The sequence below is a fragment of the Periplaneta americana genome, chromosome 12 (assembly GCF_040183065.1).
Source record: "Periplaneta americana isolate PAMFEO1 chromosome 12, P.americana_PAMFEO1_priV1, whole genome shotgun sequence".
NCBI lineage: Eukaryota > Metazoa > Arthropoda > Insecta > Blattodea > Blattidae > Periplaneta > Periplaneta americana.
The window spans coordinates 120,565,282-120,626,229 of NC_091128.1; the positions used below are offsets into that span (position 1 = coordinate 120,565,282).

The 60,948-nt window shown below is 36.1% G+C and overlaps 1 protein-coding gene across 1 annotated transcript; it reads left to right on the top strand.

Annotated features, from left to right (window-relative positions):
* The first annotated feature begins 37,993 nt into the window (after positions 1-37,993).
* Positions 37,994-44,623, top strand: LOC138710851 (pro-resilin-like). Its single transcript, XM_069842013.1, has 3 exons — positions 37,994-38,062; positions 42,823-43,998; positions 44,192-44,623. Exons 1-3 carry the CDS (start codon positions 38,054-38,056, stop codon positions 44,471-44,473), a joined length of 1,467 nt encoding a protein of 488 aa, XP_069698114.1. The 5' UTR covers positions 37,994-38,053; the 3' UTR covers positions 44,474-44,623.
* The last annotated feature ends 16,325 nt before the right edge of the window (positions 44,624-60,948 follow it).

Sequence of the window (60,948 nt, forward strand, 5' to 3'; positions counted from 1 at the left end):
GATAATGATTCGTCCATCGAATGGAGACATTAAGCCTGGCGGTCCCCTTGGTGCTATTCGACAGGAGTAGGCTACGTGCGGGCACCGGGTTCCCCTTCTCCCTTCCTCACCATCATCATCATCCTCACCCATTTCCTATACTAACTTATGCGAACACTTAATATACACTCACCCCAGTACATGACATAACTCTTCACAGATATACATCTTGCACAACGTGGCCCGCCGAAGTGGTGTGCAACTTTAAAGGATCACAGTTCTGCCATCTGTCCGCAGTATGCGGAACCCGAATCACGCAAAGTGAAGTGGGTAGACATTAGAAACACACACACGCACACACACACACACACACACACTTAACGGTTCACTCTATATTTTGCAGGATTACAGTCCTTCGTTTAATTAGAACGTAAATGTATGAAAATAATGACACCATGACATATCAAGTATGTCTACAGTAAGAATTTCAAAGAGATCATATAATTACGAAAGGAGGGGTCGAGAGGACGATGGGAAATGTATGAATAAATGGACACGCAAGAGGTCTATACTGCATGTCCTAATCCATTTCATTTTTAATAATGGCATTAATAAGTCATTGCCGTCCAACATAGGTTAACGATTTAGTTTAATTACATTTCCCACGAAATATCATTTACATCTGAATCATTACGAGACGTTATTACGTTCATATTCTAACAAGCAATCCTGATGAAGCATCTTATTGTCCGCCTCTATAGAAGTAAGGACACAGAAAGTTTCTCAAACACCTGCTATTGCTATCTAATGCAGAGGGGTCGATGGCTTTGTAGTTATCTGATATTAAGATGTATACGGACCTGCACAGCCAATCTGATACTTTAATTACAGACAAGAGTCATCATTAACAATTCTGCAATTCATGTAGGTCCTAGAAATTATAGACTATAATATGAAGAGCTAATTGCTCCATCAAATAGGCCTACTAATCATTATAATTAGGGTAATAAAAGTTGGACTTGTTGCATGTATTTTCGAGGAATAGGCTACACACAAAATAGCCTCGATACCTCAAATTCACTCATTCTCAACAAGCGTGTTCTGTTTGTTTTGAATTGTTGGGGGAGGGGGGGCAAGTTGATTTAAAAACATGAGCCGAACTACTCCTAACTGCAAATAACTATTCTTATCCCATTGGTATTTCGTCCACGGTGATTGGTGCTTACCTGTAGATTACGTCTTCTTTTAGCTTCATAATTATCTCATTTACAAGTATTTCATTGGGATTAATAGCCAACAAGCTTGGAGCTAATCTAAGTATTCAAACAGTCCCGAGACCTCTCTCAAGACAGCGATATCGTAACTTAAATTACTTCCAAACCTATCTCTTTACTTGCTTCAAATAAAATTCCCGTGTTTTCCCTAATAGTTTTGAATTTTCTCCTAACATATTCACGTCATTCGCTTAGACAAGCAGCTGACGTAACCCGTTCAATTTTAAACCCTCTCTGTTATCTTGGACTTTACTAATGGCATACTCTAGAGGAAAGTTAAAAAGTAGAGGTGATAGTGCATCTCCTTGCTTTAGCCCGCAGTGAATTGGAAAAGCATCCGACAGAAACTGACCTATACGGACTCTGCTGTGCGTTTCACTGAGACACATTTTAATTAATCGAATTAGTTTCTTGGGAATACGAAATTCAATAAGAATATCATATAAAACTTCTCTCTTAACCGAGTCATATGCCTTTTTGAAGTCTATGAATAACTGATGTACTGTACTGTTATACACTCCCATTTTTTCTCCAATATCTGTCGAATACAAAAAAATCTCATCAATAGTTGATCTCTTACGCCTAAAACCACAATGATGATATCCAATAATTTCATCTACATATGGAGTTAATCTCCTCAAAAGAATATTGGACAAAATTTTGTACATCAACAAAAGTGATATTGCTCGAAAGTTACTAAAGTTACAGTACGATTATTTAGTCCTGACAGTCGCCGGCGAGTCCATTTAGTTACGCTAAGGGGTGTTTGGGTTAGTCACTCGCTTGCCTTCGGAGCGATCGGATGTCATGCGTGCGGTAGAGCGGTATGTTTCTAGTACAGTTAAGCTGTACTGCATTCCTTTACCGATCGCTTGCCCTTATCTCTACTCCGGAGCTCTCTCCACTACTCCTATTACTTCCCCTCTTTCAAGTCGTCTAGCTGTCAGGACTAAACAATCGGTCTGTAGTCTTGCCCCCCTCCTTAAAGATAGGTACAAATTATGAGTTCTCCTTCTTAAAGATAGGTACAAATTATGAGCTCCTTTCATTGTTCTGGTACAGTTTCGTTTTTCCAAATAGCAAGTACAAGCTTATAAATTTCGCTAGATAATGCACTTCCACCCTCTACTATTAATTGTGCTGAAATTTGATTGATACCTGGAGACTTGTACTTTTTCAGATTTTCTCCGAAGCTCTCAGTCAGAGACAAAATTATTTTACTGCGTAAACAGGCTATACGATAGACTCTACTAACTTTATTTCCCTCCCTGAGGAAGCCATGCTAAGGATTTTATTGTCCATTAAAACTCATTTGCCCTCGACAGGGTTGAACCTATGAACCTCGAATGCAACGGCTATTAAATTAAAGTAGATATTGATAATTTTATAAGTATTATGATTTCAGATGTTATGTACAGTGTTAAATTAATTAATATTTTCCAAGAAAAATCAATTAAGCTGAATCGGAGTGACGTAGTATATAGCTTAATGCAAAAAACATTTTCGTAGAACTGGAGATCATTTTATAATGACAAGCATTTCTCTTTAATACTAGGTCTTAAAGGAATAGGTATAACATCACGGTATGCACAGATGTTAATAGGAATTGACTTTACTACAATTATTACCTGTTGCAATATATTTAATGAAGGAGTAAATTATCCCGTGACACTGACTTTATAATGCATGGATTTGGAATTATAAATAACGTGGGGCGTTTGCAAAATTCGTGGAATAGTCGCGGGTTATAGCACAAAATTAAAAGAGAAACCATTAATTCTTCCTAACACATAGCAGCAAATGCATTTATTTACATCGTTAGTGCTATATTCATTTTTACTTTCTCATTACATTATGATGCAAAATTTAGAGATTTTAGCAGAAATGTAATTTTTAAACAGCCATTCTTACAAGCAGATCTTTAAATACTAGCCAAGCGTATTAAAAAATTGATCATGACACGGTAGCGTACGAAAAGTACTTTTAACACTAGCGTGAAAAGTATTTTAACACCGACATTCAACCGTTTGCGTCAATTGTCAATTGTTTCCCACCAGATGTCAGCGATATAGTGAGGATCACGTAAGAAGTTCCTAAAAGGCTTTTGGCAATCTCTTCAGTGTTGCCAACAATTAACATACACCAAAGAGGATAAACCACATTGTATTTAAATAATAATAATAATAATAATAATAATAATAATAATAATAATAATAATAATAATAATAATAATGTCTTGCTTATTTCCTCATTTGCCACATCTCATCATTATGTTGCGAGATGTTTTCTAATAGTGGTTCGACAATTTGTGAAATAGTATACATTTCCTCCTGGACCTCTCGCATATTATGTTGGTAATTAGTAGATTAGTATGATATAATATTAAAATGTATTTTGTTTGGCAACATGAAATTCATTGCTTTGCCTAAACAGTTTACGATTCATCAGACCTAACCTAAAAATGTATTTTGTTTGATCACGTGAAATGATTGCTACGAATTCTGAAAACAGAATACCACTTTGAAATGCATGGTGTACTTAAAATACTTACTCTTAATAATGCTGCTATTCTCGATAGAATTATGTAATAATATACTTTAAATACGCCACCGTACAGCTGTTTCTAAATCATTTGTTTCGTCGCCAGCGCTCTTACCTTTCGTAACAGTATTATAACATTATGAGGTTTAATTAAAGTTTTTAAGTTTTAAACTTTTATCATATTTTGAGGAAACTAAATTTTTACGACACATATAAAACTTAGTAAAAACTTCAGTAGATCTATGTATTATCTAAGCGAGACTAATTTGTCCATTGCTAAATTTGAAATGACCTCAACGCTCATCATATTTTTTTCTGCATTATACGTTTAGTCAACAATCCTAAGACTGGTTGGAACGTCACAAGGGGCACCAATAAGGCATGAGGAAACTAAGCCAGAAGATAATGTGGTAGGGTGACCAGTTCCTTCCCCCCGCCATTGCATATATCGGTGACTAGTAACATATTTCACTATCACTTCAGATGTACAGTAGTGGCAAAAAAAACCGGACCGACCCTTGTAGCTGATTTCAGAGCCTTGTTCACTCCAGAGCACGATAGACTGGTACCTAAGACTTTCGTGGTTCGAATCCTGCCTGGGAAGGAAACTTTATTTTGTTCCTTATTCAAATTTATTCCCAATACTTTTCGATTGCTGATAAAATTCATGTTCTGGAAATAATAAGTTAATTAAGTAGTAAAATATCGCTGCAAATGAAACGTATTGGGAATACATTTGTATAAGGAACAAAGAATAGTTTCCTTCCCAGGCAGGATTCGAACCACGAAAGTCTTAGTTACCAGTCTATCGTGCTCTAGAGTGAACAAGGCTCTGAAATCAGCTACAAGGGTCGGTCCGGTTTTTTTTTTTTTTTTTTTTTTTGCTTCTAGTGTATATAACCTATTGTTCTTCCTCTGACACATATCGTTAAAGTTAAAAGTTATGTTTTATTTAACGACGCTCGCAACTGCAGAGGTTATATCAGCGTCGCCGGATGTGCCGGAATTTTGTCCCGCAGGAGTTCTTTTACATGCCAGTAAATCTACTGACATGAGCCTGTCGCATTTGAGCACACTTAAATGCCATCGACCTGGCCCGGGATCGAACCCGCAACCTTTGGCATAGAAGACACATATCGTCAATTAGATGTACTGCCTTATAACATTTATGTATTAGCTAGTAAGTAATTTATTATTTGTTTCTTTGTTTTTAAAGAGCAAAGGATTTTAAGGAAAACGGTTGTCAATAAAGACAATTACGACATCGATTGTCAGGTAAACCTAATAAAGCATAAAATAAGGCAAACGTATCACTCAACACTCAAGTAACTAAGACAAGGGAAGAAAGAAAAATAATAATTTGAAAGATATAACTTTTGACAGAAAACTGTGTAGACACACGAATTTAACACTTTCTGAAAGAATTAGCACAAGCGGTTATATTCCATATGGTAACATTAACCCACGGTATGTAGGCCTATTTCTTCTATACCCAATCGATGCAACATTAATCTGACACACTGTATCGGGTCATGAAACGCACGCCTTTCTCTAACGCAATTTCTAAGCCATACAACCCTAAACTATGCAATAACCGAAAGAGAAAACGTGCTCTAAACATAAAATTTTGGTTGCGATGTCCAAGAAATTGAACTCGCAATATTTGTAACCTGTGTCGCAACCTGACACGAGAGTACGAAATCGAGAAACGAGGCAAGCGGCGAGAGTTGTGGGAATGTTGCTCCATAATGTCTTGCTTACATCTCACAATGGGGGCAAACTCTGATGCATCTGTTTCGCCTCAAGGATGAGACGCAATTTATACCCCTTGTGAACATGGCTAAAATCAGGTTATCATGAATTTAGACAACGAAGTGTGTTTCAAGCAGATTTATTATACTACTTTATGCAACAGACATTGTTATTCGCAACAGTAATTATCCTAAAACATATTAAAAATTGTTACATACTGTACATGCGAACCTGTTTATGTGTGCATATGCCTGTACGAAAAGCAAAGAAAGACCTAGTCTCGCATTCAGACCGTAGTATAATATTTTCAAAAAATAATCGCTGTGTTGAATTTTAATTTCAACGCTTGGTTCAGATATCTCGTAAAGTTCCCTAGATATTATCTCATAGCATATCTCATATCTCACCTTCTTTCGAGAAGTTATCATGGCTTAAGTTACATGAGAGGAGAAATCTGCACTCGCTTTCTCTCTTATATCGAATTATGCACACTTCATCCCCATTTATTTATTCGCCCGTTTTCATAATCTCTTTAGCTATCACAGTATTAATACTCGATCACAACGCGGTAACACGCTAGAAATTCCACTCCACACATCATCTCTGTATTCCTCATCTTTTATTTGTTGCTACCTCTCGTCACTGGAACTCTCTGCCGCCTGAAGTCGAGGGCTGCAGAACCTTGAAAATTTACCAAAATTATCTTATGACGAGTTGCCAAAGTAACTTACTGCTATGACAAGTGTTGTATTGCATGTTTCCACATATTCACTAATTTTTTTATTCTAGTGATATTTAACTTATTTTATCTTTTAGTTTTCATTACATTTCCAAATAATGGTATATCTATAATGTGATAACTTGAGCTATATATAATCATAATTTTCCTTATTGTGTGTACCTAAAAATATTGCGTTCATTGTATGCTTTGTACTTCACTATATTATTATTATTATTATTATTATTATTATTATTATTATTATTATTATTATTATTATTATTATTACCTTTGGGGAGGCCGAGACGTAGATGGGAGAATAATATTAAAATGGATTTGAGGGAGGTGGGATATGATGATAGAGACTGGATTAATCTTGCTCAGGATAAGGATCGATGGCGGGCTTATGTGAGGGCGGCAATGAACCTCCAGGTTTCTTAAAAGCCATAAGTAAGTAAGTATTATCATTATTATTATTATTATTATTATTATTATTATTATTATTACAACTATTTTATTATTATCATCATCATCAATATTACTATTGTCATATCTTTATACTTTGTATGGTTAATTTATTTTGACCTGTTCACATTTTATCATGCATTTTCCTTTCTTTCTACATGTTATATATTAAGTCTGATTACTACTGACTTGTTCACATTATATTTTGATTATATACTTCGGTTCTGTGTGTAAAATTTTAGTGTACTTTACTTTGTAAATTTTTAGTGTTTTTTTTTTTTGTATCGCAGTTTTACTCCTGGTTGATTGTTAGAGAAGGCAGTATGGCCTTAACTCTGCCAGGTCAAATAAATCATTATTATTATTATTATTATTATTATTATTATTATTATATTACAGACAATCTCAGTACTCTAGTGATTTGCGTTATCTGAGCGTTTATTAAGGTACAATAATTATGTAATCAAATTTGCTTGGTATTGGTCCCTACGTGTCCAGTCGTTGCCAATAATAAATTACTAGAGTGACCATATAGCGTAAACAAAAAACATTAAAATCATAATGGAACTTTAACATGATTGTATACCTTAACGTTGATCGTGTCGGAAGAGGAAAATATAAGAATAGTAATTATATTTTTTCTAATTTATTCAATAATAATTAACAATTACTATTATTAAACCATTCAAAATTCCCATGAAAATTTAGGCATGTTAACTTCAAAATTAAATTCAACATAATTAATATTAAGTCATTTATTCCTACTACAGCCATTACATAAATTTCAAAATAACTCACAAAAATACAGGGTGATTCAGCGACTATGTTACAAACTCTTAGAGATGATAGAGGAGACAATTATTATGAACAATTTCATATAGAAACCTATGTCAAGAAACATTCCGTTTGGTAGTTACACGCCTAGATATTATGTTAATCAGTGCAACCAGCTGGAATAGAATTCAAGGCCATCGTTTTGAAGTTTTGTTGCATCCGAACGTTCCTGCAAACGTTTGTGATTTATCATAAACATGGTATAAGCTAGTTGGCATCATAAATTATATTTTGACTGATTAAATCTTGCAACTTTCCTCGCAACTTGATATGCATTTCATTCATGGAAGATCAAAACACAATGGAAGGAAAGTTGCAAGGTTTAATCAGTCAAAATATCATTTATGATGCCAACTAGCTGATCCCATTTTTTATGAGAAATCACCAGTGTTTGCAGGAACAAGTCATCTGCAACAAAACTTCAAAAGGATGGCCTTGATTTCGATTCTAGCTGATTGCACTAACGTACATAGGCTTGTAACTACAAAACGGAATGTTTCCGGAAATAGGTTCCTATGTAAAAGTTATTCATAATTGTCTCCCTAAGATTTTGTAACATAGTCACTGAATCACTCTGTATAAGATTAAGTGTAATTTAAGATTTCGTTTCAGACTTTTCATCAACATGAACCAGATTAAGAGGACTTTTGTCTTGTTTCTTATAAATCAAAAATATGTTCCTGGTCTCACCATCTTCTTCATGGTCTTTCCTAACCTCGCCTGCCTCTGGACCGATACTGAAAAACCAATATGAAGAGGCGATCTGGAAGCATTCAGTTGATGCGTTCCCTCGAATATTATTGATAATTGCAAATGTCAACGTTGCTAGACCTAATTTCTCTCTAATAGTTATGTTTCTCTGTCTATTTAATCTTGTTAAACCCAATAATAAACAAGAATTTCATATGAGCAGTTTCTAACTTACTTTTATCTTTCTTAAGACCCAACTCTCAGAGCCAAATAAAAAGGGCAGGTTTCAACGCTATATTATACAGTCTCAATTTTCTAGCCACTGAAATTTGTTTACTTAAATTTATTTTAATAACACCATTCAACTGGTTGTATTTCTGCTGTTTTCTATCAACGTCTTTTGTTCTTACAGATATTATACAACCAATGTAGCTTAAATTTCAGACTTTCAGACTTTTTAACGATGTAAGCATAGTAATTAAAACTTTCTACTAAATATATCCAACAAAGATAATTACCTCCAAAATCCAGTGTCTATTATGAGAAAGGAAATCAGCTACCAGGTATTTTCAAATTTAGTTTTATTGATTACTTTCTCCGGTCAATATTCTGTAAAGTGTAGTGGCTATTTGGTAATTTAAAAATAAAATTTTCTATAGTGATGTCACAAGAGGTTTGAGATTTGCCGATAAATCCACGATCGAAGAGAGTGGATTTATTTGGGAAATCTCATACCTCGAGTGACAATTATTAGGACTATTTCGTAAATAAAATAAAAATGTAAACAATATATGCCTAAAATTCGCTTACAAAATGTTAATAATTGTGTATATATATATGAATACTTAACCTATTCAGACATTGTGAAGTCGAAATTGACGAATAATTATTAATGCAATAAAGAAATTGAATATTATTCAGTAATCCCAACTGAGAAAAGTGAAATGCAGGTTTAAAAATGCTAATTAAATGTACAGCGCTTTTCTCTAGTTATAACAGATATATAAAAGTTTTCATTATCTGCTGAAATTATAATTTAATTTAAGCATTTTATAGTATAATTATAAATAACCTGATTAATACATTAATTAAATGAACAATTGTTATGAAGGATTGTCATTTTCTTTAGATATAATGGACGTGGAATTAGAAGATAAAGATGAAAGTAGGATTTGGCAAATTATTTAGTACAATGAATTAATACTCATCGATTTACTGCAAGCAGTTTGCGACACTGACTAAACAAAAGAACGACCATGCGATAAATTGATAGTGATAAATCGAGCTGCAGAATTTATCGCGATGTATGACTGTGATTGGTTGAAATTCAAAATTGCATTACACTTCATTGGCCGAAAATGGATTAACGTCATATAAACGACATAGTCTCTTAAAATGATATAAAATAAACCCTAATAATATATGAAATTAAAATTATAATCAAATCATAGAGAAATGTCATTTTAGTTCAAATTGTACACCTTTCAATACGTTTTTCCTTAATATATATATATATATTTTTTTTTTGGAATTTCAGCCACTTGAACTCAACGGATTCAGTATCAATCTGTGATTTGTAATTGTTTTGAGTTTCTTCCAGAAAATACTCAAAAACCGTTGTTTAAAATCATACTTCGGGTGGTATCCACTAGTTTTGAGTACGATCATAGTTGTTCGCGATTTTATAGGAATTTATGTTTTTGGAATGGAATGAAAAACCGGTATACAGAGTGTTAAGAAAAAAGTATCCAATACTTTAGGAGGTTCTAGTATGCATCAAAACAAGAAAAAAATGTCTAATAAACATGGATCCTACAACACATACTTTCTGAGATCTGAACACTTGTTCATAGGAGATGCTCAATGTGACGACCATTCATAGCAATACAGTTCTTGCCCTACAATATACCAAGCTCCCAGATAACCATACCGTAGTTGACACCCCTGGCATGGAATACTGATACGTCGCAAGGAATAGACTACTGAAAACATAAGAAGTTTGGTTGTGGATATGAGCGGGGTTCAGCAGAGATGGTGTTGTGAATTTTCGTAATCAGCATGTGTGGGCTGATGAAAATTCCCATGCACTTGAAGAAACAAGGCATCAGCACTGATTCTCAATCAACGTATGGGCAAGCGTTCTTGGCGATAGATTAAGGGCCATACGTGCTACCACAGAGATTAACTGGGGCTCGTTATCAGGACTTTCTAATTAATGTATTGCCTACCTTGCTGGAGTATGTGCCATGTCAGCAAAGACTACAGTTGTGGTTCATGCATGATGGCACACCAGCACATTTTTTCTGCAATGAGCGTGAACACCTGACGCTGACATTCCAGGACCGCTGGATTGATTGTGAAGGCCCCACTCCTTGGCCTGTTAGTTCCTCAATCTAAATCCCCTAGGCTTTTGGTTATCAAGAACAACCAGGTCAGTTTCAAAGAGTGCGTGAGTCCTTACGCCGAAGGGCAGAGAAATGCATTGCCATGAATGGACGTCACATTGAGCACCTCCTACGAACAAATGTTCAGATCTCAGAAAGTAGGACCTATGTTTATTAGACTTTTTTCTTTGTTTTGATGCATACTACCACCTTCTAAAATATTGGATACTGTTTTCTTAAGGGGAGAGGATGGTATTTTTTTTTAACTTTTTTCCTATTTGGTGTAAAACATTACTTTTTTGTATGTAGAGAGAGCTCATAGTTGTAGGAACTCAACCAAATACAAATAGTTTGAAAAAAAAAATTATTTGCGGGCCCAAATTTGAAAAAAAAAATATACCCAATGCAGGACTGTACTAAAACCGATAAGGTAAACATTGGTAATTTCGTGATAATTTCATGAAAACTAATTTAAAATGCAAATGTGTAAATATATCCTTATTCCGATTTTTTCATCTAAAAGACGATAACTTGCTGTACAAATCTGGAGACAAAAGATTGGACACGTTCTTGAACAAGTACCAAAAACCACTTTTACAACTTAAGTTAAAAGGTTGGTTATTTCGTGATAACCTTGGTAATTTCGTGATATTCCATTGATAATTTCGTGAGAGGTAGAAGAATTGTGGAAAAATTCATTAAAGTCAAATGAGATTCTCATTAATTGTTCAAGACTTCAAACATAGTAATTCCGTCTAATATTCATAGCAAGAAAACATAGAAATACATATCAACACATAATAAGAATAAAATCAACGCAAAAATTGAAATTGAAAAGGGATCTTCTTTGCCCTGAAAGGGTGAACACTTTCATTACGGACTTTACTATAGCCTATATTACTAGGGTAACTCCAAAAGTACTGCATAACGTTTGTTTAAAAATTATATTTTTATCCTACAGCTTTCCTATTTTCACAGAATGTAGATGCATCCTTAAGGAACAAAATGTCACTTTTCCACATAATTCCTGTCCCTTTCAACTGCCTTACGTAACCTAGGAACGAGGGCCTGTAGACCAGCACGGTAAAAGTCTGGACCAACATGTCTGAGCCACTCTTTAGCAGCGGGCACAAGGGAGTCATCTTCTAACCTCGTTCCGCGAAGGGATCCTTCAGTTTATCAAAGAGATGGTAATCGCACGGTGCCAGGTCAGGACTGTAAGGTGGATGTTTCAGTGTTGTCTATCCGAATTTTCTGATCTGGTCTGTGGTCTTGTGACTGACATAAGGATGTGCGTTGTCTTGCAATAGCAGAACATCCTGCTTCTCCCGATGTCGTCGAACACGACTCAGTCGAACTTGAAGTTTCTTGAGAGTTGGAACATACCCGTCAGAATTAATGGTGGTTACGTGTGGCATGATGTCCACAAGCAAGAGTCCTTCTGAATCGAAAAACACAGTAGCCATAACGTTTCCTGCCGAAGGTGTACTTTTGAATTTCTATTTCTTTGGTGAATTTGCATGATGCCACTCCATTATCTGCCTCTGTCTCCGGTCCAAAATGGTGGAGCCATGTTCCATCATCTGTCACAATTCTTGCAAGTCATCTAGCACTTATCATTGACACTTAGCATGATAACAAATCAAACAGAAGCTACACTGAATCCAGTGCGTCTCCGTTTTCTTTTTTGTTATCACATCTTGTCTTCAGATTTCTAAAATTCCTATTGTAATACATTTTATACTATTTTAAAAATTGTAACACTTAATGCTCAAAAAAATTTCGCCTCAAACAGCAAAGATTTCTATCTGTAAAGCTAAGCCTATATGGCGACTACAGATGTATCTAAAATTCCAAAAACATTTCCTAAAATTTCATGAAGATACAATAAATCTTTGTACCAAATATCATATGCTTACCGTTAGTAATAAGCCTGTAATGTAATTACAAACATCCACAAAATTTGTATGCCTGTGAAGTCGACGCAAACTTGCTATCTCCAAACATAAAAGCTCACTGAAGCAACTACAATAGTCACACAAAGCTTAGCTGTATGTTTCTGGAAACTGGACAACATATGCAATCCCTTGGCGGAAATTTGGATCTCGTAACACCATTGGTTAGTTCACAAAAGAGCAAAGAAAAAGTATCACGAAATAACCACTGTCACGAAATTACCAACGTTTACCCTATATCTAAACCATTTTTAAAGATAGATTCAAACTTCTTTTTGCAATGTATTTGCAAAAGCATGTTCTAAAAACTATCTGTAACAGAATTTTGATATTAATCCCTACGTTTGTAAAACAAAGAATTAAAATTTAATAACAATTTTCTGATTTCCTTTCTCGCAAACAAACGGACGTATTTTTTAAATGAAATCAATTAACAAAATTCTGTTACAGAGAAACTTTTCCTAATAGTCTAAAGAATGTGTGTTCTAAATTTCATGCATGTATCTTTAGTAGTTCAGAAATTATATCCAAAACCGATAAAAGTGGGCGTGTGATTTAAAAATCCATAGCGTAGGTAGTTTAAAAATGAGTCTCAACATCCGATAAGGGCACAAATACCCATAAAATGTTATGCAATGCATTCCATACATGTCAAAGAGTATTTTAAAGAAAGAATTTTTTTTTGAAAATGTAATTTACCGGAGACAACAATAAAAGTGGGCGAGTGATTTAAAAATCCAACACGCAGGAAGTTTAAAAATGGAGACTCAACATCCGATAGGTGCACAAATACCCACAAAATGTTATGCAATGCATTCCACACATATCACAGAGTATTTTAAAGATTTTTTTTTAATTTACTCATTTTTCACCAAAAAATACCATCCTCTCCCCTTAACACTCTGTATTAGTGGGAGGTGGCCGCAAAGTTAGGGGAGAGTCGGGTAGTATCGGACAGCGGGTAATATCGGACAGTGAGTTTCTTTCATCTACCACACGATGATAGTACCTGATTGATATGGTTACGTTTCTGTGATGTCGCATAGAGAAACGTAACCATGTCATTCAGGTACTACCATATGGTGGTAGATGAAAGAAACGCACTGTCCGATACTACCCGACCCTCCCCTAAGTATCGCCCAAAAGTGGGTCGCGCCTTCAAAAAGTTTTGGAACCAGTGATCTAGAGGACAAATGGTTTTTGAAGTTGTTTGCAACTGCACTCTGAATTGTTTTGGTTGGTAAAAATTCTAATGACGTGATGGGAAGTCAATGCAACCTTCTCGTGTTCGCTAATGAAATAAAAAGCAGACATATGAATACACGCGCTGAAAGACGAGTCGAGCAGATGATGGTGCTGCATAATCTTCCCATGCAGCTAGACCAGCATTCTGTCAGTCAATCAACGAGCATGGAGCGATACATCAAGAGTGCAGCGCAAACGCACGACGACCGACTTCAGACGCCCTTCCGTAATTCGGTTAGGCGCGAGAAGAAGAAAGAGAGAGAGAGAGAGAGAGAAACTTTCACGAGTTTATCTTCCCCATATGGAGCAACCCACGTCCATCACAAATTAACATAATATTCTGCGTAATGCGGCTACGCAACTGTTCCTCCCCCGGTATGCACCGCGCCACGCCGACTAAACTCGATGCGCTGTTACGTAACTGCATACCTGAAAACTTCGATCATCCATATAAGCCACTCTGTAATTAAATCACACATATTCCTGAGTACATCTCCTTGGTACCTGCTGCATTTGGCTTGAAAGATCTTATCAGACGTAATGTGCTTTCTCCAGACCACGAAACACTGGTAGCAGTCCTAATATTCGTACATAATGTGTATCGCTCTGTAATACTGCTATTATTATTATTATTATTATTATTATTATTATTATTATTATTATTATTATTATTATTGTTGTTGTGTTCAAATTTCAATTAAATATGCAAAACACCGGATCCAGATTTCAGCATTTCTTACATGAAAAATAAACATTTTCTTACTAATATACTGAAGGTAGTTGATTTTAAATAATATTGCTATCTATTTGTTACTCTGTAATTTGCCAATTATAGCTGCATTTCACAGTTTTGGCTATGATATCTATACTTATTTAATATTCATTTATTTTTATTTTGTACTTTTCATTTATATCTATATTTGTGTCTTTTATTTGGGTAGTATCTATTTGTCTTTTTCTATTTACATTTTTAATTTGTATTTACACTTATATCTTCAGTTTGTATGTTTTATCTCTTTTTTCGTGTTATTTGCAATTTTATGTTTTAAACAAATATCTGTAATGTCTATTGTAATTGAGGCTTTGCTCTGTTAAATAAATAAATAAATAAATACATAAATAACTACCTAAATAATTATCTAAATAACTGACTGACTGACACTACCACTATTATTTATTATTATTATTATTATTATTATTATTATTATTATTATTTACAAATGGCTTTTAGAGAACCCGGAGGTTCATTACCGTCCTCACATAGGCTAAGCCAGTCATCGGCCCCTATCCTGAGCAAGATTAATCAAGACCTAACCATCATATTTCACCCCCCTCAAATCCATTTTAATATTATTCTCCTATCTACGTCTCGGCCTCTCAAAGGTCTTTTTTCCCCTCAGGTCTTCCAACTAACACTCTATATGCATTTCTGGAATTACCCATAAGTGCTATATGTACTAGAGTCGGGCAAACAGCCTCTTACTCCCGCTCGTTCTCGTAGGCGAGACTAGCTGGCCGATAATGCCAGTTCCGAGAATCGTATTCTCGAGATTGGCACTCTCGGGAACGAGGAATACCGGGTCCCGGCCTGTTATCGCACGGCCGACTTATCGTTATGAAATGCGTACACTGACTGCTGGCTTAATTGCCGCTCATCACTGCAATTCGTGACTCTTTCTGAAATATTAATGTTCATGAAGTAATTTAAGAAGGCACAGCAGTGTGGTATGCAATAATACAGCACATTATGATTGTCGACATTCTTACAGAAGTCACACTATTTTAATGAACTATTTATTGCCTTTCCGGAGAAGCAAAATAATGCAGCACTTTCAGCCGTTACCTAGTCTAAACCAATAACAAGTTATGGTTGGAGCTATGATATACTTTCTCGCTATCAGCATTTTGTTGACATTCCATATTTAATTATTCGATAATGTTTTGTATACGCTATAGTAATGGATATCACACGACTGTATTATTATTATTATATTGCGCGTTCACATCTGGTTGTTTCGTTGTAATGCAAGGGCATCTTCATCAGCATGGGTAATTATTGCGCTGTGTAAGGACGAAATAAAATAATGCTTATTTATATTATTATAAAGGACCAAAGGCTCTGACAAAAGATATTTTTGTTTTCCAACTGATAAAATGCTGAATGTGAAATGGAAACACTTTTGCAAGGGGAAGGACAGAATTACGAAATAGAGTAGATCCTTTCACAAATTGATCATAATTACTTACAAATGCGTTTTAAGGAACCCGGAGGTTCATTGCCGCTCTCACATAAGGCCGCCATCGGTCTCTATCCTGAGCAAGATTAATTCAGTCTCTACCATCATATCCATTTTTATATTAGCTTCCCATCTACGTCTCTGCCTCTCCAAACGTCCTTTCCCTCCGGCCACCCAACTAACACTCTATATCCATTTCTGGATTCGTCCATACATGCTAGATGTTCTGCCCATTTCAAACCTCTGAATTTAATATTCCTAATTATGTCAGGTGAAGAGTACAATGCGTGCAGTTCTACGTTGTGCAACTTCCTCCATTCTCCATCCCTCTTAGCCCCAAATATCTTCCTAAGAATCTTATTCTCGAGCACCCTTAACCTCTGTTCCTCAAAGTGAGAGTCCAAATTTCACAACCATACAGAACAATCGGTAATATAACTATTTTATAAATTCTAACTTTTAAGTTTTTTGAGAGCAGGCTGGATGACAAAAGCTTCTCAACCGAATAATAACAGGCATTTCCCCCCCCCCCATATTTATTCTGCGTTTCGTCCTGAGTGTCATTTACATTTGCTTTATCATAACAACAGAGAATAAAAGAGGGTTATTATTATTATTATTATTATTATTATTATTATTATTATTATTATTATTATTATTATTATTAAATTACCTAGTTACTTTACGACGCTTTATGAACTGCTATAGCTATCTAGCGTCTGAATGAGATGATAATGCCAGCGAAATGAGTCCAGGGTCCAGCGCCGAAAGTTACCCAGCATTTGCTCTCAATGGGTTGAGGCGAGAAACCTCAGCCAGGTAAAGGCTGGTTCACAATAAACCGGGAACGGAAACAACGAGAAATAATGTTAAAATAAATATATTTAAATGTGAACATTCACAATTAACGAGAAGATTGCCGGAGCCCGGAAACGGGAACGTGAAAGTTAATTGTGAATGCTCACATTTAAATGTATTTATTTTAACAATATTTCCGTTATCGTTGTCGTTTCCGTTCTCGGTTTATTGTGAACCAGTCTTAACTTGTCCCAAGCAAGATTCGAACCGGAAGCCGATCGTTTCAGTCAGGTGTGCTAACCGTTACTCTACAGCGATTATTATTATTATTATTATTATTATTATTATCATTATATCATTATTATTATTAGTACTGTTATCATCATAATCATTATCGTAATCATTAGGATGATTAAGATTATGATTATCAGGATTATTATGATGGTTATTATTTATTACTGTCTTGTAAGTTATCATTAGGTACAAGTATTAGAAATCTGATTAATTCTTAATTTGTTATTCTCGTTCCTATAACATATAGGATAATTATTATAAACCATATTGGCCTATATAATTTTATATTGTAACATGGCTAGAATACAATAATGATTGTTCTGTAACAATAATTTATAACGTGCACACCAATAGAAAGTGTAGTTTTCTACAGTATAGGCTGGTTCACAATAAACCGGGAACGGAAACGAGAACGGAAATAATGTTAAAATAAATGTACACTATTTAAATGTGAGAATTCAGAATAGTTAATTGTGAATGCTTATCTTTAAATACATTTATTTTAACAATATTTCCGTTCCAGTTCTCGTTGCCGTTTCCGTTCTCGGTTTATTGTGAACCAGCTTTTAATATTTTCATGTTTCATATCATTGTGTTACAAACTTTTTTTTATTTAGTTGTTATAAAAGATAGCTTAATTACTGTAAAGTGTAAACCATCTTGGACTATACGAGTATAGCCTCATTTTCAACTACTGTACCTGTATTAAAATACCATTTAATACCATCCGTACAATAACGAGTTTTCAAGCGTTGAAGGGTTCCGTACAAATTTTTACGGAACAAACGTTTGAGTCATGAGTCCCGCGCTAACAGGTTAACTCGCCGTTATTCGAGAACCAGTAAAAATTTTGAGTTGCCATCACTTTTAAAAGTAATTTCCATCCCTTCTCAACATTTCTCTCGCTTTGACCCCCCATTTGACGTGAAAAACAAAAAAGTTTGCCGCTTACGAGCGGTGAAGTCTGAACAGATCAATCTCCATCGAAGTTAATATTTTTTTTTTCACTTTCCAAAAAAGATTTTCAGTTCGATTTGTTTTTCTATGCTTTCCTTAGACATTGAGCAATCAATCCAAAAAATTACAGCGCGATTGATTAAGTATTATAGGAGCTACGACATGATATATATTTAAAGAACCGGGAAGTGTATAAGCCAATGCTTCCTATAGAAGCATGGCCCGAGCGATACTGCTTTCTTATCATTACTAGTCCCGCATAGATGTCCGAGACTGTCGGGAATGACCTAGTATCGGTAATCCCGGGACCAAGAGAATCTCGTGTTCTCTATCAATGAGTCATTTGGCTACGTTAGGTACTCGCGCACTGGGCGAGACTGAGGTGATTACGCAACCGAGAACGGGCGATAATATGAGGCAGTCTGCCCGACTCTAATATGTACTCTACAAATCAAACGTCTGGATGAAGAATACAATGTGTGTGCAGTTCCATATATGAGAGACCTCGCTGTCTTCATTGAATAATCAAGACTATGTAGTCAACGTATAGATACCTATTATTGGAGAAAAATTCGTTCCTGCACAGGGAATCGAACCCAGGACCTCTCAGCTTTGATCGCTGAGCGCACTTTCCATCTGAGCTATGCCTATGCCGAGTTCTGCGTTGTGTAACTTTCTCCATTCTCCTGTAACTTCATCCCTCTTAGCCCCAAATATTTTCGCAAACACCTTTTCTCCAACACCCTTAACTCTGTTCCTCTCTCAAAGGGAGAGTTAAGTTTCACAACCATACAGAACAACCGGTAATGTAACCATTTTATAAATTATTCTAACTTTCAGTTTTCTTAACGTAGACTAGATGACAAAAGCTTCTTAACAGAATAATAGCAGGCATTTTCAATATTTTTCTGCGTTTAATTTCTTGTCGATTGTCATTTATATTCGTAACTGTTGCTCCAAGATATTTGAATTTTTCCACCTCTTCGTGGGTTTAATTTTTCAATTTTTATATTTCCATTTCGTAGGCCTAATATATTTTGGTCACGAGACATAATCATATACTTTGTCTTTTCGGGAATTACTTCCAAACCTATCTCATTATATGCTTCAAGTAAAATTGCGGTGTTTTCTTGAATAGTTTGTGGATTTTCTGCTAACATATTCACTGTTATTATTATTATTATTTATTATTATTATTAGGCCTATACTGGGAATATTTATGCACTAAGAAGTTGGAAAACATGCATGCTTTTATGCAAAAAGAAAATGTCCTGTTGCCACTGCTTTGTCCTTAGAGGGCATTTATATTATCGCAATCACCATAGAGTACTGGGTAAGTAACGAAATGATAACAATTAGTAGTGTCAAGAATAAAAGTTCAGGAAAATTATCAAAACTCTGCTTGTCAACTATTCTCCGTTAAATAATATGTAAATAAAATCCTCCAGAACTAACGGAAAAGATACTAATTTGGCAGCCTTGAGATTGCCGGATGCGTCGTACTTGTGTACAGCCTCAACGGTGCACCTACGTTGAAAATTCAACTATATTAGATTGAAAACTACATATTCCCAACACAACTTCACCCTCTTCCCATTTTTTCGCATTAATAGCGGAGTTTGTCTATGTCGCTGGACTTTTGAATCACCCTGTATAACATAATAATAATTGCTAACTTTTATTATTGTTATTACTGTTGTATTGCAATTACATATCAATAATAAATATGTATATAAGTGAAGTAATAATAATAATAATAATAATAATAATCTTACTGCATGCAATTGTATATATTTATTGAAAAAAAAAATAAATATTCTTGAAAAAAATATTAACGTATTCTATTGCAGGAAACACGATTCGAAATGGACGTCTGTTAGCATTGCTAACCTGAAGACGAGCGAATCTGCTAAAAATGTCCCGAAATTGAGCTACAAGTACCAAAATTAAGCTACGTTCAAAGCCAGAAATGTCATTAAAAAAAAACAAACAAACAAACAAATAACAACGAAACATAAGCCTCCCCCTCGTTTTAAAACTTACTCATTTCTCAAGGCTCTATCTCATTGTCGACTTACAGCTACACTTTGCGCAAAACTACAATAATTGTGCCAATCGTAAAGAGCGTCACATCCTCACGTGGTTTAGAGAGAGCTCTTATTCTTGAATACTAAAGAGAACCACGATCAGTGTTATCGTTTAAATTTGAAAGGTGAATGTGTTGGAGGCGTCGTTTATTGGGGTAAAGCGGATTTGTTTTCCTTGAACAGGCGATCCCTAATAAAGATCTTGTCGGGTGTCGGCGTATTTACAAATACAGGAATTTTCAGTTAGGTGATAGGTGCTATTCACATAACAGGAAAATAAAACAGAAAATAGCAACGCTTTTCTTGTCATACATGAGAAACGCAGCGTTCGGAATTTAGCGCGAAACAAAAATGAGTATTCCCAGGTGGTCACTCGACCGAATTTCAATTTTATTGGGCTACATTTTGACATTCGACTACGAGGAATCGGCTACAATCTACGTGACTAAAAAATTCAACTGCTGTACGTTTAGCCGAATTCAGCCATGGTAGGCAACGTTCTGTCTGTACATTACATTAGGCACTAGCTCTGGTATTAGGCTATAATAGTTTGCTTGTGATTGGATAATTTGAACATGGTATGACATTGAGTATGACGCATGTTGTCGGCCCTTAAAAAAAATTGAAGCTCGTCTCCAAAACCCTCCAGTAGATCAGAAATACATTAAAGGAAGGTGGACGTTGGGAAATGTGAAGAAATATGAAGCTTTGTTCATAATATGGAAATGTTTACAATTATTATGAAATATGAAAATAATAATAATAATAATAATAATAATAATAATAATAATAATAATAATAATAATAATAATAATTAGGTTCTACTCATGGCGAAAAACCAAAATTATTATTTCCAATTAGAAAATTCTTAAATTTATAAAAAAATGAAATAAATAAAAATAAAATAAAAACTGAAATAAAATTAAAATAAAAAAATAAAATGTTGTTGATCTACAATTAATTTAGGTGCTGTTATCGCTCGGTACCCCTTTTTCAAGGGGAGCTAGCCTTTTTGGATTCTTCTCTGCGAATAATTGTATAAAATATGAAATTTCGTATTTTTCCGCTTTCAACTTATAGGTATAATAGGAATTTATGGCGCTATAAAACTAAGTCAGAGGCATGTGGTAGCATCATAGTTATGGTGCTACGACACGAAGCACAAGATCCACCTCTGCGGAGTAAGGGTTAGCACGTCTGACCGTAAAACGAGCGGGACCAGTTTCAAATCGTGAATGGTGCAAGTTAGCTGGTTGAGTTTTTCTGGGGTTTTCGTCAAACAATCGAAACAGAATTATCGGGTAACTTTCGGCGTTGGACCTCGGATTCATTTCGTCATCATAATTTCATCTTCGTTACTTTCCTAGGTTTCCGACTTGATCCGATGTAGAGTAGGTTGCGGGCTGCCGCCGGGCTTGGACCCCGCGGATATGTGGTCATTCGTTGTTGGTGGTAGCGCAATACACCGAGGGCTATCAACTGGGATCATGGTAACTCGTGGGCCCAGGGTTGACGGACCGCGGTGAGACCTACGCGAAAAGGTAGAGAGATCATGTAGGCTGTAGGGGAGTTCGATGACGGCGCACGGGATGATCTGTAGCGCGGGGGGCATTAGGGCATGCACGCCATTCCATCCCGGGTATTACAATAGGCCCACCGGAGCGGCCTGTGTGCGAGAAGTGAAGACAGTCCCAGTCCATGCCCTCCCCAAAAATTATGGTTTCCAATACCCTGCGATTAATGGTGTAAAACATGAATTTGTGTAGTTTTCTGCTCCCTACCTATAACAGGAATTTATGGCAAAGTAAAACTAATACTCAGGGACATGGATTAGCGCCGTGGTTACAGTGCTACGATACAAAGCACAAGGTTGCATATTCACTTCCCGATGAGTGTATGGATTTTTCTTTCAATTTACCTAATTCTAATGACCCTGGAATTCACTCAGTCTATAACGTCAATGATTATATCAGAGGTAATAACATCCCTGCTGCTACTAATGTCGATTGACTGCAAAGATGGAGCGTTAACCTCTGTCTATTCTGCGGAACTCCATAACCTGTAGGGGCAACCCATTACATTGTGAAGAATTCTTATTATATAAATGCGCCTATTATCAATTTTGTTGAAAAGAATGTCATTCTTATGTATTATTGTATTTGTAAAGGAGGACCTCACTCTTTCATTACCTTCAGCATCACAACAAAATACTGATTCGGCTCTGAACATTAGATGTCTGACTTTACTTCTTTTCTAAAGAAAGCAATGTCAAGGGCTACATTGCCTTGGAATACCTCTAATCTGCTTACAATATCAAGTAAGGTAACTACCATACCATCGAGGATGATGAGCTTGGAACAAACCTTAATTAGTATCGGCAAAGCGGCGTTCCAAATATTTAATCCAGACAGAAAATCAAATCCTGCAAAACATTCGGGTAGCGATAGTGGGCGGATAAGAGAAGCAAGAACAAGTACAGCACGCAAATAACTTAATTTCACTTTGCTCAAATTCCGCTGTTGTGGCATCTCCCGATACAAATAGCAGATGATACCGTGGTAGCATTTTTTGTGCGTCTTCACGACTCCTGATAGATTACATCAGTTCAGAACCCGCAATCACGCGAGGTCTAACCGGCAATTTACTAGTCAAGGTGGCTTAGAATAGTTTATACAGGAAATTAAAATCCTTTTAGACTACCATAATCCTAATTATGTAACTTTCCTGAAAGTGTATTAGTCCGATCTGGATATGTTCAAGGTTCCACACGACTTCTGGCGTAATGGGTCTCACCTGGACACGACTATGCGACCCAATTACTCCAACATCGTGCGTGTGTCTTCAGTCGAGCATGCGACTCTGTCTTAATGAATCAAGCAGAAGCCAACTCTTTTATTATTCGTTGATTTGTAACAATTCACCAGAGACGAATCGAGTTTCTCACGTTTTTTTTCCACAGTTAATGAATCGAAGCAACAACAAAGATACATCAGATTTGCCTTCAATTTTCTAGCCACTGCATATCAACATCAATTTCATCTCCAGCCATCATTGACAAATCATCCACAACTTCACCATCACAATTAACATCGTCTTTATCAAAATATTAACCATCGTCAATTTCACCACCACAGCCACGATCGCCAACTTCACAACCACCACTACCAACTTCACCACTACCTCAATCACCAACTTCACCACCACTGCAATCACCAACTTCACCACCACCGCAATCACCAACTTCACCACCACCGCAATCACCAACTTCACCGCCACCACCAACATCAACAACAAAAACCTCACCACCAACAACTTCACCACTACCACCACAAACATTACCGCCACCACCGCTACAAATTTGATCCCTATCGCCATAAAATATACCATCATCACCATAAACTATCTCACCATGGCCACAAACTTTATCAACATTGATAATGCCGGCGAAATGAGTCCAGGGTCCGGTGTCAAAGTTACCCAGCAATTTCTTTTAATGAATTGATGGAAAGTCACGGAAAACTCTCAACCAGATAACAGGTCCCAACCAGAATTTAAACCTGGGCCTACTAGTTTCACGGTCAGACATGCTAACCCTAACTCCATAAAGTTGAACCCTTTCAATCTTGTACTTGCAAAGGGTCACGTCTTTGTGGCATAGGCTACGACTCTGTACTTTAGAGCTTGTCGGATAGCCCTGCGTGAGTTCGTGCCACTTGCATTAGAGCTGAGAAAACTTATCCCATATCTTGAATATTCCGAGATGTTCTCCCGAGAAGTGATTCTTATTTCCTCTCTATGTAAGTATATTCAGTAGTTTTCCTTAAGAACTTCGTCTAGCCCTTTTCATTTCTTCTCTTATGTCTGTGTAATGCTATTTTTTCATTTATTTATATTTGGACAGCCATCAATTTGTTGATTTTTTCTTGTAAATATTTATTAGGTCCAAATGGTGATAATATAATGATTATATTTAGTCATCAACATCTATAACTGTTATGGTGTACCACCACACCTCAGCAAAAGGAGTACGATTGTTTTCTGCTAAACAAGAAGTAAATCAACCATTCATAAAGGGAAAGTGAAAAAAATGTCATATATAAATCTGGAAATCATAAAACTTCATTAAATTATTATAAGTACCTACCAAAAATACAAATGATAACAAAATTAAATTCACTTTCTGTATACGAGTTCCACTATAACTTTCTATTACATTTTCGTATAATTAATATGAAATCCCGACAGTCAGTTTAACTAATAACTCCTTTAATCGTAATATTAAATTAACTACAAACAGTCCGTTTCTCCTTACAAATCTTAAATATCCAATATCTGTTATTACTACTCTCATATAACATTCCACTCACTCCACTCCTGCATTCTATTCTCCCTAACATAATTTATCTATAATTACGATCTTCCTACATCCCATCTTACTCTTCCTACTTTACCCTTTTACATTTTATAAGTTTCAAGTCATTGCAACAATCTACTATTTTTCGTACAGTGTATTCTAGTGTTCATTATTATCTTTCAAAACATCGTTCTTAAATTTTAACTGTCTATCTCTTTCAAATCTCTATACTAAGTCCCCTCCTTAATTACACAAAATAAAAAAATCGCAGTATCTATTTAACACTCAATCTTCACACGGCTTTATTCACTGGGATCCTCTTCTTAATATACATCATTTCAATAATCTGATAAATATTGTCATGAGTTTCAAGTTTATTTTAGTTTGTTCATCCATTCCTTAACCTCAAGCAACACTCATAACACAAAAACGATTGACTAACATTACATCACAAAACTAGTATATTACCATATGTTAATTTTAAGTGTCATTGTACGCATATTTTCACGCTTATCGCACCTATGTTTTATTGTACCTTGATTCACATGACTTTGCTCGATTTCAGTCCAAAACTCTGGTTTGTCACAATTATTTTCACTCTGATAGTAATCTAAGTCATACAGGTTTCCATTTATCTTTATTTTATCCTTCACTAAGATCGCAAACTGACATTAGGTCCAAATATGTTCCGTGACTTAAAGGCTATATCTTTCGGTTGCTGATTGTACTTAAAAATTATGTGACAAACGATATTTTGCTCTACATTTCAAGTTCTATACTTCAGAATTTCTATCATGAAGCCCCATTCTGTTCATGTGCTTTCTAAGTCTGTGTGTGTGCGTGTGTACGTGCGTGCGCGCGTGCGTAGAAGGAGGAGACGGCGGACTTATGTCCATAGATGTGTAGATCACGCATATGCATATCCCGAAGGTAGAGACGAAATGAGTTAATGACCCTACTGGCGGATTTTCAGCTTTGGTTACATAACGGAGCTGAAACAGGTAGTCCTGAACTGTCACTAAATAATGAAGACCACTCTCTGAACAGCAGCAGCGTCATTTTACGCACGGGCTATTCCATCTCAAATCGACCGAAATATAGAGAAAATTGACCTTGCAATTTTTAAATGCAATGAAACTTTTTCTGTCCGTTGACAACTGTGATACAATGCTTTGTGCAAAGTTTGAGGCATCAGAACTTCACAGTGTTTAAATTTAAAATATTTAAATTTATCGTATTTTCATAGAATTAGCAACTTTAAACTGTTGTGGCTCCGAAACCCTTTCACCCAATGATCAAAATCATGGTTTATTTTGATTCTGAGATATTAAAGTTTATATTGACATGTAAACAGTTTTTCTTACTTTTTATGGAAATGGAGAAATTTAGATTTTTCTTCATTAAGACGCCGTTGCCCACGAAAAAAATATTTTTAAAATGTAGGCCTATGTTTAGATTCCGCATTGAAAGTACAAATAAACACATATTTTCTACTGGTGCACCGTTGATAAGAAAGTATTGAAAATATCAAATAAAGAAAATAAATAGTACGCGCGTGAACTAACCAGCTGACTGTAGGTAGTCGAGACAAGCAAGGCCAGGAGACAAACACGTGATGTGTCGTCTAGCAGTCATGGCTGGGCTAGCTTTATCACAAGTTTTCATAAACACAGGAGTAAAATGACGCCCAATGCTCGCTTATCTTCAGCTCTCGGCCAGTGCTTGGGGTAATGCGCCGTTCAAGTCTAGGTGTGTGAAAATAATGTATTTAATACCCTCGAAACTTATTGCCGAGCCACTAAGCAAACATTGCCGAATCCCTCTTAATAATGCAAGGTTTTTTCTCAATATTTTTTACATTTTTACAAATGGGCAAAAAGCCTAAAATTAAGTAAAATCAGATTATCTGTCTCTCTGTATATAATAAAAATAAGTATTACTTCTTATCATAACCTACTAAATGTCAGCTTCAAAATGAGCTCCCGTTCAATGTTCTGCAGTAAATGGTTCCAGAGTTCTGAGCGCTGAAAGAGGCTTGTTTTTATAAAATACGCTAAATTTGTCGCTCAATAGTACGAAAACCGTTTGACTTTCGATAGTATATTTTTGAAAATGCACTGTCCTCAGCACCTTGTATAAATAGGCAAAAAATTAGAGTATTAAAAAATGCGAGTTTTTTTACTGATCGATTTCATATGGAATAGATCTTATGTATGTATGTATGTATGTATGTATGTATGTATGTATGTATGTATGTATGTATGTATGTATGTATGTATGTATGTATGTATGTGCGATCATTGTCCAAGTCCGACAGGTGATATTTGGGTGGCATTCGATGCTGAAAGGTAGCTATCCTGCCTCAGCCTCTAACAGAGCCAGGTTCTGTCCGTATATGAGTAGCCTGATGACACCCAGGGAGCTCCAAGTCCTTTCTATATCAGAATCGGAAACCTGTACTATCCCCAAGATTTCACCCCAACCTATTTTTACTATTGCGGATGACAGACGAAATGAGAAGGGAAGTGAAGAGAATTGTTGGTGGAATTATATATGGAAACGGAAGTACCCCCGAGAAAAGTCCTCTGCAGCGTCTGCTTTATCCACCACAAATTCCATCACATGCATTAAGTTCGTTTCCTTGCAGCAAGCCGCATTTTGTTTATTCAGCCGTTGCTAAGAGATAATCTTATATTGTTCGTAAAAAGAATAACAAAAAACTCCAAAGTTTTAACAACATACAGTAACTGAAATAACTTTTGCGTCACTCCTGGTATATAGTCTCGTCGCTCTAATTTCCGGCAGCCAATCGCGTTGCAGGTCGGCTACATATAAACGTGTGCGTCTTGTGATTCGCTGATGAAGACGTTATTCATTTCTTAAGGCTCAATAAATATTTAATATAATCGCCCGCCATTTTGGCTCTTTCGTTGGCGTTCGCAGAAAGCACACGAAGACGTTATTTGCCGCTCAATTATTTGCTGAATTACATTGCGTTTGATTTCTTATCATAGAAGCTACGACATGTTAATGTTTAAAATGTGGCAAATAGATTCCTCATCTGGTAGGTCGGCAACGAAAGAACAAAAATGGCGAATGATACTACCTACCTAGATTTTATAGAGCCTTCATTTCCTAAGACGTAAGCAAAGAGGAGGAGTCACGCCGGGAATAACAGCGTCGCGACTATAATTTTATATTTTTTTTATATCTTTCAAAACGGATCAGACTCTATAACAACATAGAGATAACTGAATATACCATCTTGATAGAAAGGATTCATTGTAGAATGGCAAAAGTGATATTGTTACTTAGATCCAGAGACCCAAGAGATCCCGGACGCCCAAGAAATATATGGAATAAGGCCAGAAAAGGCGGAATGGCCTAGCCCAGTGGTACTCTTTACGCGCCCGCCGGCCGCATGCTGCTCTTGAACTAATTTTTCTATTGCTATTCTCTTTCTGAGAATTATTTTTTAGTTTCTGCAATAATGTGTAACTGGAGAAAACTTTGGTTACCCTAAATCATTACTGCCAGTGAAGGTGTTTAACAACGATACATATTTGTTTTCTTAAAAAAAAAAAGTATGTGTCATGTCTCAAGTGCTTATTCTCTTGACAGGGCTATAATAATGGGTTACAAACGTTTTTATCTTAATGGACATTACAATGGCGTGCATTTAGATTTTGATAACAAATACCCAAAACATCCTCAATCAAGGATAGAAAAACTGAAAATGTTAAAAATGTCCGTAATATCGGAACTGAAAGTAGTGTTTTCTGAAAGTAAGAATTGGCAACAAAAGCATCGTAACACGTGGCGGAAATTAAGCCATTTACAGATGCGAAGGTTGTTAAGGAGTGCCTTCTAGCCGTATATGACACCTCATTTTCTAGATTTCCAAATTAAAAAATAAGAGTACAGCTGAAATAAAACAGCAAATCAACCTGCTCATAATGATATGTTTTTGCAGAAGAGTAGAGTCCGCCCTTCAACTTCAAAATAACAAATAATATGTGTTAAGTTCTGTTAATTTATATTGAAATAATGAGAATAATAATAATAATAATAATAATAATAATAATAATAATAATAATAATAATAGCTCTAATAATTTAATAATTAAAGTTGGCAATTTTAAATAATGGGTGTCTAATTCGTATAGGTTTATTCATTAATTTATTTGGCGTAGAGGTCCTTTTAAAATATTCTATTAACTGACCGAAACCTAAATACATCTTTTTTTGACCCAGCAGGAGGGGGTGATCCAATTTTATATCAACACTTCGGCGTATTTTGTTAAATTTCAATATTGTGAAATGCATTGAGACTCTCGACAAATTACTATTTCTTTCTTTTGGCTCTCCTCTAATTTCTAGTGATTACCACTGGGCCACTAATCCCAGGGTTCCCAACCGGTGTGTCGCGAAATTTTTAATTTGGAAAATAAATTTTATGCCATCCAGAAAGTCTCTTACAACGCATTATTTATTTGCAACGAAGTCTTTGATATGGTACATTTTATTTAGAGACAAACTTTACCAATGAAACGTGAACACCTGCAACAATGCTCAGTTCAGTTTTTTAGTCACACGGCCACGTATAAAAAAACTCCGTGCAACCCACCAAGCGCAGATTTCACATTAATTTAAATATTCGAGTTTTCAAAAACGATAATCTTTGATCGGACATCTTTTATCGGACATCCAGCATAGATAGGTTGAGATTTTTGACACATAGGCCTACTTTAAGGGGAGAGGATGGTATTTTTTGGTGAAAAATTATGTTGAGTCGCCATTTTTAAACTTCCTACGTCATGGATTTTTAAATCACTCGCCCACTTTTATTGTTGTTTCCGGTAAATTAAATTTTCAAATTTTTTTTTTCTTTAAAATAACCCTTTGATATGTGTGGAATACATTGCATAACATTTTGTGGATATTTGTGCCCTTATCGGATGTTGAGACGTCATTTTTAAACTTCCTGTGCTATGATTTTTTAAATAACACGCCCACTTTTATCAGTTTCCAGTAACTTCATTTTTTTTGCTACATTGCCAGACAAAAATGGATATAATTTCTGAATTATTAAAGATATTTGCAGGAAATTTAGAACACACATTCTTTAGACTATTAGGAAACTTCTCTCTGTAACAGAAGTTTGTTTATTGATTTCATTTTAAAAATACGTCCGTTTGTTTGCAAGAAAGGAAATCAGAAAATTGTTATTAAATTTTAATTGTTTATTTTACAAACGTAGAAACTAATATCAAAATTCTGTTACAGACAGTTTGTAGAACATGCTTTTGCAAATACATTACAAAAAACTGTTTGATTCTACCTTTAAAAACGGTTTAGATATATCGGTTTTAGTACAATCCTGAATTGGGTATATTTTTTTTCAAATTTCGGCACCCAAATAATTTTTTTTTTTCAAAATATTTTTATTTGGTTGAGTTGCTACAGCTCTGAGCTCTCTACATACAAAAAATTAACATTTTACACCAAATAGGAAAAAAGTTTAAAAAAATACCATCCTCTCCCCTAAAGCCACTCAAATTGCTGCTTGTTCGTGGGCGTTCAGTAAAGTGTATCGTCAGTAAAAAAAAGGTTGGGAACCACTGCTCTAACCTATGAAATAAAAGAAAATAAATAAGAAAAGAGTATGGTGAAACGGAAAGTGTTGGTGGAAACAAACTTGTGCTAATGAGGTAAATCATAAGTATCTCTTGTTAGCGCCGATGATGAACTAGAATTTTCGAAATGACAGGTCTGGTCTTTAGCAATGAGATTTGGGAGTATTTGAAAGATTGCAGCATCCTAAACAATGAGACTGTTTCAGACAGCGAATACAAGTACAATCACTGTTCATAGTAATGCACTGTGTATACAGTTGCATAGAAGACTGGATTGACTGAAAATCATGAAAACCTGCTTTCAGAAAGAAATCCTACACTTGTAAGAATTGTTTCGCCTCTCAATAATTGTGACCTGGAATTGTTCTCGAAGACCTTGGAGCGCTTCTGGAACGGGAGTGCCGTTACGATCAATTAGTACACAGCAATCACATCTTTGATGTAACAGTTCTGCTCGTAACGTTAATAAAGCAGGGATTATGAAAGAGCAGTCGTGATTGTTGCTACCGTGACCCATTGCAACTCCCACAATAGCGACATTGAAAACATCGTTAACCTAGCCATACAGAAATGCCATTAACTTCTTTGACTGCATACGAGACAAACTCTTTCTTTGAAATGAATTAAAGGCAGTTTGCATTATTGTTTCGTAAGAATTGGAACTTATTTGTGAAACTGAAGGTATTTTTCCGGCTAAAGTTATTTCCAACAACAATAACTGACCACTGTTTAAAATGCGTTAAGTTATTTAGGTTATTTTCTACACTCACCATATTGTATTATAACAATAAATTATTATTTTTAACACAGTACGAGTACTTTCCTATCTCTGTGATGGTATTTTGAAGACAGCAATGACTCGCATACCCGCGCCGTGGCATCGTGGTCTAAGGCATCCTGCCTTAAGACTTGCATTACAGAATGCGCGCTGGTTCGAGTCCTCATAGGGGAAGAAATTTTCCCAAGAAACTTCGGCCAGTGTATGGGACCGGTGTCCGCTTAGCATTGTGATACACTTGGGGAGCTACAATAGGTAGCGAAATCCGGTTACGAAAGTCCGCTATATCGTCTGGGAAGGGATCATCGTGTTAACACACGATACCTCTACTCTGGTTGGATGATCGTCCACCTCTGCTTCGGCATGTGGGCGTGAGGCCAGCAGCCGGCTGGTTGGTCTAGACCCTTAAAGATCCGTAGCGCCACGGATTATTATTATTATTATTATTATTATTATTATTATTATTATTACTAGTATTAATGGCTCACATTGACAAGAAGCTACTATTCCGTTATTCACGTATGTTGTGTGTACGACTACGACAAACTATTTCAGACAATAATAGAATGTACTCCCTCCGTTCCAAAATATGGTATAGTAACAAACAAAACCAATTTGATTATTGTGCATCCGCGTACGAAATGTTTCGCGGTGGAGTATTCTGTTCAGAAGTGAAGGGACTATCAGACAGCGCAGTTGTGAATGATTTTAATCTTCTGTAGTGCATCAAACTATAATATTTAAATAGTTCATTATGGACAGAAATCAAATGAGCACCTGCTGTGGTGTTCCTGTAGCAGATAATGGAACCCAATCCAGTCAATTTTGAATAGAACATCTAAGGCTCAGCAGTCGTACAAAAACGGGTTATAATTTATTATAGTTTTTGTGTTAATTTGCCTCTCTCAAAACAATGTTTGTTTTTTCTTTTATTAATTTGTTTTTTTTTTTTTCTTTTCTTAATTTGACGTCATACAGAATGAAATCAGGCCATCGGCCTAAATCTTGAAGTTATTGATGATGATGATGATGATGATGATGATGATGATGATGATGATGATGATGGCAGAATGAAATGTACATAATGTTTATGTTTTTCTTATGTTAATTTATCAAACAAATAAGTATTTAGAAGATATATTAAAGTTACATTATATTACTGAGAACTTTAACAAATGTATACCATATTTTGGAACAGAATTAATGACATCTTTCTATACCATATTTTGAAGTAGGCTATATCATTTCAATTGGAGATGTGAGGCGAAAGATCAAACTTCTTCAGGCTCTGTGTAAGTTTTTGGAATACCTCCCGTAGATAACATAATTTGGATTTGGCCTATGTTCTCTTCTTTTGTCCCAAATATTTACATTTCTTCATCAAGCTTCGTATATTCGCTGAATCTTTGGGCCAGTTTCATTGAAGATGTATTTAACACTGCAATATTAATAATTAGCTAAAAGGTTTTCTTTTCTTTACTTACGAATGCTATATCTGCACTTTTGTGTGCCATTTTTCTAGCTGTAATGTTACTTCCGTTCTAATAAAGTTCGTATTCTTACTTCACTGATTGACCTCAAGTAAGAATCTCTCAGCAGAGGTAAACGATCATCCAGCCAGAGTGGGCGATAATACTTTATTAGCAAGATCTCCCCAGCCATTATATTTGGCTTATGAAAGAGAATTTTGTTACTCAATGTAGCTCCCGAAATTCGTCACTATGCATCAATCTTAAATAATGGCTGAAATTTCATGAGAGAATTTCTATCCCCATGAAGGCTTTAACTAATGGCTCATTTCGCAACGCTAGTCCACGGCATGATAGCTTAGATGAAGTACGAGTAAATCTGTCGCTGAAGAATATTTTACAAATATAATAATAAGGGAACTGTGCCTAATATCGCACCCATTTTGAAAAAGTAGTATTTCAAGTATTAATATATTACATAAATTTGAAATAAATACGGATTCGTAATACGGGTTTATTATACTTATATCAGTGAGGTCAAATTAAAAAATTACTTTTATTTTCCATTTGTTTTTCAAGTACAAAAGAAAAATTACAAAAACGGTGTTAGGAGAAATAGTGCTCCTAATATCGCACCCCTCATTTTGTGAAAAATACATAGGACAAATGTTAAGTTTATTGTCTAGAAACAAATTTTATTACATATTTATTATATATCTGTTGTTGGTTTAACGTACCAAAGGTCCCGGGTTCGATACCCGGCCCCGGAACAATTTTTCCCCCGAAATTATTCAAATAACTTTACAGGGAGTTATACCTGAAAGCTTGATTTGCAAGGTATAGAATGTTTGTTAATTAAACATAATCCAGATATTTAGATAACTAAATCTAACCTTCCAAACAATAACACAATGAAACTTTTGTAGTCATCATCCCCAGAACACACTTCATGGTACCAAATTCCACATTTAGTGCATACGATCCATTTTTCTCCCCTTTTTTAAAAAGAAAACTTCGCGTTGCAATATGGACATTCTGCATCATTTTCGCTATCTTCATCATCAATGGAGATGTATACTGGCTCATCCAACTCTTCGTCTTCTGAATCTGAAGATACCTGACTGTTTTTTCTGTCTCCTCCTCTGAGTAGGTACTTTATCAGTCTGCTTCTTTTGAACGCTTTTTCGTTCATATGTCTCCTTATCTGTGAGTAATTTCCTCTTAATCATCAGCCAATTCGTTTTTATATTGTGAAGTTTTTAGTAGAGCAGCAGAACCACTTTTACGTCCTCTATCAGTTGGACTTTTTTTGTTGTAAGTTATTTTAGGAATTGGTGAAATGTCAGGAAGTGTAACAAAAGATAGAATTTGCCTCTCGACTAATTTTGTGGAGTTTTTGGCTCGTTGATACTGCTAGAGCCTGGCCGAGGTTGGGAAGTGTTGGCATCATCTAATTTATTTGGTAAAGCTTCAGATGAATGATCACTTGATTCATGGGCATTAGGAGAAATTTCTTGAAATTCAAAGTCGCTGAAGATATGGCGGTTGCAAGGATACAGACCGGTTTTTCTGAAGCCATTTGTTGCTACAGCAGCACTTGCTGCTTTATTGAAAGCTTCTCCCAATAGAACACCAACCTGGTAGTGAGTCACTACTCTGCCTGCATTTTGTTTGAGCCACTGTTCAATTGCTTGAGCATAGTAAGTTTTGAAAGATGGCATGAATGCCACACCCAAGAGTTGCATCTTATGCGTGCTATGTAGAGGTAAGCACACAATATGAGCACCATTAACACGTGCTAGTTCGAGGAGTTCAACATTTCTAGTGTGGGAATAATGCCCATCCAACACTAGAATTACTGGGTCATCTTTCGTAGGCTTCACATTGCTGAGAATATGATGACACCATTGAACAAATCTTTCATTCTGAATCCAGCCAGATTTGTGACAGATCGCTAAGCTACCATTTGGTGCTGCATCCAGAAGTTCGGCTTTCATGTTGATCCTAGAAAAAAACAAAAACGGGGGCAGGAAATGACCAGCTGCATTCATTTAGGTCACTCCAGTCACTAATGATCCCCTCTCTGCTGAAGATACAGATCCAACCTGCCTCTTACCTTTCAGACTAACTAGTTTGTTGACTTTGTGTTGAATCACTGTCAAGTCTGTCTCGTCACAGTTGTACAGTCTGTTTGGTGAATGGTTGATAATGTTCATCAATGGTTCATAAATATCAAAAAACTTAATTACGTTCTCCTGTTTGAAATCTCTGATCCTTGCCATAGACGTGCTTTGTGGTTTCCGGAGACTCAATTCCTGGTGTCTTCTCAAAAAACTGTGCAGCCATTTCCGTCCTGCGGCTTCATCGTTCTTCGAAAATGGGTGGTTCAGACCTTTCATAATTGCTAACTGAAAAGCCATTGTTTTTAAGTCCTTTGCAGATAAACCATAAAATCGCTACTCCATTTCTAAGCAATATGAAACCAAAGAATCTTCCAGTTCAAATGGAAGTACAGGTTTTATATCAAGTTTCGTTTTCACTAGTTTATCTACATCCTCCTCTTTGTTATTGACTTTATCTTTTAAAGTATACTTGGGAACATTGAAAGTATTGGAAGCACGTTGCAATCCCATGGCTTTGTTCCTAACTGATATGATTGCAGCATTCATAACCTCCTCTTTCCACAGCTTACGACGTTTTGGACTCATCTGCAATGACAATTTTTAAAGAATTTTCGAATTACCAGATTAATTATACGATTATATTAGTTTGCAGTAACATCGTCCTAATATCGCACTGTGCGATAATAGGAAAACAACAGGTGTGCGATATTGGGCAAATAACATACACGAAACAAAATAGTTTGTTTCAGTAAAAATAAAACGTTTATAATATTTCTTTAACTGAATGAAAATATTACACGACTAACCAAATCGAACTAACAGTATATAAAAGTTTTCCTCCTTACCGTTGATTGTATAATCGTCCTTAACATCACACACTACAAATACTTTCCCATTGCCTATTCCTGACTCAAGGCGTGTAATATGTATTGAAGCTCGCAGCAATCCACCTGCGGGCGCCAACGCTCCTTTTAATTGAATTGAATAAGCTGCTATTCCATTCAGGGTCTTATGCCTGTTCTGAGCTCATAAACCATGGGGTGCGATATTAGGCGCATGTGCGATAATAGGCACAGTTCCCTTAATAATAATAATAATAATAATAATAATAATAATAATAATAATAATAATAATAATAATACTGACGGCTTTTAAGGAAACCGGAGGTTCATTGCCGCCCTCACATAAGCTCACCATTGATCTCTACCATCACATCCAATCTCTCTCAAATCCATTTTAATATTATCCTCCCATCTACGTCTCGGCCTCCCCAAAGGTCTTATTCCCTCCGGCCTCCCAACTAACACTCTATAGTCTATGCATTTCCGGATTCGCCCATATGTGCTACATGCCCTGCCCATCTCAAACGTCTAGATTTAATGTTCCTAATTATGTCAGGTGAAGAATATAATGCGTGCAGTTCTGCGTTGTGTAACTTTCTACATTCTCCTGTAACTTCATCCCTCTTAGTCCCAAATATTTTTCTAAGAACCTTATTTTCAAACACCCTTAATCTCTGTTCCTCTCTCAAAGTGAGAGTCCAAGTTTCACAACCATACAGAACAACCGGTAATAATAATAATAATAATAATAATAATAATAATAATAATAATAATAATCTATTATTATTATTATTATTATTTGTTATCTCTTTAGTGTTAGATGCGTACGTAGATTTGGTAATCCATTATTATTATTATTATTATTATTATTATTATTATTATTATTATTATTATTATTATTATCATCATCATCACCATCAGCATCGTCATCATCATCATTATTTCCCAGTAGATTTTATCATACAATTATGTACATATTTAACCCGTCCTGCCGTGCTGGGTCATATGTAGCACTGACGGAGGTTTCAATACCTACAATGAATTTAGTTACACATATTTGCTAAGAGGAGTAGAGGGACAAGTGATAAGTTCATCACCTCAAACGACACTTAGTATGCACCTAATCTGATAACGCTTGCTTAATAATTCTGAAGTCTAATGAAAGTAAATGTTGTTATAGAAAATGGAAAATATAAAACAAACAATTCTGAATTAAACGTTCGCATAGAAACGGTGAAGTTAGGCTGTAAAACGCTTAATGTGTCTCCAGCCCAAGTGGCTTGTTTGGTTTAAACCCCACTTCCATGGTCATCGTCATTATAGCCATTCTTCTCCACGAATCAGTTGATCAAAAAATTGTCCTTTGCCTTGCTTAAATTGATGATCTTATACAACGTGGAAAGAAAAAGAAAATGCGATTTTTTAATTCACAATTACCAAAAATTTCTCCTGTCTTCTCCTCTAATGCACATAACCTTCCTCCCTATCTATCATGTACCAAAGGATATACTAACTTGTCCATAGATGTGGAGTAACGGTTAGCGCGTCTGGCCGCGAAACCAAGTGGCCCGGGTTCGATTCTCGCTAGGGGACAAGTTACCTTATTGAGGTTTTTTCCGGGGGTTTTCCCTCAACCCAATATGAGAAAATGCTGGATAACTATATGTGCTGGGCCCCGGACTCATTTCACCGGTATTATCACCTTCGTCTCATTAGACGCTAAATAACCTTAGATGTTGATAAAGCGTCGTAAAATAACCTACTACTATACTAACTTACTGCGAAACTGGCAATGCCGGGTGCTTCGTTATATACGACACTAACAACGAGGTGAAACATTTTTGGAACAGCAGCAGAGAAATAGGGATATCGCTAGAAAAACCAAACGTGACAAAAGAAAAGATTTTGAACCTGGGTCTTCGGCAGTTGTTTCAAGATTTGGCTGTAAGTGTTTAGAATATTCTCACATTTGATATGAAAGCGAAGTAAGACGTGTGCCATAGAACGAAACCACTGCCGAGTGTTGTACTGCCCAAAGCTACACAAGATAAGTGTTCACGGCTACAATAATTTACACGTTCAACCCGGTTATTATGATTTTATATCGGTGCACAATACGTATTGCACGCAACGCCTGCATAAAAACAACATAGCTACATAACAAATCCCAACTGTATCATCTGTTACGAAATCAGGAATGATGTTAGCAGGACCTTCAGGCGCCGTAAGGCAAGGGCAGTGAAGCATCGTGCAAGAAACATCTCGTTAACTTCACCCGAAGCCACCACGAGAAAGGAGAGGGAATTCCTTAAGAAGGATCCTTCATTATGACGCAACATAATACGAGAATCATAACTAATAATGCGGTGCACATTACGAGAATGCCCCCTCCCCCACTCATTTCGGAGTTGTGCCCGCCATTGCCTTCTAATTCAGTCCACTACTAGTGTGGAATACGGAGGAAAGGGGAGGGGGGAGTTGGTTCCTCTCTCTATTGATTCTGTAACATAGGCAATGGTCATGCAGAAACTCTGCAATTGCTTTCGTATATAAATGCTGGTAGCATCTTCAGAATCATCCACAGTTCAACTTCTGGCTTCCAACAGAATACAGAAGAAGGATCACTAGAACTCAGAGCAGGCATGGCAAAGGTAGTACAGTAAAAACTTAAAGCATCGAACAAAATATATTATTTTCAAAATCATTAATATTGCGCTCGATTTTATATACCAGTGGCGATTTCACTTAATTGCAAAGGTATTCATTTGAAAATCAAATCAATTAATTTTGTACATCATCATCATCATCATAATTCTTTAATTAGATTATCCAGATTATAGCTAGCTATCACAAAATTTGTGTCTTCGAACAGCTGTATTTCTATACATAATTTCAACCTAATGTATTAGACTGTATTTTCGAATACGTAATTATTTCTAACATTATTTATTATAGACAGAGTTACCTCTGATTGAGGTTCTGGCTGATATGCACATAATTATCCAGGCAGTACATTTCACTTGACGATATGTGTGAGGGGAAGAGCAATTGAAGGGCTCCCTGCAAAAACGAGATAGCTTAACTTTTATAAAGTTTTGGAGAACTTAAAAAAAAAAAGAGAACAATTCTGAAAATTCAAATTTTAACTGAGCTTCTTTCCTTTTTTCAGAATATGTTCTACGTACTTACGACTTTCATTTTATCACTCAATCGTTTATTATAATCTGCAATTTAGGAGGGGTAAAATATAAACAATAATGGAGTTACCCCCTTTTTGCAATAAAATCGGATATAATTAGCAACATTTTGCACTGAACACACAATTACTGTGTCATATCATAAACTAAAACACAAGACATAGCAGATACGTACATACATACATACATACATACATACATACATACATACATACATACACACACATACACATACACACACACATACACACACACATACACACACACACACACACACACACACACACACACACACAAAGTTGAACCGTAAGTAATGTCATTAATTTCAAGGAGTTACTCTTTGAGATATTTAAAAAATAATAATAATTTAATACAATTATTGTTCATTTCTGCTTCCTTTTCGAGACAAAAATTGCTTTATATTAAACATTTCATAGCGTGTTTCGGAAAAGCCATTGATTTAATCCCCAATATGCTCGGTCATTTTAAGAGAGCGGTATATTATTATAATTAATTATCGAAAGAATAATTGTAGTTTTGTCTTTAAATGTGCATAAATCTGATCCGAATAAATATAAAATTTCTTTGCAGTACAAAAAGCTACATTTGTTCGGGTCAAATGTCTGCACATTTAAAGGACAAAACTAAACTTATTTCAATAATTAAATATCATGATACACTGCTCTCTTAAAATGTCCGAGCATATTGGAATTAAATCAATGGTTTTCCCAAAACACGCTATGATATTTTTATTTACTTTTTTATTTGTATTTATTTATTTTGCTAATAATTGTAACATAAAATGTAATATAAACAGATAAAGCTTTAGTTCACCCCTGAAAGAATAGAACTCGTGCTCAGGGGCGGATTCCTCAAATGTTTCGTAACAAACTATTTTTATCTCAAAAAGGAAGTAAAAACGAGCAAAATTGTATTAAACATTTTAATTTGAAATATCTCAAAGGATAACTCCCTGAAATTAATGACACTACTTACGGTTCGCTCTGTATATAACTTCAGGAGCTGCCTCCTTTTTGTAACGAAACGATTGGGAGTTCAGTTCCAGTTCCACTGTAACTTACTACCAAATGTTCGGAATCACACCGTTCTTGCACTAAAAGATCGGGCATGTTTTAAAGTATAAAACAACCAAAACATTAATTGGAACCAGCCCCTTTTTTGCAGGGAGCCCTTCAATTGTTTGTATACATCTGAAATCTGATTAGTGAAATATGTTACAAATCAGCGATGAATGCAATGGAGAGGGAAAGGAACTGGCCACCCTACCTCATTATCGCCTGGTTTAGTTGTCTCATGAGGGACGTCTTATTGGCCTCACTTCTGAGGTTTAAAACTGTCTTCGGACAGTTGACTGAACATAGGTAGATAACAATCTTTTATCTCTCTGTTGAGAACATTTCATTCTCCTAGCTAGATGTAGTTTGCGTCTAAATATGGGTTATTTTGACCGTTCGATGGAGCTCCAGTATCGTGGGTTATCACGACACAGCCTCATCTACAATAATACAACCTATCGTAATTGCAAGGAACAAATATCCATGCCCAAAGTTTGATTCAACATCGTCGTAGCTTATACAGTAGCTTTATACTACCTCTTACTCTAGATAAGAACTTTCATTTTCTCATTTGATTCTAAAATATTTCATTTTTAATATATCCGTCATTTTTCTGTGTATTTTTCTCTATCCTGAGACAATTCTAAAAATAAATTCCATAAAGCAAAATTTGAACAAAACCATCAATTGGTCACGAAAATCTTATCAAATTTTCTTTCTGTAACTACATGATTCAGTTCTCACTGCTGTAAAAATTGAACAAAATTAGATATAGGCACTTTAGTAGCAGGACTTACTGACCATGTGGTTAGCAAGCACAAGATACCGCTCAAGACAACACAGGGTAAACACAAACCAAGGAACATATAGAATTCCATGCCGGGAATTGAAGAAGTGTTCACTGAAGATGTACCCTTAAACGTTACTATTAACGCCGAAGATGAAGAGAGCTGTTATATTAAAGCCACTTAATACTTACGCATTTTAAATTACGCTCTGAAAGAAGTTAACCATATCTAAATGTAGAAATGGGTAAGCTTTATATTCAGTTTTAAAGAAAGTACTGTTTTAACTTTCGATACTAACAATAATCTCAATTGCCACATTTCGTTTAATTTCTTAATTTTATACATGATGGATATAGGTAAGATTTTGTTAATGTAACTACAATTTAATAAACTCAATTTAATTTTTGAAATAATAATTAGAAATGTAACAATGAAGGACAGGTCAACAACATTTACATTGAAGCCTAACTTATAACATGTCTTTAGCCACCGTCGTAAGACGGAAACATGTTTGTCTGCTGTACCCGAGTTGCGCTCGGGCACGGGTTCGATTCCTGCTTGAATTTATTACCTGGATGGGTTCTTCCGAGGTTTTCTCCAACTGTAATCCCATGCTAACCTTCGGACTCATCTCGCCAAATACTATCTCGTTATCACCAATTTCATTGACTCTAAATAACCTAATGGTTGTTACAACATTGTTAAATAACCAACTAAAGAACGAGTCTTTATTTAGTAGATTATAATCTGGCCATCGATCCAAATAGGCCTACATAAGAATTTAAAATTGAAATTGCGATAGGAAAAATTACAGTGGGAAAAACTGTCTCAGAATGCATTGATTTTCTCTGCTATTTACACAATAAGTTTTCATTAATATTCCATTGCTACCATCGCATGTTAAAAGTTTCTAGTTTTGTAGCAGTCTAAAGAAAATGTTCAATGCTAAACACTTCCTTTGGATTAAAAGATACAATCAATCAAGTTCACGAAGAATTATTTCGTTTTTCGAATCAGTCTCTTTTTTTTTTTTTTTTTTTTTTTTTAATGTGTATGCTCTCACTTCCAAAACATCGATTTTCCGTATCTCATTTATTACGGTTAACGATCAATTTCTAAATCATAACATGTTTAAGGACACATCTCATTACCTGCTTACACAGTCTCTCGTTCCTCATTTTTTATACAGTCGTACAAAATTAAGCTGTATTAATGCACTCTCCGAAATATCCAGACCAGTGATAATCACATAAAAAACAATTTTATTAAGAAACGCTGTTGCTTATGTAGTAATTGCAATATTTTGTCTACTTAAATTCGATATTATAAATTTCAGTACTAGCTATCGGCGCAGCTCAGGCGGTAGGCGTCTTTGCCTGCTGATCAGCTGTTAAGCACGGGCGTTGGTTTGATTCGCGCTTGGGATGTTTATATTGTTTGGTTTCTTCCGAGGTTTTCCACAGCTATAAAGCGAATGACAAGTAATTTTATGGCAAATTCTCGGCCTCATCTCGCCAAATATCATCTCTACCACAAATTCCATGGAAATTAAATAACCTAGTAGTTGATATAGCATCGTTAAATGATTGAGTAAAATTTCCATTTTGTATTGCTGTGTAAATGTATAAGAAAATAATAGCTAAACGTATCACATTCACATTCAATTCTTCTTGTTCAAGACACGCGTACAGTAACTTCAGTACGTTAACAAGAAAATTCTTGATTTCCTATTCATATTTTCAGTGTTTGCCATTTCTTGTGAGTGTAATATCATATCGAAACATCGAAAAAATAAAGTAATTTTTCACGAAGTATCTCTACAATATTTCTTACGTATGCTATAGAATATAAAATATATTATTTTTTATCATTATTATAAAGTACAGTATATTAAATTGTAACATAAAACAAAGAAAAATATTTTGTTTAGATTCGTACCCCAGAAGTATTTGTAACAATGAAAATTGTGTGAAGAAAATACTTTTTAAGGAAAAACTACATTCGTTTCTATTCGTTTACATTACGTTGTTTCTACAATCCATATCTACTTCTAATACCAGGTAAATTTCATTTGGTACGGAAAATTAAAACATTAAAAACTGAGCTTTAAGTATTATAAGTACTATGCTGGCAGGTCTTATAAAGTCACAAACTGAATTTATAGAAAAAAGCGTCCATTACAACTTTGAATATTTTTATAATAGCTACTTATTTTTCCTCTTCATGGATTTGATCCTTTGACTCTTTCTGGTCTCAACTCTATACTTCTTTCAATAGCATAACTTTCTTCTGTAATGTCCTTGAACTCCTATTTATAATTTTATTGTTAATTAAATATGTTATGTTTCAGACTTTCTTCCTCATCGCCGCTGCGGTGGTAGCTTGCGTGATCGCCGAGCCCCCAGTAGACCGATCATATTTGCCTCCAGGCCAGGAGACCGGTGTTACATTCGCAGGCCAGCAACCTTCCAGCCAGTATGGGGCACCATCAGGTCCCTCCAATGGAGTCGGTGGTGGAAACTACCCCTCAAGCCAGTATGGTGCACCTTCCAACGGATTTGGTGGTTCTCCATCCACTCAATACGGAGCTCCATCAGCTTCTGGTGGATTTGGTGGTGCTCCTTCATCCCAGTACGGTGCCCCTTCTGCCTCAGGCAGATTTGGTGGTAGTGCTCCTTCTTCCAGATATGGTGCACCTTCGTCATCCGGCAGACTTGGTGGTAGCGCTCCTTCTTCCAGATACGGTGCCCCCTCAGCCTCCGGTAGATTCGGTGGTAGCGCCCCTTCATCGCAATACGGCGCTCCTTCGGCTTCAAGCAGATTTGGTGGCTCTTCTTTCGGTCGTAATGGCGGTTCCCCTTCTACACAATATGGAGCTCCTTCGGCTTCTGGACGATTCGGTGGCGCTCCCTCTAACCAATACGGAGCTCCCTCTGCTTTTGGCCGCAGCGGTGGTTCTCCTTCAACTCAGTACGGTGCTCCTTCAGCCTCTGGACGATTCGGCGGTGCTCCTTCCAACACATACGGAGCTCCTTCAGCTTTCGGCCGTAACGGTGGTTCTCCTTCTACTCAATACGGAGCTCCTTCTGCTAATGGTGGATTCGGTGGCTCTCCTTCTACTCAATATGGTGCTCCTTCAGCTAATGGTGGATTCGGCGGAGCTCCTTCAACCCAATACGGTGCTCCTTCAGCTAACGGCGGATTCGGTGGTGCTTCTTCAGCTAGCGGCGGATTCGGTGGTACTCCTTCTTCTCGGTATGGCGCTCCTTCAGCCTTTGGCGGTAATGGTGGTAATGGTGGTTCACTTTCTACTCAGTACGGAGCTCCTTCTGCTAATGGTGGATTTGGAGGAACTCCTTCCTCTCGATATGGAGCTCCTTCCGCTTCTAGCAGATTCGGTGGTGGCAATGGAGGATCAGGACCTTACGCATCAAATGGCGGATACTCCTCCAACGGCGGATACGCTTCCAACGGTGGATATGACTACTCTCGAGGCCGCAATGGTGGACAAGATGATGATCTGTCTGTAAGTATTCTTAAAATATCAAGAATGCTAAGACATGTAATACTATTAATTCTCTTATATAAAAATATATTTCAGTTCAGCTCAATATGATAACTTTCCTTGTGAATGATATCTGTAGCTTTTAATCTCCGGTCCTCACGACCTGGTATTGACAATTTTTAAAGCATGACGTATCGGCAATCTTCTCCTATAGGAACCAGCCAACTACGAGTTTTCGTACGAGGTCAACGATCCCGAATCTGGAAACGACTTTGGTCACGAAGAGAGCCGTCAGGATGAGGAAGCCAGAGGAACGTACTACGTCTTGCTTCCCGACGGTCGCAAGCAGATTGTGGAGTACGAGGCCAACGAGGAAGGTTACAAGCCGATGATCCGCTACGAGGAAACGGAAGGAAGTTACCCAGGCGCTCAGGGGGATTATGCAGGACAGGGCGGTTACCCCGGATCATCGCAGAGTGGGCAGGGTCCTTATTAAGCCAGTCATCATAATATCCGTCTCGCGCATTGTATAACATACCATTCTATTTAATCGTGTTCGATTGAATGTGTTGCTAGATTCGCAAAATCGCTGTATATATGTATATCCATTGTATTTATCGTGCATAATAAATCTCATTACGAATTATACTGAAGCACATTATTGAAGGGTCTACGTACATAAGTACATGTTTTTTTTTTTTTCCATATCTTCAGATTCCAATTATCCTAACTAATATCATATTACAATATTTGTAACTGAATTAATTTACCATATAATCGCTTATACTCCATATCTTCAAGTTGTTTTAGGTTTCCGTTTCCCTTCTTTGACTACTAGTAACAGATCACTGAACCTCCTTTCATAGCCTTCCTTTTGCAATTTTCCTACATGTTCATACCATCTTAATTTCTAGTTTTTAATGTCACATAATGTTTGCCCCAACCATCACAATCATCGCCATAGCCACATACTTAACTGTTAAGGGTATTTTTAAGGGGTTAGGTACAGCTTACAGCAGTAAAATTTTGGAAATATCCAAGAATTTTTCCTCCATCTCTATATCTTGTACAATAATGAAAATTAGTATGTTTAAAACACTGTCCTTCTGCTCCATAAAAAATATTTTTACGATTTAAAAAAAATTATTTATATTTTATTTTCAAAATTCATTTCACTGTTTGTAGTCATGAAGCGTTTCCCACATAACTAAAAATCTATCCAACATTCTGTGATGAAATGTTTTGTGTTTATGTATGCATGTCATATCTACAATATGATCGCTTCTCTACCTTTGACAGATTGTCTGATAAAAAAAAGTTCATTTAAAAAATGGTCAAATATCAGTATTTTCTTCTAACACAAAATTAAAAAAAAAACATTATTTATTAAGGAAAGTAGTTGAAAGAGCATGATATTGTAAACATGAGTTTCAGCAATAAAATAAAAGAGAGAGAACAAGAAAAACTTAAGAAGTTCATGAGTTGTGGCGGAAACGCACAGTAAACTGCCAACATTTTGAATTTTGAAAAATATATAAATAATGTTTTTAAATCGTAAAAATATTTTTTTTTTCATATAGCGAAAAGGACAGTGTTTTACACATACCAATTTTCATTATTGTACAAGATACAGTAATGGAGAAAAAAAAAAATGTTGAATATTTCCAAAGATATTACTGCTGTAAGCTGCACCTAACCCCTAAAACCTGTCGGGCAGTATTCATAGACATTTTAGCGCGGGTTTTCGGTGGATTATCAGCGTTTTTCGTATTCATAAACCAGTGTTAGCGATAGGATATGATTTGAATTCTGTACTAGTAACCAGTGGATAGCCGGGGCTAGCTTAGTACGCTCGTAGCGCGTGCTGCTAAATGTCTATGAATAGCACCCGTCAAGTTTACATTAAGGTTAATAACATTTTGAAACTAGCCGAAAGGAAATGATATGCCCACTTCGATTCCGACGTTGATTTAAACTGTTTCAATAAATTAAATAGTATTTTAACGAATGTTGACCAAATGTGTGCCTCCCTGCAGTGCGTTTCGTATCATCCAACATTTCCGTTGTCTGTAACAGGTCTACAATGCAACAATTTATATGGAAAAATCCATGATTTCAGTCTCAGTACACACTCCTTCCAATTACTTTGTTTATTTAAACTGATATTCTGTGATTTACTTCTAATATCGGTACTTCTTTTATAATTTTGTGTATGACCAGCTACAAAACTTTAGAAATTTAATTTTATTAATTTCAATCCTTATTGTTTGATCCATGTGTCCTGATTTTTTAAAATAATTATGTTATATCGGATTTTGTCCTTCCATGAAATTTGACTGATATCTACGAGTAATATCTGTTTAATTTCTATTGCTAACGATTTGTTGCATTTAACTAAACACGATATTACAATTTTGTGGGTTGAATCCGATCATGCGGATAACAAGAAAGGGAGTCTTTGGAAACATAGGCATGAATTGCCAATGTAATGGCTTGTCTGGATTTATTAAGGCAGGAATTGTTCCATTCTGCCCAATAAAATGCTTTGAATTTTTTTCTCTTGTACGGAGGGACTCAAGGCTTACACTGCAGCCTGAGGCTTATTGTGCTTAGACTACCACTTTTATTCTGTGAATGATTGGATAGCCGAACGGCCGCGCTCTTGTGCAAGTACGGCACGCCGCATCGTGAACGTAATATTGGCTATTGTATGGATGATCAAGATAATATGTGAATTAATTATGGCGAAATGAGTCCGGGATCCAACGCCGAAAGTTACCCAACAATTCTGTTTCAATTGCTTGAGGGAAAACCCGGGGAAAAAACTCCAACTTGTCCCAACCAAAATTTGAATCCGGGCCTGCTAGTTTCACGGTCAGACACGTTAACCGTTATTCCACAGTGGTTGACTAAAGTCTGTGTGATGTATCTTGTCTCACTGTGAAAAGAGAGAGAAAGGAGATATGTCTTACTTCGTCTGCATTGTTATGGCGATGGGGGAGTGGAGCGATGCTGTCCATCCATCCAGTGGCGGAAGGGACTAGTTGATACATTCTGTAGCACAAAATAAAATAACAAAATATCTCTCTTCGCACTGTGTAGTTCCATCACTGAGCTTGTCTTTCAAGAAACTGAGTTCCGGTAGCATGTACAATAACAGGATTTTGAAAGGAATCCTGAAAATTTACAACCCTCCTATAACCTCCACCCTCATTAGAAGGGACTTGGTTTTATTGCTACTGAGACAAGATAAATCTTACCGGGTATAATCAGTCACTTACTTAGCTTTCGATTTTCGATGTGTTATTTCGATGATTAAATATGTTGGGCAACTGATATTTCTACATTTTGCATTTTTATCCGTTGTGATTTTATATCTGTAGGTTTACTTGTATTTTTTATTTCTATATGTACTTTTATTGACGTTATAATACTTAAAGTATTTCCCCGCACCGATGCAGCCACCCATTCTGAAAACCGAGCTAAGGTGTAGCAGTGCAGCTTATCCTCAACACTATTCAATATAGCTGGTATATAGGGATGGCTTAATTAGAGAGAGAAAATTGAAATTATAACAGGAATACAGATAAAGCCAGGATTAGTATTAAACACTTTACTATATTTTTTACTTGGTTATTTAACAACGCTGTATCAACTACGAGGTTATTTAGCGTCGATGAGATTGGTGATAGCGAGATGATATTTTTGAGAGCTGAAGCAGGGGATTCGCCATAGATTACCTGACATTTGCCTTACGGTTGGGGAAACCTCGGAAAAAACCTAACCAGATAATCAGCCCAAGTGAGAATCAAACCTACGCCTGAGCACAACTCCGGATCGGCAGGTAAGCTCCTTAGCCGACTGAGCTACTCCGATGGCTACCTTACTATTCGCAGACTACTAAGTAGACCTAATAATACGGAAAAAAGAAGATGATCTCCAACGAGCTGTTTACTCACTACATGAACTTATTAAAGATTAGACCCTATAATCTGACTGAGAATATATTTAAATAAGACAAAAACTACGACATTCTGTTGTAAACACCCATTATAGCCTAACAAAAATAAAACAGGTGATTTTGGAACAACTGCACCATTTTCAATAATTAGGGTGCAATATAAAAAAGAATATAAAGATTTAGGTAATAAATTTAATCGATAGCAAGCCACATCTTGAATTTTGAATTTGAATATCTAAGTGAAACAATAAGGTCTATGAAAGGAAAAACACAGAGAGACACACAAATGAAGGGTTCAGAGCCATAGTGTGCCAAGCGCCATATATTAAAAACGGACAAAACAAGAGTTAAAATTAAGTGAATACAATAATTCAATTAAACATATAGCAAGTAATATAAAGTATGCACATTAAAACTAATAATGATATGTCAATCTTCATTAAATTATGATATTCACTCAACTTTGATCCTTGCTTTCTCCGTTTTTAATAAATGGCGCTTGGCCCACTATGGCTCTGAACCCTTCTGCAATGGTCGGCATTTCTTGATTCCCGAGTCAGTTCCTTAGCACACAAGCAGGGTGGAGAGTTAAGATATGATCTATCTCCCTCCCACTAGCCATCATTAGTTCATTAAAAGATAAGCAATGTTCAAGCAAACAAGACGGGATCAGTTGTAAAATCTAAAAAGAATTCCGAGTATGACAGACGAACATCTCGTTGCTCTATTAAAATTCGCTACATGCACCTTGACTCCAAATTTTAATGTGTTAATTAAACATCCATCTTAATGTTTAAATGCTGTATAAAGAAATAAAATCATACAAAAATGAAAAAGAAATGAACAAAATATATTATTGCCATAAACTTAAATGAACTTCTCCATAGTTCGGGTTTGTTCGCTGTTAGTCTCTGCAGAAGCAAAACTTCCAATAGTGAAGGTGTTCCGCGACTTCTCCTCTTATGCCTACCTTTTTTCATCTTCCCCGTTGCTGTGTTTCACTGGCTGTATTTCATATGACGTCATTTTCGCCGACCACTGTTCTACAAAGTAGGCTGTAATTGTAACTCCCTTTACTCTCTTTGTCTTTACTCTATCGAATTCTGCACACCTCAACACCAAATTACCTTTCGTCTCGTTTCTACTATCTATACTCTAACCACGACGTAAATACCAGATCATTTATCTGTGGCACGCTAAGTATACCTCTTCATAGAACATCTTGTTATTCATTATCTTTTACAGTATCCACCTCGCGTCAATGGAATTCCTTGCCACAAAGTATTAGGGGCTGCAAGACAATAAACACCTTTAAAAACAGCTTAAAAGATAACCTTATTAGCATTTCACTCCAATCTTACTGATTTAAACTATCACTGACTACATTGTTACTTCATTCTTTAGACATCATCCTGATAGTGCTGTATTTTCAAAATTGTCTCATAATAATCTCTTTCTATTATCTAATATTATTTGAAATATATTAACATTCTATGTATTTTAGCTTAATTCTGCTACACAGTTTATTTCAGTGTTTAATTAATAGTTCATAGTATTTTGTTGTTTAATTCGTATATAACTCTTGTATACATGTAACTCTCACTTAATCAAATTGTTGAATTCTTTGTAAGTTCATGCATATGTATATACACTTTTTGCTGGTTGAGAGGAAGAGAAGGCCTTACGGCCTTAACTCTGCCAGCTAAAATAAATCATTATTATTATTATTATTATTATTATTATTATTATTATTATTATTATTATTATTATGAAGCAGAAATATCGACGCGGAAAAGACAAATGTAATTTCTCAGAGATATAAAAGAATCCACTTTATTAGATACAGTTAAAAATGAAATTATAAGAGAATTTGGAAACATACAATATAAAAAAATAAATAAAAATAAATATCGATGAACGAAGAAAAAATAGGAAAGAAAATGTTAACCGAATGAGAAAAGAAAACTACCAAAAGAAATTATTAAGCCTAAATAGCCTATGGACCAAATTGTAAAAAAGCATAAGGCCAGCCTAAAGGTAGATGTTGCCATAAGAAGCCGAAACAGGCTGTAGCCTAAACCGTGAACAAAAGTGGAGGAGGAGGAGGAGAAGGAGATGATGATGATGATGATGATGATGATGATGAGGGGCGTGATTTTTTCCTTCCTCTTCGCAGTCTTTACCTTTATTTTCCTTTGGCCCAATTCTGTATCAATTAAACATCTCTAATGTTATTTCAATCATGTATTATTTATATTTACGAAATCTTTTCACGACGACCAAATGCTATTTCGAGAATGATGAACGAGGCTCGAAGCGCACAAGAGTTACGAGACGAGACTCGAAAGACAAGTGCAACGAACACAGCGAGCGAGAGCGGCAGTTAGTTCTGTCCATCTCTACTACTTAGCTAAAGAAGGGATGAAAGAGAAGTGAGCTTCGGACAAAAATCAATTGCATAATCTGCGCCGCACAAATGAAATATTACGTATTTTGATACCCGTTAAGGTAAATTGTGCGGGGATAACAAATCTGCAACTTAACCACGTCTGAAATGTTCTCTATTGTTCCTCTCACCCACGACGCCTTTCACAACCTCGTCTTCCGGTAATACGTCCGCATACTTCTGAATTGAGAAAGACACAGGCTAGAAGGAACAATAAGCAAGCGTTTAACTTAAAAATGAGACTCGGAGTAACTGATTGTTACTCGCATTACGACACGTCTACAGTTACAGCGATCATAATTTTCAACTTTCTCAGTACGCTTCGTCGGTTACCGTTTCCAATGACGAACACTTAACTATATCCACTCTTGCCACTGCAGTCTCTGTATTCTATAATAATAATAATAATAATAATAATAATAATAATAATAATAATAATAATAATAATAATAATAATAATAATAATAATAATAAAGCCATTATGTCTGTAATAATACCGTAATAATAATAATAATAATAATAATAATAATAATAATAATAATAATAATAAAGGGAAAGGAACCCTATTATCTCCTGGCTTAGTTGCCTCAAGTTGTGCCGTCTTAGTATCACTTGCAACGTTCAGACTTGTCTTCGGACAGTTGACTAGACAACAACAACAATAATAAAGTCACTTTGTCTATTATCGGTTTATTCTATAATACTTACTTATGGTTTTTAAGGAACCCGAAGGTTCATTGCCGCCCTTACATAAGCCCGCCATCGGTCCCTATCCTGTGCAAGATTAATCCAGTCTCTATCATCATATACCACCTCCCTCAAATCCATTTTAATATTATCCTCGCATCTACGTCTCGGCCTTCCTAAAGGTCTTTTTCCCTCCGGTTCTCCCAACTAACACTCTATATGCATTTCTGGATTCGCCCATACGTGCCACATGCCCTGCCCATCTCAAACGTCTGGATTTAATGTTCCTAATTATGTCAGGTGAAGAATACAATGCGTACAGTTCTGCGTTGTGTAACTTTCTCCATTCTCCTGTAACTTCATTCCTCTTAGCCCCAAATATTTTCCTAAGCACCTTATTCTCAAAAACCCTTAATCTCTGTTCCTCTCTCAAAGTGAGAGTCCGAGTTTCACAACCATAAAGGACAACCGGTAATATAACTGTTTTATAAATTCTAACTTTCAGGGTTTTTGACAGCAGACTAGATAACTAAAACTTCTCAATCGAATAATAACAGGCATTTCCCATATTTATTATGAGTTTAATTTTCTCCCGAGGATGTCATTCATATTTGTTACTGTTGCTTCAACATATCTGAATTTTTGCACCTCTTCAAAGGACAAATTTCCAACTTTTATATTTCTATTTCGTACAATATTCTGGTCACGAGACATAATCATATACTTTATCATTTCGGGATTTACTTCCAAACCTGTCGCTTCACTTTCTTGAAGTGAAATTTCCGTGTTTTCCCTAATTGTTTGTGGATTTTCACCTAACATATTCACATCATCTGCATAGACAAAAAGCTGATGTAACCCGTTCAATTCCAAACCCTCTCAGTTATCCTTAACTTTCCTAATGGCATATTCTAGAGCGAAGTTAAAAAGTAAAGGTGATAGTGCATCTCCTTGCTTTAGCCCGCAGTGAATAGGAAAAGCATCCGACAGTAACTGGCCTATACGGACTCTGCTTGACGTTTCACTGAGACACATTTTAATTAATCGAACTATAGTCGCGACGCTGTTATTCCCGGCGTGATTCCTCCTCTTTGCTTACTTCTTAGGAAGTGAAGGCTCTATAAAGCCTAGGTAGGTAGTATCGTTCGCCATTGTTGTTCTTTCTTTGCCGAACTATGAGATGAGGAATCTATTTGCCACACCGTTAATCATCATCATGTCGTAGCTTCTATGATAATAAATCAAACCCACTGTAATTCAGCAAATGATTGAGCGGCAAATAACATCTTCGTGTGGTTTCTACGAACGCCAACGAAAGAGCCAAAATGGCGGGCGATTATATTAAGTGTTTATCGAGCCTTAGGGAATGCATAACGTCATCATCAGCGAATCACAAGACGCACACGTTTGAATGTAGCCGACCTGCAACGTGATTGGTTGCGGGAAATAAGAGCGACGGGACTATAGTTTTTTTGGAATATGAACTTCTACAAAAATGTTATATAAAACTTAGGGATTTAGTACTAGTGGTCATATAATGAGCAATACAAATTCTAGGAAAAAGAAAAAAAGAAAAAATTAATCCAAGGTATCCTGCTTAGCCTATACGTGCGAAAAGAGTTCCAATTAAAAAGGCGCGATCGATCTTGTTAATACTTTTTATATCGCAAAATTGATGTTAGAACCATTAAAAGCTATAGGGGCTCATTGCCATAAACGGAAAGATTAAGTAAAATAGACACAAGGCCATAAAGATGTCCACATCCAGAGAACGATATCATAAAAAATGACCCGGTGTACAATAGGTCCTCGACTATAAAACTAAATTCAAGATTTACTGGACCAGAAACCAGTTTACGCGATCAAAGGTCACGCAATGAGTCTCACTTACATTCCACGGCCATTCAGCTACCATACAACCCGAAGCTAGACTAAAGTCTAAATTATTTGAAGCGTCAACATGCAACATGAATGCGGACGATTGTCCGTGAAAATATAAAAATTGTCAAAATAAATGTATCTTCCCTTTCGTGACCTTTCTTTTCTGTTCGTCATTTCTTCTACAATAAGTATTCTTTTCAAGATAAGTGATTATATCGTATCTTATTATGAATTATTCCATCATATTTTCAAAATTAAAATATTTAAAATTATACAGAGTGATTCACGAGGATTTACCGTCCTTTACGGAGCTTATTTCCGAAGACATTCTGAGCAAAAAATGTCATGTAAACATAGATCCTATTCTCAATATTTACAGAGTTACGTTTCGTTATTGGAACGCATTGCTGTGAACGCGTGATCTTGGTCAGCGTGCAGTTAGCAGCCAGCGCGAGCGCTACAGAAATCAAAGATAGTCGTATGCAGTTACGTAGAGCGACGAGTGCCGTTCACAAGCGGACGGCGACATTTTTTAAAATGTGTTGTAAACTCTCCAAGACTGTAAATTAGGATGCAAAATTGAACTGCAAATAATTAAGTCGGAAGTGGTGTGATTTGTAATAACTGTTGTGATAAGTGCGTAAGAATAATGTTATTTTCTAGTTAAAAATAGGAAAATATGTCTGTACGAAGCAACTATGGAGTTCACAGCACATTTTTAGCTTCATAATACTTGCGAATTAAAGAAATGATACTTATGAATGGTTCATTCTCTATTTGTATTATTCTTTTACCTTCAAACTAAAGAAAAAAACGTATTTTACAAACAACTTTAAATTAGTGTAACTCTGAAAATATTGAGAATAGGAACTATGTTTATATGACATTTTTTGCTCAAAATATCTTCAGAAATAAGCTACGTAAAAGGCGGTAAATTCTCGTGAATCACTCTGTATATTCTAATTTACTGATCATGGGATTTGAAAATAATTGAGACACTGAGATCATAAACGATCAGGTCGTGCAGAGGTTTTTTGAGAAAAAAAAAATAAACTGCATCGTCGTTGTCTTCCTAACAAGTATTAGGCCGAGTGGCCTGTTACGGTCTCAAACTAGAATTTTCCCATCCTCACCTTCACGTGGTGCAACCCGTTTTGAACGGACGAGGTTCTGGGGACCGAGTATAAGCAGTATAACTGAAATGTCATATGCAGAGGAAATGCTGCATAGGTGGAAACCCCACCAATTGCACCTCTCTGGGCTAGCAACCCATTGAGCGTCATTTTCACATTGCTTTCAAGTCTCAACAGAAGCCTCGGATGAAAAAACTGCATTGTTTAACCCGTTGTTTTTGGTATTGTTACCTTGCACTTGGCCACATCTACAGTAGAACACCCTATTACCTGACTGTCCTTTTCTCGCTCTTTTTTTTTTTTTTTGCAGAAAAAATATGAAGTACTGTATATTATGATAATAAGTATTTTTTTAGAAAGGGCTGTTACGTTACACAGTATGTAATGGGAATGCTGCCACTGCCGACACGAGAAGTCTTTTTGCGGGGTGTTTCTCCCAAATCGTAAAATAGTCACCATTTGCTTCCAAAGAAATGACCTCAAGAACTTTTACACAACTACTGCAAACTCGTGTACAATTCAGTCACTGTCTTTACTATTCGAGTGGCCGTGTTGTGTAACTTCTATTTATAATGTCTTCCATGGATGTCAAATGAAAACGTGCTGTGCTAAGTACAGAAAAAGTGTAAATAATTGAGTAGTTTGGGAAAGGAAAAACTGTGACTTATCTCGGATCGGAATACGAGACTGGCGTTAGAACTGTGCGCGATTAAAAAAACAATTATAAAGTTTACAATGTATGTAAACCTACAACACGAAATCTCTACTATTCCTATCTCAAGGAATTTCCTTGGCCCTTAAAAATCTGTCGTTGCCAGCCAGATTTTAAATTAGTGAACTTCTGATCCACTATTAACAATTAAACACAAGAAGTGGGAAAAATTACGATACTATAAGTATTATGCACTTAATTTATGTTATACTGTACTTGTTCCATAACGAGTTAATTATTTTATAAAACAGAACATATAAAAAATAGGTTTGAAAACTGCTGATATAGCCCCTTTTTGATCTAAAGAAACGGATAGTATGCCAAGCAATATAAGGAGTTCAGGTCTATCAGCCTGATATCGCACTCGGCGAAGATTCTCCTGCGAATACTGAATCGACGTTTATATTCTAAGATGGAAGAACAATTGGAAGAAGAGCAGTTTGGCTTCAGAAAAAGGAAAGTTACAAGGGATGCAACTGGACTACTACGAACAATAGGCGAAAGATACTTAGAGAAAAATAAAGAAGTGTATATAGTATTTGCGGACCTAGAAAAGGCGTTTGACAGAGTGGATTGGAACAAACTGATGGACATCCTGAAAAAATAAGTGTGGATTGGTAAGACAGGAGGCTGTTCAGTAACCTATACATGAAACAACGAGTCAAAGCCAGGATAGGAGAAGAAATGTCTGAAGGAAGTGAAATAGGGAGAGAAGTACGACAAGGATGCCCTTTATCATCTATCCTGTTCAACATCTACTTGGAGGATTTGGTGAAGAACTGTTTTCAGAACATAGGAGGGGCAAAATTAGGAGGGAGAAGAATAAAGTGCGTAAGATTTGCTGATGATATGGCGTTGTTAGCAGAAGAGGAGACGATATTAAGGGATATGCTACAGGAGCTAAATAACAGCTGCGAGCAGTATGGGAAGAAGGTAAATGCAAACAAGACTAAGACCATGGTCATAGGAAGAAAAATAAAGAAGGTAAACTTGCAAATTCTAAATGTGGCAGTAGAGCTAGTGAACACTTTCAGATACTTGGGATGTACTATAAGCAGTAACATGGGCTACAGCCAGAAAGTCAAAAGGCGGACAGCAATGACAAAGGAAGCTTTTAAAGAAAAAGGAGCATCTTCTGCGGACCTCTGGAAAAAGAACTAAGGAAGAGACTAGTGAAGTGCTTTGTGTGGAGACAGAATAAGAAATGACGTTGTGTTGGAAAGAGTGGGTAATGAAAGAACGATGCTGAAACTGATCAGAAAGAGAAAAAGAAATTGGTTGGGTCACTAGCTGAGAAGGAACTGCCTACTGAATGATGCACTGGAAGGATTGGTGAACGGGAAAAAGAGTTCGGGCCAGAAGAAGATATCAGATGATAGACGACAGTAGGATTTGTGGATCATATGCGGAGACTAAGAGGAAGGCAGAAAATAGGAAAGATTGGAGAATGCTGTGTTTGCAGATGGTACACATTTATTTCGTAGGAAAATGCTGCCACCTCTCAAATGAGGTATGTACGTCCTTCCTACACGCAAGCTCTTCACTGGGCTGCCATTACTTGGTGAGAATTCTCTCGTGTATGTGTGTGTTGTGTGGATCATAATTTTGAAAATACCGTGTTTCCTAAAATATTTCCTTCATTTTAAGGTGTTCCTAACAAGGCAATGAACTTCAATTAACAATATGTAAGTATTTGAAATAATTATATAATTATTAGTCTTCAATTGTAGTTCAGATAATTATCGGTGCTTCATATTTTAAATTTCAACGCGTGGTCTGAAAAAACGAGATACCAAGCGGTTGGCCAAAACGGGATATTGTCTTGTTATTATGAAAATTCTCCAAGTTCGGTATAAGGTAGGACAAACAAATAATAATAGAAGACGAGGTAAGGCAGCAATATTGACCACTTTACCTTACTAGAATGAGCTTGCATTAGCTGTGGAAGCAAGGGCAGCAAAAATGGTGAAGAAATTAAACTCTAAGAAATCGGCAGTAGGCCTAAGTGTGGCAATAAGATTTCTGTGGAAAACAAGAAGTGAAAAGCAATTCAAGAAAAGTTAGGCCCACTGATCTCTTAAAGAGTACCGGGAAGAGGAAAACGAGGACAAAGATGAGGCATGTATTTGTTGCAACGACCTCTATTTCAGTTCAAAATCGGAAGAGGAGTGAATCCTTCATGTCCAATGCCAAGAGTGGAGACTCACGATAAATGTAGTGGTACAGATCCCGAAGATTGTGATGAATTTTTGTAACTGAATATTTTTCAATTTCACTAATTATGATATTTATAATAATTAATAACAATATAATGTACAAATAACTGACATGTAAATAATTTGTTTTGTTCATACTCAAGTTTTGTGTGCAAATTTTGTGACTTATTCATAAATTTTACAATTTAAAATTGATTTATGTAACTATCCCGTTTTATCAAGCAGTTTGGCAAAGTGGGGCACTTGCACAACTTTCATCAAAAATTATTTTCCTCCTAAGCATTGTGGTACAAAGCAAATTTCCAAATTACTTATTAAAATACATTCCTTAAGGGACTCACAAACAATAATAATTGTTTCTTATTCCTCTCAGTGATCTCGAAGATATTAACTATTCCGTGCTAAGTATCCTGTTTTGGCCAATTCTCCCCCAAATTTTATTTTCCTAGGTTTAATTTGTACTTCAGTAAAAAAAATATTTCTTTGCTCTTAAATTCTATAATAAATTGTCTGGCTTTGATTTTTATTGTTATTGTAAATTTAAAATTAATTGTAATTGTAATTGTATTCTTAATATTATAGTTGTATTCCCCTGCTAGAAGGGAAGAGAAGACCTGATGGTCCTATATCTACCAGGTTAAATAAATATATACAGGGACATCATTTTATTTTTACTTCAATTTTTATTGTACCTGAGATTTTGAATGTACTTTACTCCCACCCCTTCTACTAATGAAGTTCCAACTGTCCTCCACACAGAACCAAAGCCGCATATAGTAAACAGCACTGAGTTAGTCAGTATAGTACGTTCCAGAAATATGTTCGAGTTTTCCTGTGACGAAAGAGCTTTCAATATTGAATAATATTTTCGCACAGGTACTGTCCGTTTGCCTACGTCGCATCCCAATTCCCCCCACCTGCTTCTGCTCGCTCCTTTGTATAAGCTGGATGGCTTAGCTCTTTTCTGAAAACATTAATTTCTTTTAGGAATTGGACGTTTACCTAGTATTATACAACTGTTTAAAATAACTTAAATAAAAGGGCCTCGTTAAGTAATTAACTGTCACGTGATTTCCCCCCTTTCACGATCCTGCGTCATAACCACTTGGACGGACAGTAGATAGCATGTCAGTCATTTTATCTGTGCGGGTTGGGCAGAAGTGAAGATTGAATTTACAGTACGTAAGGTATTCTTTTATAGAGTAGGTAGAGAATTATTTCAACATGAGTTACTAGTACGAAGGACGAAACTGGTAATTGGAATTAGATGCAATAGTCTATAGTGAGATAATATGCACAAAAGAACTGAAGCCTGTATCGAAATGAACGGCCACCATTTTCAAAAATGTGTTTAAATATCCATATTATGATTATTTTTCAATTTAACTTCTTTCTCTATATTGTACGCTAATGTGCTGTAGACAGTATAATATACACTGCATAATGAATACGTTCGCATGGATAACTCGGTTCGTGAGTAAAAACACTTATTCTTAATACAGTATTGTATTTTGATTAAAGAAAAACTTAATGAAAATTATCGAACTCAAAATCGCGATATTTACTACTTTACGTAAATGGATGAACTACTCTTCTTCCCACCTATACCTAGTATAGTGATTTGTTTGTGTTTTACGCCAGTATCATCGAACTACAGTCATGGAAGGGGGTAGCAAACGGTGTTTCCGGTTCTCTAAAGGTATAGCCAGGTTAATATTAAAAATGTTAGCAAAAATAAAATGATGTCCCTGTACTACTATCTATACTAATAATAAATCTGTAGCCGAAATTTTTCTGGTAATTTTCGATTTTCCAAAAATAATTGGTCCTAATCTATGTAATTAACCACCCTGAAACCGAAAATCGCTTTTTTTTATTTTTGTTGTGTCTGTCTGGCTGTTTGTTACCTTTTCACGCGATAATGGCTGAACCGATTTATATGAAAATTGGAATATAAATTAAGTTCGCTGTAACTTAGACTTTAGGCTATATGACATTCAAAATATGTTATTTAAAAGGTGGGTTATAAGGAAGCCTGAATTAAATAAATCGAAATATCTCGCTTATTATTGATTTTTGTGAAATATGTTACATAACAAACGTTTCTTTAAAAATGATTTCCGATAAGTTTTATTCCTTGCAAAATTTTGATAGGACTGATATTTAATGAGATAAATGAGTTTTAAAATTAAAATACAATGCCATCTAAGGCGGTGTAATGAAATGAAAATAAATGACTACGTCTATAAGGGGCCTTGGACAACAACAATCGAAAGCTATGAAACATAACCTACAGAGAATGTTTCTGTGTTTGCATGAAGTAATATCGAAAGCTAAATTAACCGATTTGTATAATTAATTTCACCATTGGAAAGTGTAGTTTCTCTAGATGGACATATTGCTATAATGTTATTACAGTAACTTCTGAGTGCTCTCTTGACCAAAATGATCGCATTTTAATTATTTAAATACAATTTAAATTAACATATTAAACAATTTATCCTTCTATCAAACACGAATGTTCCCTGGATCAAACGTCCTATTTTAATTATGTAATTACTTTATATTTATTTCTAACAGGTGCAGCGGAGCGCACGGGTACGGCTAGTACTACAATATTATCAAATACAAATAAGAAATACAGACAGACGTAGACAACGGTGGATGTAACAGTTAACATAGGAGCTGCTACGGAACAAAAAGGTCTGATGCTTGGAAGAAGTCACAGACCGCGGAGCCTCGTGCTGCCCGCGTGGCTGTGGACGGAGCGCTTTGTCGTAAATAATCAAGCATTACATTTAAGTTGTCCCGTTAAAAAATCCTATGCGTCGAGGTGTAGTGAATCGCGCTATCTGCGCACGTTGATCTTGTAGGGTGCCGGCCGGCCGACCAACAACGCAACCGTCTGCGATTCCCCTCACGTACTGACCCCGGAGCAGACAGCTGTGGGAGGCTCGGCCGGCGCGGCGCTCTCTCGCCCGGGGCGACAGAACAAGGAATGCGTCCGTCGGAGCGACCAGTAGTTCTGTCTGTCGCTCGCACGCTGCGGAAATACAGACTCCTCGGTCTCGCACATGCTCAATGTCTGTGTTATTATTCTAGACATACGGATCGCTGAAACTGCAAGCCTTTCAGTTCTACTGTATCAGTCTTACTAATGAAATCTATTATACAGACGTTTAACTGCCTTATCTTTACACAGTGAATAGCTCGTTTATAAATCATGTGTAAAATCCTTACTAATAATTAAGATACGTCGTTTAGAACAATAGAACTGTTATAGAACTGCGTCATAGTTTCGTCATTAATTACGAAAGGTAACAGAATCCGAACTGAGATTTTTTTATTGCATCCGATAGTGTGCACTAGTGTGCCACGCTAATATCGATAACACAACTGGGTCTGATCGATTATAGTCGCGTAGTTATTTCCGGTGTGATTCCTCCTCTTTGCTTAAGCTCTATAAAGTGAAGGCTCTATAAAGTCTAGGTAGGTAGTACTCGTTCGCCATTTTTGTTCTTTTTTTTTAGTAGGTTCATTTTACGACGCTTTATCAACAGCTCTGAATGAGATGAAGGTGATAATGTCGGTGAAATGAGTCCGGGGTCCAACACCGAAAGTTACCCAGCATTTGCTCATATCGGGTTGAGGGAAAACCCCGGGAAAAAACTCAACCAGGTAACTTGCCCCGACCGGGAATCGAACCCGGGCCACCTGGTTTTTGTTCTTTCGTTGCCGCACCGTTAAACATTATCATGTCGTAGCTCCTATAATAATAAATCAAACGTACTGTAATTGAGCAAATAATTGAGCGGAAAATAACGTCCTCGTGTGCTTTCTGCGAACGCCAACGAAAGAACCAAAATGGCGGACGATTATATTAACTATTTATCGAGCCTTAGGAAATGCATAACGTCATCAGCAGCGAATCACAA

Coding starts and splice junctions, on each gene's coding strand:
- LOC138710851 (XM_069842013.1), top strand. Junction 43,999..44,191: donor GACAAGATGATGATCTGTCT/GTAAGTATTCTT, acceptor CTTCTCCTATAG/GAACCAGCCAACTACGAGTT.